Below are 72089 nucleotides of genomic sequence, written 5' to 3' on the forward strand. Positions count from 1 at the left end.
CATAACCTATATCCTATCTTAATAGGTTTATGGTATCATCCATGTGCGTATAATGCATGCCAACTTTTAAACACTCATTTAGATTTTGGTAGATGGATGGTAAGTAGTTTAAAGCAGAAATGGTTTTAATTTACATTAGGGAAAAACAAGTAAAGTTTTAAGAATGGAAGGAATGACCACGTGTAAATGTAGAAAGTTGTATACATTTACAGGCAGTCAAGGATTCCTCTGTGTAACAGAAATAGTGATTCTATCACTATTTACTATTAATATCACTATATTTCTAGTTCTAATTGTAAAGCCTAAGAAATTTTACTCAACCGATTATGCCCTTTCTTTGAAAAAATACTTATTAAAAATATCAGCACAGTTCATTTCTTTTTTCTTCACTAGTCACTCTTTCTCAATCACCCTATTATCTGATTACTGTGTATCCCTTCTGTTTTGAGCACTCTCAGAACCAGATTTATAGACTATTACTCAGTCCCATAAGCCATAGACCATTAGGCAGAAGCTTTCATCAGACACCCCCTCAATCATTCACTCTTACTTCTAGGAATTCAGAATTAATTTTGAAATGGTCATTCACTGCTAGCTGTTTAATTGGAACTAGAGCTTGACATTTGGGGCCCCTTTTGGCAATATGTCTAGTGACAGGCAGAATGTTGAGATGGCCCCCAAAATTCTTTTTCCCCTCCTTCTTGTGTGTGTAGTGTGGATAGGATCGAGAACATGATGGATCTCTCCGATGATTAGATTGTGTTACGTGACAAAGGAGAAGGGATTTTGCAGATGTGATCAGTTGCCTCCGAGGTAATGAAAGGGAGATAATCCCATGTAGGCCTGGCCTAAGCAGGTGAGCACTGCCAGGGACCTGGCCCTTTCTGAAAGACGAGATTAGAAGGATGAGAGAGATTCTCCTGCCAGCATTGAAAAGCCCAGCAGCATTCATTTCTACAGCCACAAGAACTGAATTCTGCCAGCAGGCAACAATCAATGGCTAGTGCGCTGAGCCCTGGCTGGCACTGTGGTTCCAGCTTGGCAAGTCCCTGGTAGAGACCCAGCTAAGCCATGTCCAGACTCCTGACCTCTGGTGCAGTGAAATAGTGAATTCATGTTGTTCCAAGCCACTGTTTCTGTTACACAGTTTCCATTTTCACATAGCAATAGAAAACTAACACGTTATTTTTGGAGAAGCACAGACAACCATACAGGAGAGGCAGAAAGAAGAAAGAGAGGGAAGGGGGAAAAAGAGGGAGGGAAGGTGGGAGAATGTGACCCGAAAGCTAAAAAAAAAAGATCACCTGAACTCAGAAACTCATATAAAAAGAGAAAAAATATATGCTTCCATTTCTGATGGCTTTTCAGTTTCTGATTCTAGTTTCTCCTAAGATCTGACTGCATTTTTTGTATCATGTAATAATTCTGACTAGTTCAAGCACAACCTCATAAATTAAGCTGGTTTGTATGGGTTTTTGTTACTTGGAATTGAAAGGTCTCAACTAAGACTCCATAATCCTTTTGCTAACAAAACAAAACAAAACAAAACAAAACAAAACAAAACAAAACAGGATAGAAAAAGTCTTCCACTCCAAATGCTGAATTGATAAAACAGTGCTTCATAAACTCTAAGTGGGGAATGAGTATATGTAAATATTAATTCCTCGAGTGACTCCATTTACTATATCAGTTCTCTCCCATGAAGATGCTGATTTGATGCTGTCACAAGGTTTTTTTGTTGCCCAGTAGCTCCCATCCCATCCCACCTCATACTACTATTCTGGCAAATGAGAAAGCTAAAGAAAATTTTCTCCGTTTCCCATTTGTCTGATTAAAGCATTCAAACACTGAGTGTGGTAGACTCATATTTTGTTCCAAAAGGACATTAATGGTAGCAGATGATATGCGTCCCTTGAGTCCTCATCTTTCTAACTGTGGACGTGCTCTACCGGACAGATTTATCCTCCCCTCCTCTCCGCGGCCATGGCTGAGCGCTCAGCTCATATACACAGGTCAGATTGGAAGGACCTGAGGTTGATATCTCAATGACAGATGGGGAATGGTAAATACATATCTCAGATTTCTTTACTGAAATATGTTTTACAATGTCTCCCGAATTTTCCACAGGAATTAAGCTCTTATTGCCTTCAGTGGTAATTAGCTTGTAACTTTTTCCTTTCTTCTCTCTACTGTCCTCTTCTCCTGTTCTCCAAAAACCTACTCACAATATAGGCATTTGTCTCCAGCATTCCACCAAAATTATTCTGATATTCAACGATGATCTCTATATTGCTATATCTAATGGTTAATTTTTCTAATCATTAGGGAAGTTACTATATTTATAATGCGATACCATTTTGACTAGTCAAAAAATAGTAACCTTGATAATAATCAATAATGAAAAGAGTTTAGTTACTTTAACACAGCTGGTGGGAGTGTACATGCTATAATCTTTCTTTTTGTAAATTTGTCAATAACTAAAACTATAATTTTGCTAGAGCTGCCATAACGAAGTTCCACAGACAGAACAGGTAAACAACAAAAATTTATCTTCTCATGGTGCTGGAGGCTAGAATTCTATGATCAAGTTGTAGACAGGCTGGATTTCTTCTGAGGCCTCTCTCCTTGGTTTGCAGATGACTGTATTCTCGCTGTGTGCTCACATGGTTGAATCTCATTCTGTGTGTTGCTTGTGTCCTAATTTCCTCTTTTTATAAGGATACCAGTCATATTGGATTAGACCATCTCCTCATATGATGTCATTTTACCTTAATTTTACCTGCTTAAAGGACCTGTCTTCAAATACAGTACATTCTGAGATATTGGAGATTAGGAATTCAACATACAAATTGGGGGGCAGAATTCAGCCCATAACAGCTATCAACTTTAGAAATGAACATACCCTTGAATTTAGGATTTCCACAGGAATACATACAGTTTGTGGTTCCTTTGCTGTGGGAACCTGCTCATCCTTTAAACCACAGCAATCTTTTCTAACTGCGGTTGCACTGGGGCTAGATCTCCGTGCTCTTTCAGCCTTGGTGACTCGAGTCTGAAGACTAGAGTATTTCATCTCCTTACACACAGCTGACTGCTTCCCACCGCCTGGACATACATGACCCAGACTAGACCAGTCAGTGCTGTTAAGTGGACACTTCTAAAGTATTTAGGAAAGTTACTCTCTCTTTGGATGTTGGTTTGGATAGGTGGATATGGTCTTCCTGCCATATTAAAGGAATCTCTCAGAACGACAGACACCAAGCAAAGAAAAGTGGCGAGATGAATAGATAGATGCCTGATGACACTGTTTAATCCATAAATCTTACAGTTCTTGAATTACATACATTTTTTAGTTTCTCAATTTTACTTTAGCCAATAAATAGATTTTGTTGCTGAGCTATTTGAGTTGCATTTTTGGTATGTGTAACCTGAGTCCCAACTAATACACATGTGTACTCAGAGTCTTAATTCCAAAATGTTCATTGAAATATTGTTTTGAAGTTAAAATGGAAATAATTTGAATTCTTTTAATATGGCGATCATTTAATAAATTGTGTTATGGCTAAACTGTGGAATGAGGTGAATCTATATGCGAGAACATACAACAACTATAACACATTTATTGAATAAAGAAAGTAATCATCAAATAAAAATATGATCCTACTTATATGTGTATGAATTTATATGTAAATGTATACAGTATGGATATAGTGGTTATTATGGCAAAGGAAGTGGGCCTGGGGTCAGTATTGAGATGAAATAAGATTTTCATCATTTATTATTTATGTTTGCATGTTTTCTTTCTCTTTTTAACATTTAATATATGCACTCATCCTTTTTAAATGATACTTTTTGAGCTTTTGAATTATTCTAGCTTTATGCACATGGCTAGTGCATAAAGTAAGAGCATGAAAGATGTTTATAGATCAACGTATTTAAGGGTGTAGAAGGCAGAATAACGAATCCCCAACTGGAACCTGGGAATATGTTACCCTACACGGTAAATGGGACTTCAATTTAAGGTTTAAGACAACGAGATGGCAAGATTAGTGTGGATGATCCAGGTGAGCCGAACTAATCACATGGTTTCCTGAAAGCAGAAGACCTTTCCCGATTACAAAGAATCAAGGAGAAGGCAGCCAGGGTTGGAACTCCACCCACTAGTGCTGGGTTTGAAGAAAAAAGAAGAGGCATGAGCTAAAGAATGTACATGGTCTCCAAAAAACCAGAAAAACAACAGAAAACAGATAATTCCCTGAAGCCTTCAGAAAGGAATGCAGCCCTGCAGCCTGCAGACACTTTGATTTTGGCCACTGCAGAGCAGAGTCAGAATTCTCACCTACAGAACTACATGATGATTAAGTTGTATTTACTGAGCTGCAAGCTTCTGGTTATTTGTTACTTCAGCAGCAACAACAAAACAACAACAATAGTAAAAGCATTCCAGAATTTTCTGTAATTTTATTAAAACCTCAGAAGTTGTCTTGATACCAGCATCATTTCATTCATTCTATATTTTGTGCACTTTTTGTATGCCCAGACCCTCCCTATATCTCATTATGATAGAAAATCAATGCCTACAGAAAAAACAAGATGAGCTCTTCTCAGTGCGCAGATGAACATAAACATACAATATCTGATGAAAAATATATACTTTAACTTGGATCTTAAAGTACTTAAATAACTTACATGCCTGAACTTTAAACTGCAGAACACTACACATCAAGAGGGAGTCAAAGAGAAAAATGCCCTAGATTTAAAAATGGAACAAGGCCCAGATGGATTCACTGAAAGGTTGCAATTCTCTTCTAAAAGTGCAGACGCAGATCGTTAACTATATATAAGGGAGCCATTCAATAGAAACTCAAAAATGCAAAAAATAACAGTTTCAGCCCAATTCTCTAATGAGCAGGAAATTGTTCTTTAAGTAACTAAAGTAACATGAGCTTAGGGAGGGCAAAATTAATTTTGCAGCTGCATTTATAAGGAATAGAACATTGAAAAGAACAAAAACAAACGAAAGGCAGATGACTTGATAACAGTCTGAGATCATAAGACTGAATAATATCTACAGTGACATATTTGTTAAAATTTCATGTACAGATATATTAATTAGATGAAGCAGGTGAGAAAGATTAGCAAAAGATGAAAGGCAAAACTTCACTTTTATAGTGAGAGTGTTCAAGTAAAGCAATATTAGATGTGATTGTAATAATGATAATAATGAAAATTACTGTCTACATCCTCAGATACAGCATGATCAGTGTATACAAAAATTAAGAAATCACACATCTTAATTATTGCTGAGAAGGAAGCATAATTAATTAGTAAATTAAATAAAATATATTCATGATACGAGCAGTTGATTTCTTGCTTTTTGCTTTAAACTTTAATATGTAATTTGAATGTATAAAAGAGTCTGCCTCTGTCATTATAGTTACCTCTATAAGATATATCACTGTATACAATAACAGTTTTTTTTTTTTTTTTTTTTAGGTGAGGCAAACCTTGGTTGAACTCACAGATCACAAGGACCTTGTCAGCTTGCAATCCCTTATTTTTTATTTTTTACGCCTACAGCACCTGGTCTTCCTAGGTGGTCTTCCATCCAAGTACTAACCAGGCTCAACCCTGCTTAGCTTCTGAGATCAGATGGGATGGGGCTTGTTCAGGGTAGGATGGCCGTGGACCTAATAATCCTTAATTATTATTTACTATTTCATTACATATCATAGAGCTTCAGAAACATGTACCTTATAACTTATTAGCCTTTTGAAATTCCAAAAATAAGATAATACATATAAAATAACTCAGCATAGCACTTCATACATGTTATAACAAAATAATCTGTCTTAAATGAAGAAAGTTTAAAACAGGAAGTAGGAAAAAGATAATGGTTCGAACGTTTAGTTTTGAATATAAAACTTCATCATTTAATTTGTTCTTATATCAACAAAAACTTCTAAATTGTTACAAAATATACAATTATCTTTCTCCACTATAGTATAAAAACAGTTTGTTTGCTTTTTCTAGGAGTTTGGTTCTAAAGGGAAAATGGAAGATAAGGGTGAAAACTTGAGTGAGATCATATATTAAGATTTTAAAAAATGATAAACATGGATGGAAGGGAGAAAAAGTCAAGTTTATGAGAGACGCAATAATTAGAATCTAAACGGGTAAGTGTTCCAGGAAGGTCCAAAAGGAGACATTAGGTGATGTGATCCAGGAAAAACCTCTTAATAGGAAAGGGTTAAACTTAAGCCAAGATGGAGAGGAATTAATTTACCTCCTGCAAAATTTACCCTGAAATATTTATTGAGCTCCTACTATAAGCTCCTCCTCATTTATCTGGGACTGAATTCTGTATTTAAAAGTTCACTTATTAACACAGTCTAATTCTGAAGAAGCGCAAGGCTCCAAGTGAAACTTAGCTGCTCCCACTTTCAGTTGTGAGTGAGTATGTACCTATGCCACATTTCTGGTTGGGGATATTTCTATTTCACATGAAGCTGTGACTGTTTTATCACATTTCCTTTGAGATTAAGAATGGGGAAAAAAAAGAATAGAGCTATCATTCACTTATTTTTGACTATTACTGATCTCTTTAGTTTTGCACATTTTAGTGTTGCTTTTTAAATTCTTTCCGAAATATTTTCAATTGCTGTGAAGAATTATACAGAACTTAAATATGATTTAATCAAATTTGTACAGGTGAAGAATACTTGCCTCAGTCTTATTCTACATTATTCTCTCTGAGTTATTTCTCTCATGCTAATAACTTGCATCTAATTTGGGGAAGCTTTTAGGTAAAGTTAATTTTATCATTATTGCGTTCCAGGTTTTCTGCCTCCCACCTATGGTCTATGTTGTGTTTTATTCTTCTCTGAAAGCACCTGTTTTTAAATTGTTAAAGTTGAAATCGTACATAAATTATTTCATTTATTCACCATCTGTGTCTTCTTATCTGTGCGTTAATTCTTAACTTTTGATTATCTGTTAACTTAATTATGATGGAAATTACTGAAAAATAACAGCAGAATGTCAAGTTCATAAATTCTTCCAGTGTGACATTAGTATTTATAATCATGCATGTTTAAATCTAAGGAATCTGGAGTCTGAAAAACCCTTGAGTAACATGTCACAACGAATATATTCTGATGGAACCAGCCTCTGTAAGACAGAGGTTGCCTCCTCATGGCCTGTGGCTATAATCCTGCCACAGATATCATCTATTCATTTTAGAGAGTATTTTAAAAACATCTGAGTTATGTGCCAACATTTTGAAATCTGAAGTTAACATATAATTCTAAAAAATCTAGCTTCTCTTAACAAGCTATGAACTCTAGGAGGAATGAAGCCATGTGCTTGCATGACTACAACTGGCTGGACCAAGGATGGAACATGAGCTCTACAAGTTGCCTTAGTCAGTCCCTTGGTGGCTTGTTTAGGACATCAGGAAGTAGAAGAGGAGAGCAAAACAAAAGAAAACAAGGCAACAAACAAACAAACAAACAAAAACAGATGAGCTTGTAGGACCTACTGGAAATGTGTTCTTCGTGCTATTCTACAAGTAATAGGAAGCTACTAAAAGGTTTCAAGCAGGCCAATGGAATGAAAAGATTTGTCATATGGGCTGATCATTCTGGCTGCTGTGTAGAGAACTGGTTGAGATTGATTAGAGTGAAAACGGCAAAGCCAGTCAGAAAGCTACTGAACTGTCCCAGGCTTGGTAATGATTGTGAGTGACAATGGAGTTGGTAAATGGACACGTTTGGGGAAAAAAAAAATCATGACATAGATTATCAGTGCCTAGTGGACTGGATATGTGAGATTCACGGGAGAGAGGTGAAGAAGAAAACTTTTAGATGACAGGACTGCTCAGTGATGTACGGATAGCTGGAAGAGGATCAAGTTTGTCAAAGTAAAGCTTCTCTGTGCAGATTTGGAAATGGTGTGTTTGAGGGTTTCCTGAGATATCCTTGTGGTGGTCCCAAAGGTAAATGCTGTGGAGTGAAAGAAGAAAGGAGGCCTGGAAAAGAAGAGTAGTCTGGGAAAAAGGAATGAGAAGTAACAGCCAGGGAAGAAGTAAGAAAGTCAGGACGATGAGCACACTCGGAAAAGTAAGATAAGAAAGCACGTCACTAAGGAGGGGGTTTTTCAGAGCGGCAAATGTAGACTGAAGAATGAAAATGTTCGTTGTATCCAGGGACATGGAGGCTATTGCTCAAAGTGCCTTTTAGTGCATTTTGAAAAAAATGCACCAATATAGTGTGCATATATATGTGTGTGTGAATGTGTGTGCGTGTCCATAAAAATTTTACGTCATCATTAATTTAATTGTAACAATACAAACTCCATAATTTATACTGTAAGATTCTAATATTAGTTTTGAGTTTATTCCTCAATAAAAAAAGATAAAAACCTACTTTATTATTTTCAATTTTAGTCTGACTATATTCATCTTTTATTTTTACATTTGATCTCAGTTGATAAAATTAAATGGATTGTAACATTCCGTATTAGAATATTGCTTTTCCCCAAGTAGAATCCTTACATATTTCTTTATTTTCTTGATTATCTATCTTTCTTTATTTCATTTTCCCTACCCTCATTGTTACCTATAACGTACAGATAGCTAATGCATGTTTTAAAACCATTTATACATCTCTTTATTAAAAAATAATGTATATCATGATGTAATATCTATAAAATTACATTAATGTCACTGTAATTGCGTTTCATTTTTTTTTCTCTTCATGTTGGCCTTGGTTGATCTCGAAATTTATGTTAATATATGTAGATGCAGTTTACTTTAACAGCTGTAGGATATCCCAGTGTTTCTATATACCACAGTTTGTTTATCCATTTATTTATTACTGAACACCTATTTCCTTTCTTTACTATTACAAAATACATAATGCACATACACACACAGTCATGAACATCATACATGTCTATTTACTTGGTTTAAATTTTGCTAGGGTATAGAGGTCCTGGCTTGTAGAATATATATAATTTAAGGTTTACTAAATGTTTACAAAATTTATTTTCAGAATGGCTGCATCCATTTTCATAAGTTTTCCTGTGCTAAAGCCTGAGGACTTTATTATAATTTGTAGGTTGTTTTATATCTGGAATGTTTTATGCTTTACTTTAAATTTCAAGTCTTTCTCATAAGATTCCTCAGTAGATAGATGTTTTTCCACTGATAAGTTCTGGAAAAAAAGATCGGATTTCATACACTCAATTCAAGAGTTCTTACCATTATCTCTTTTATTTTATTTATTTATTAACATAAGTATTTATCAATTTATTTTACTTTTAGCTTTTTTTCTTATCTCTTTTATCTAAGCAATTTGTGTTCCAGTCAGCACCTCTGTATACTATGTGGTGAGCAGAACTGTTTATTATGATGTTGTTCTCTGGGAAAAGATTGGAGAAAAGGAGATGCAGAAAGGAACGGCTTTGTCCAATTTTTCCAACCAGCTTTTATTGAAATGATTAATAGGATTCTAAAATTTGAAAAAAAAAATACTGCGGCACTGCTGAAAATTAGGAAGGGGTATGACCCACATATCTGAAATAATAAGGAATCAGTATGAGATATAGTGTATATTAAACTAGTTTTGAGACAGTTACCAAGGAACACCTTACACCCGCTTCTTTTCCTATAAAACAATATGGTTCTGAGGAAATTACTAGGGAACACCTAAATACCTAAACTGATTCATGAGATATGAAAACAGGAAAACCTTTGAATTGCACAGGATGTTTTATGATTTGGGTTCATTTTCCCCACTAATACAATGTAGTATCTGAAAGTGGTGATGATATCATAATTTGGTCAGTGGCTAAAATAAACAGAAAGGCAGCCGGGAGTAGAGCTGGTAACAGGTGTGGCTGGAGGCAGTAACCATAGGGTTGCCTAGTCGGGTCTGCCCAGAAAGAAGGACAGACATTATAAGTTGAGCACCTTTGCGGCGGGCTTGCCATTCCCAGAGACAGGAAGATACAGACATGAGATTGCTCTGTTTGAGATACTCTAGGTTTTCTCCCCACCAACCTAAGGTAGCTTGATCTTTGAGCTGACAATACAATTTTTTTATCAATCACCTCTCCAGCTTGACATTTTTGTTCTGGATGGACCTAGATAAGGTTTATCTAATAAGATGAGAAAAAGCAGTCTTCGACTCTGACATCTGATTTAATGATATAAACAAGAAGTAGAGCTACTATCTAGTACAGCAACAGATAAGCCACATGAAATTAAGATTTACTTTTTGCTTTTTCCTTGTTCTAGGTGTTATGTCAGTTTGGACACAACAACTTATTTTTAAAATCCTAGAGAATAAAAATTTGGGGGTGGGTTCAGCTTTTGTTGACATTTTTTTGATATATTAATTCAAATAATGTCCAAAAGATGGTTCAAGGGTAATAGATCAGCCTATTTGTCTACTGTCTTCTAAACTTTTCAGAATCAATCAGATCCAAGCATCTTCTTTGGGAATTAAAAACAAAACAAAACAAAAAACTTTGACTTTACTGGTGATAGCTCTAGAGGTTCAAAGCAAGATGGTAGGTACACTTGAATATTTTCTTGGGCTTCTAGGGAAAGATATACTATGTTTGGTTCTCCATGACATAAACCCACAAACTGAATTGTGTGTTAGTCTTCTTTGCTAGTAGAGACTGGTTGTCTTTGCTAGTAGAGGCTAAAAGTGCCAAAAGTGCACTTTCTTCATCTTCTTTGTTATTAACACTCGTAATGGGACTAAATCTTGACCAATGGAAACTTGCTGGGCAAATTTTGGAAAATACTTTCCTGTATAATAAAGAGATATTCAACCAAGGGTCCCCCTTTTTTTTTGGTAAGTGTAGCTGTCCCTACATGTGATGCTCAGAACTGTTGCAGCCATCTCGTGTTCAAGAAGGGAGATATCACCAGCGCACTGAGGACTGCAGAGCAACTATACCCTTGCTATGTGACTGAGCATCTGCACGCCTCTGGAACTTTTCTGCCCTGTTCTTTTTTTTTTACATAATACAAGACATAACTCTTCATGTGCCAGTTTTCTGGCCTCTGACGATTACCTGCCCTGATGTTCATGCTGGAGCAGATGAAGAATTGTTTTAGTTTTCGATATCTCCCAAACGCATCTTTGCTGTGATCCCAAATGGACTGTTTATCAGTTACTGATTTCACAGTTCTGATTTTTTGATTCTGTCATCAGAAATAGGGAGCTCATATATATAGGTGAAATTCTGATATCAGAAAAAATTGATAGAAGTTATAAAAAAGGAGGGGGAAGAAAAGTAACACAAACATTTATATTATAGTTCACATTTTATTTAACTCAAATTTATCCTCTTATTTTTTAGAGCTATAAATCTGGACAATTTTCTCAATTATTGCCAGGGAAAACTAGGGTAAGCTATTCCATCATAGCTTTTTAGAATGGTAACTGTCAAACTTTCATGAACCTATGTGTGATAAACATTTGAAACAGGGCTCTGTATCACCATGAGAATAAGCAGGAGAACTTTTTCACTTGGTACAAATGACATTCCTGAATAGATTTTCTAGTATTAATATTATTAACCAGAGAAGAAAGAAACCATTATTTTTAGCCTATGAAAAGATTATACAATGACAAAAAAGAAAAAGAAGATGGTCATAGCATTCAAGGATAAGACAAAAATAGCTTTGGAAAATTTTTTTTTGCCGTAAGAAAAAAAGAATAAAAGTTAGAATATATCTGTCTGTGCTTTCAATAGAATTCAATATAACTTGGATTCTCTGTAACAAGAGATGAAATGTGAAATGGTAAGACAAAAGACATATGACAAAAATTCTGACTGAGAGTTAAATTGAAATAAGACAGAGATCGATGAGATTGGGAAATATTAAAATTAAATTAAATGTAGCATCAGGGAGAAAAAAAAATCCCTTATACTTTAGGGAAAGGAAATAACAGATTTGACACTGTAGAAAGAGATGTGAAGGAAAAATATACCATAGAATAGGGAGAATGGGGGAAAGAATGAAAATAACAGGCAGAGAGGGCGTGTATGGAGTACCAAGAACAGAATTAAACTTAGATATAATTGGCGCTCCCTATAGAAACCTCGGAACACAATGGAATAGAAACTATAGTAAAAAATACAATTGGAAAAAGTCAAAAAATGCTATATGCCTGCAGATTGAAAGGGTTCAATGGGGTTCTAGGAAAGATTAATGAAAATATACCAATGTCTATATAAATTATGGTGACTTTCTTTAAACTTTCAGAAATAGAAATAATTCTATAAAAATCTAAGTGGAAAGTTGTATGGTTGAAGGACTTGAATTGATGTTGAGTAGAAAAATGGGAAACATGTATTTGATATCAATACTTTTTTTTTTTTAAAGCAAGATAGTAATAAATTAAAAAATCTGGAAAAATACTTACCCCTGGAGGGTATGAGGATGAGAGAGGAAAACAATAGTTTATTTAATGACTCTAGTGCTGTTCTAATTCTTCTGTTAAATTTTGGGATTATTAGGTTTCTTTGTATTATCATGCTTTATAACATTCATATACATTGCATACATTCCACTATATGCACCAAAAATTCATTCCTTGGTTATAACCTCTTATCCTTCCTACCATTTTTAAACTAATTCTTATATGTCCTTGAAATCATATGAATCATCATTTTCTAGGCCCTTTACACTCTCCTTTTCAGTTGGTTTCCTTCAATCTTCATCTTCTTTATCCAATATATTACATTATTCTTAATTTCACCACATTTTTTACCCATATTATCTATTTTTCTCTGACTTTCCTTTTGCATCAACTGAAGTGATCATTATGTGTTGACGTCCTCCAAAAAGCCACACTATAACTTCTCTTCCTGTCTTCTCAGTCGCAATGAAACGCCACCATCCGTCTACACAGCTGTCCATATCCCTCTTTATTCCTTTAGATTTGCCCATCTTTACATTTATAACATTCTCCAACATATCCTGTCTAGATTCTTGCCATATTTCTCTAACGCGACGTGCAATCTTAAGCAAAATCACATGCTCCAAGTTATAGTCAAAGTGATATTTCAAAAGTGCACTTGTAAATTTTGTTACATCCTCCAATGGCACCTTATTGTTATAAGATAAAATAATTATAATGGACTACTATGAGACAATTAAAAATGTTTTATAAAACTATGAAACTATATTTAGAATATACTTGCAATTAAATGCATGTCATAGAGTTTATAAAATTTGATTTTAGTTTTGTAAAAATAATGTTTATGTATACATGTAAATCTATCATCCATCCACCTAAGTTTATTTTCATTCTTTTTAACATATTCACTTCCTCTTTATCCATACACATTAAAGAAAATAATGTAAATAAATACATCAAATTTTAAGTGTTTTTCCTTAATTAAGGAGTTATGAGCTATTTTTCTTATTTACATGTTCCTGCACTTCTCAAATGTCTACAGTTCATGTCTCTGCTTTCCATTTTTTTTTACAATATGTATCTATTAACATAATAAGTAAAATAAGTTAAAAAGATAAGTAATATGTGATTTCCTCTTTTAACTTCCTAGTTTGATAGTAAATTTTCCTACTTTTTTTTCAAAAACAACTAAAAAACTAAATGAAAAAATATACCAACGTTAGATCCTATGAGATTCTGTCTGATTTAATCCCTGCTCCTTTGTACCAAGTAAATGTCAGCTAACTTCACTTTGCCAGATGTGAGGCATTTATCCATGAATGTTTGCTCATTTGACAATATTAGCTCTGGATTAAGTCAAATGTTACTTATAGGGGAAAGAGAAAAACACTGATATTTAAAGCATCCTCACCTATATATGCCTGCCTCTCTCTCTCTCTCTCTCTCTCTCTCTCTCTCTCTCACACACACACACACACACACACACACACACACACACAATTTTCTCTGTATCTGTTTAGATCATATCCAGCACTGTGCTTTCTGCTTCCCCTCCAAATATTATTTTGAGGGCCTTCCTTGCAAATTATTCAATACAGATCCTACCACCTAATTAGTGGTAGTTGTATCACCACAGTATGTAGTGTGACCAAACACCAGATTTCTAGAATGGAGTTTAATGATCACCACTAAGAGATCAGAGCACTAGATTTGAGTGTTTTCCCTCTTACATCTCTGTACCACTCCAAGGTAAAAATGTACCTCGTGGACAAATGGAGCTTCTAGCATTTTTTTAATTGGTATTCTTAATAAGTGATGGGGTTCCACTGTTTCTTATGTTTTAGCCATACCTAAGCCGAGCCCTCTTTCAGCATGTGGTCAGACCAAATACATACCCGGCACTGTTACTAGTCCTGCAAATATGCTCAGTAGGAGAGAATCCCAGCCCACAAGGCATTCTCATTTACCTTTCCCTAAAATAATACCACTGGCATATCTATAGCAATAGCATTATATCCATGCCTATAAATTCATTATTTAATTAAGCCTTGCATTGCATATGATTCATGAAGAAAATTTATTTCACTTCTTCCTTGAAGGGTTTTAAAGAAAATTTAAGATGGCTACTCCAAGTTGATTTTCATGAGAAGAAAATCTACATTCACATTATGTCTGCTTTCTTCCAAGCTTTATCATAAATTTCCAAAGTAATACTTGAAGATACAAGGTATAAATCACATTTTAATTTGATAAAGACATGTGCCTATATAGTCCAAAGATTTCTTATCACCATAAGGAGAATTTGGGTATTCATCATTTTAACTTATGCTCCTACTTACAGCTTTAAGGTACTAGGAAAACTCTGGATGAAATTCAGACCAAAACAGAGACTTTGCGCAAGCAAGAGCATTCTGTTCACTGGTTGAAAGGGCAATCCACTATGCGTTGTGAAGTCAGACATGAATCTGAGTATTTCGTTTGGTAATTACTGGTGTTATAACCTCTGATAATTTTTTTTTTAATTTTAATTAAACTGGGAAAATAACAATCACTTTACAGGATTTTGAAAAGTATTAAATGAGATAGTATACATAAAGTTACTCTCATGTAAAAATGAAAGAACTCAATGAATGATAATTTCTCTCGTTTCTATAAGTAGTGTAGGCAGTTAAGAGGAATTTTCTCCAATGCTTAAGAGGATGTGAAACTAAAGCTTCTTCTGAGCCCAAATTGTACCTCCATCACTGTGATACTTTGGTGTCGTAATTTATAAGCCCTTTGCTCTTAGAGATGATGGAAAGATTAAATGAGTTATGCTATATAAAGAAAGTGGCTGGAATGCACTTAGTAGCAGCTATTTTTATTGTTGTTGTTGTCGTTGTTACATTTAATGAACAAAAGGAACTTCCTCCACTCAGAGGTAACCTGCGTGTAGCTGCTGTGTCTGTGAATTTGGTAACATATGTCTAAGAAAACAAGACTTTTCCGGTCCCTATGCTAAAGCAGATTAAGAAATCAGTCAATATTTGTACACGAGCAATACCCTTTATTCAATCCCAGTCCTTATTTTTACTTAGGGAGCTCGTGAGAGAACCAAACCATCTTGTAATTCCACACAAGAATTTAATTAAGTCATTAGCTCAATATGTCCTCTCCATTCTGGAGTTTCTACAGGTATGTCCAAGATAGTTCAATTTAGTTTGTTTCAGTTCAATTATCTCTCACCCTTTTCTTTTTTCCTTTTACTCATAAGGAGACTATCAAGAACCTTTGAACACTGTTTCTTCCCTAAGAATTATATAAGAATTATACTTCACTCTGCCCACCCCTGGTAAGTTACTCTATAGCCGCTGATAATTTATAACCTCTGATAGCCTTCTCTAATGAAGACTTAGTTAGAAAATATTGCCAGGTATTTTCTTTTTTCAAGAAATCCTTAAGAAAATATCTCAATGTTATTATTATTTTAGATACCAATGGAAAAATATTTCTATAAAACTGCTTCCTTTCTAGACTCATTTTGAAAAATAGAGATGCAAAAACACCAGAGAAATGTAAAATGTGTGTGTTCTGTGTGCGTATGTGTTTATATATTCTCCATAATATTGTATATATAATATTGAACCAATAATTCTTAAAAACATTTTTCTTTTTCCCTACCATTTAAATACTGTTTTGCTAGTTAATGTCTATTTTCTAAATAACAACACAAGTTGTCAGGCATGGATATGGATGATGGAATTTGCAATGTCATAAACATGGAAATTCGTTGTAAACATTCATTTGTGTGCATGTGTGTACACCTCACAGGTATACATTTTTCCCATGCATTTCTTAGTCTAACCTAACATCCATCATGTCGAACTCTTGGTCATGTAACGTGAGAAGAGAGAAATGAGACTGCTCATCGAAGCCTTGGTGATAGAAGCGCAGCACTCCGAGGACTCCAGGGAAGCACTCGCCTCTCATCCCTCAGGAGTTTACATTTTCTGCTTTATCTCTGGGATTGAATTTAGTGACAAGTGCACATAGAAAGTCTATGAGAAATGCCATGGGAGCTGCTTAACAGTATTCAGATGCGGAGATGGCATTTGAGTCCCCAGCAACTGGCCTGCCTCTTTTGCATTAGAAATCTTAATCAGGTGAACTTGTAGGAGAGTTGGCAAAGGGACCATCTACATATCTGTTTTCACCGGTAAAAAATGCATCCTATTTTTGAATCGAATCTGAAGGTTAGACGCCTGAATAATTTTTATTTGATTGGCATGCCTAAGGTATAAAAGCGCTAGTTCTTTGAAACAATATGTAAAACTTGCATTTTTCTACAATTGTTCTACCACATGGTCCTATTTTATAAATTATATTTTTGCTATAGTCTTCTACTCTGTGATTTTGGTCAATTTACAATAACTGACCAGCACATTTCAAATTATACTATTGTGATGCTTATTTGGCATTTTATGAAAGAAAAATTAAGCAGTTGACTATGATCTGTAATTGACAGCCAAGCTTTATAATTAATGCTGTGCTTGAAATGGGTACACATCTGATTGCAAATTATATGTAATTTAATTGAAATGTTGCAGTAATCTTCCTGTCATTAAATATTTCTAGAATTCTAAGTCTACCTGAGCTGCATAACACTAATAACAATGAAGATATTTTGTCTTTTATTCATTGGGAAATACAGTGTAATTCATTCAGTAGTATGAAATTAAGAAAGGTATGAGAAATGAATATAAAAGCAAATGACTGAATTGGAAAAATAAAAATGTAATCACTGAAACTGTGAGGAAAGGTACATTGCAATTGTACTTAACTCTGAACTGTTGTTAAAATATAAAATAATTCCATTTTGCATAATATTTTAAAATTCACATAAAATAAGTGGTTTAAAATTGAAATATTTGCAGGTACAAAAAATTAACCTCACCCTCGAGACAAAATGTTAAAGGTTAAATATCATAGAATCATAAATCTTCTGTAATTCTTATTAAAGGAGAAATATCTGCAGTATCTGAGTTAGATTTCTTTCAACCAAAAACTCCCATTCTGAAATGCTAGCATTCTGACACAGTGACAAATTGCTGGAACAAATGCTAAATAGTTAAATGGACAGGTGATGGATGGCCTCATAAGCCTTGCAGGGCAGCCTGTGTAAGATACTAATTGGTTCTGTGGAACTGGTTTTAGTCAATAAATTCACTTGAGAGATTTTTTTGTTGGACATCTTTAAAGAATGCAGTGCTGTAGGTGACAAACCAGTTGCAACATATTAGGCCACCAACAACTTTATTATACCCACTGTACATGGTATCTCTTTTCTTAGATCTAGCCTATACTCAAACACTAAATATTCATCATTAAGACCAATGGTGAGATTTTTTTTATGGGTTCTCAATTTTACCATTTTACTTTTGATACTGCCTATTTTTCTCACTTCAAAAGTTACCTTCGTTTTTTTCCTTCTTTCAGAAAACATCTCAACTTGAGATTTTTTAAAAATAAAATTTAAGTAATAAAGTTTTTTTTTATCTTATAGGATCAAAATACAAAGAATAATTTTTTTCCCTATATATGTGAAATATTAGCAGATCTAACACTTTTTTTTTAAAGACAAGTTGATTCTCTTTCCCTTTTCTGTTTAAAAATAATAAAACTGTATAATATTTATCAAATTCATTTTCGAATTTTGAAAGTCTTGTTTAGTGGAAAAAGAGGGGAAGAAGGAAGGAAGGAAGGAAGGAAGGAAGGAAGGAAGGAAGGAAGGAAGGAAGGAAGGAAGGAAGGAAGAAGGAAGGAAGGAAGGAAAGGAGGGAGGGAAGGAAGGAAAGGAAAGGAGGAGGGAAGGAGGAAAGAAGGGTGAAAAGGATTAATTTCCAGTTGACTGTGTCCTTAGAAAGTTACTAAGAAACAAAGACTACACTTTCCTATAATGAGAGAAAAATACTAATGAATGGATCTGTTGGTTCTTCGCAACTGCCCTGGAGCTTTTTGTATAATAACAGAGAAGTCAGTTACCAATTCTGGTAGTTCATTGGGGAAGGCAAGTTCTTTTGAACCCCCGACTGTGTTGCCATTTTAAAAATATCCCAGAAAGTCCCTCTTTCAAGACTGTGCTAGAACTTTGAATAGGAATAACTCCTCTGCCCACAAATATCCCCTCTCTATACAAATGGGAAACAGACACTGCATCAATGATAAAGGAAACACCCTCTGGAGATGCATTGTCTCTGTTTAAGCTTAACTGGAAGATTCACTACTGTGTGACATGAACAAGTTACTTTAATCTCCTTGCACCTCAGTTTACTCATCTGCAAAATAGGGATAAATTAGTACTTGATTCATATATTCGTAATTGATTAACATATAAATCGCTTACACCAGTTTATGTTACTGGTAAAAATTTAATAAATTTTTGCTAACATTGAAACATCATGTGACAATTTAACTATCAAACCGATAAAATTTAAGAGAAGTAAAATATACTATTTAAGTATCAACTTTGTGTTGCTTTAAAAAAAAACAACTGAAGTCATTACAGCTGTTTATTACAATCAGAAATATAAGGGGGGAAAAGTCTATTTGAAGATCTTATTAACTTTTGTCTAAAAGTGGAATTTTACCACTATATGTACTTAACAAATAATGGCTTAGATTACAATGTTTTTGAATTTAACAAATTGGTATGAACATCACAATGATTAATTATTATGAAGAGGATTATTTTAAACTTAAAAACATGCTTTGCTTCACTGCAGGCATCTGAGAAGCAAAGCAGCATAGACAATATGACAGGATACTAAAAAGGAAAGCAACAACATTTAAAAACTGATAAAAATGAAGCAGTGAGAAACCACTCCAGACGGAGCTGGAGATCATATTCTTAATATATTAAATATGAATGTTAAATATTCTCAATCTTGTATCTTACAGGCTTTATATAATTATTTTTAAACAGCTTTATTGAAGTATAACTGATGTCTGCAGAATTTCACATAAAGTGTACATTTTGATGTTTTTGCGTATGCATGCATCCGTGAAACTATTACCAAAATCAAGATCGTAACATGTTCAACACCCTCCTTGTAATTCTCTCTTGTCCCACTTCTCCTTCCCTAGGTAAACACTTATCTTCTTCTTCACCATAGATTAGTTTGCATCTTCTAGAGTTTTATATAAATAGAATTTAATTAAATATATACTCATTTTTTACCTGACTTCTTTCACTCAGCATAATTATTATGAACTTTATCTTGTTGTATATATAAATAGTTTATTCTGGTTTATTGCTGGTAACATTCCATTTCATGAATATACAGTGAATTTACATTATTGGTGGTAGTTATGTTCTATGGAGTCCCAGCAGACTGAATTAGCAAATACGGAGTCACTGCACTGCCCCTGGCTAAAATACAGGGTTAGGCTCCTGCCAGCCTCTGGTCACAGCATTTTCATCAACCAATCGATACATAATCCTGCTTTATGTGCACTTCTGTTTAAGGGCACCTTACTTATTTTGAATAATTAACACTGAGTGTACGGCCAATAGCACTGTAACTCATGCCTACAAGAAGCTTATTTGACATGTATATTTTCTCTTTAAGGCATAGCACTAGATAGTGGTTTAGCGTGTTTGGGGGATATTTAAAAAAGCAAAACCAAAAAAGCACAAAAATGCATAAAACAGGGCACTAAATATACAGCAAAAAGGAGACTTGTTTTTAATATGAGAGCTGAAATGAGACCGTAGAGTGTCGCCTTGTTTGACCTCAGCTGGGAAAATATGAGTGTTGGGGCAATGCAAAATTTTCACTGCTTTGTATTTGTATTGATTTTAGTAGGTGATAGAGTTCGTAAATGTGGAATTTGCAAATACGGAATCCACAGTTAATGAGGATGGACTGTCCCACGTTAGTTGATCCATTCCCCTGCTGATAGATATTTGTGTTGTTTTTACAGATTTTAGCTATTATGAATAATGCTACCATAAATATTTGTGTACAGGTGATGGTAAAGTGGAATGGCAAATTCATACAGCAGGTATAGGTTTAACTTTTAAGAAACTGTAAAACTGTTTTCCAAAGTGGTTGTATGTAGTGTTTTACATTCTCACCGGCAGGGGATGAGAGTTTCAGTTGTTCCAGAGCATCGCTGACACTTGGTATAATCAGTGTTTCTAATTTTCTCCATCCTGCCAATGCGATCTTATATCTCACTGAGGTTTTCACTTGCATTTTCCTAATAATGCTGAGCATCTCGCGCAAGTTTTGGTCTCTTTAATCTTCTCTGTCAAAGTGACTTTTCAAATTCTCTGCCCATGTTAAATTTTTAAAATTGTTTTCTTATTGAGTTTTGAGAGTTCGCTGATATATTCTGGATACAGGAAATATGCTTAGTAAGTATTTTCTTTGTTTCTGGCATGTTATTTTATTTAATTTTTTTCTTTCTAAAAGCATAAGGTGCACTTTTAGAAAGTCCATTTCATCAATATTTTTTTCTATAATAAATTAATCTATTGGAGCTGTATCTAAGGAATCAGCATAAGCCAAGGTAAAAAAAAAATGTTCTCCTATGTTTTATCTTAGAATTGTTATTGTTTTAGGCTTGACTCTTACATCTATGATTCATTTAGAGTTAATTTTTGTACGCAGTGCAAGATAGAAATTGAAATTCGTTTTTTTAAAGAGATTTTCAATTGTTCTAGTACCATTTACTGAAAACAGTTGTTTTTCATACTTAATTGCCTTTATAACATTTTCAAAAGTAATTTGTTCATATATAGGTGGGTCTATTTCTAGATTCTCTATTCTTTTCTTTGATCTAGTTGACTATATTTAAGCCAAAAACCATATCTTTTTATTATTGTTTTTTCTAGCCTTCCATTTTTTTTTCAAAGTTATTTCAGCTATTTGAGATTCTTAGCTTTCCTTATGGGTTTTTGAACAAAAGAATAGATTTCTACAAAAAAAAAATCCTACTGAGATTTTATAAGGATTATCTATAAATTTATAGATAAATTTGGAGAAAAGTTATATCATAATAGTGAGTGTTCTGCACCAGGAACATAGTAAAGTATCACTATTTTACCTGGGTTTCCTTTAAATTATATCATCAATATTTTTATAGTTTTAAATGTGTAAGTCTTACACTTATTTTGTTAGATTTAGCCCATAGTAATCATAATTTATTCTATTGTAATTGCTACTTTTGAATTACATTTCTGAGTGTTCATTGCTCCAATAGAGATATAACAGAACTGATTTTATATATTTGACATTCTACCCTACAACTTTGCTAAACTCACTTATTCCAGTGGCTTTTCTAGAACATAGATAATGATGGCTTATACAAATAAAATTTTACTATTTCTTTTTAAATTTGCATGCCACATCATTTAGTTCATTCGAAACTTTAGTAGAATGTTAAACAAGGGTGCTGAGGGTAGACAGCCTCATCTCATTCCTAATCTTAGGAGGAAAGCATTCAGTCTTTTAGCATCAGTATGATGTTAGAGTAATGTTATAGGTAGCTGTCCATTATCAGACAGAAGAAGTTCTCTTTCATTTTTAGTCTGCCAGGAGTTATTTATTTATTTATCTTTAGAAAATAGAAGTGAATGTTGGATAAGTTCCATCTGGTCATAATACTTTATTTTATTTATATATTATTGGATTAAATTAGTTTAAATTAAATTAGATTGAATTAAATTTCTTTAGAAGCTTTGCATTTATATTTATGATGGTTACTGTTTGTAGTTCTCTTTACTTGTAGTACTTTATATGGTTTGACATCTGAGTGATGATGGTCTCAGAATGAATTGGAAAGAATGTCTCTTGAATTTTCTGAAAGGGTTTGTATAGAATTGGTATTATTTCCTTTTAATTTTTTGTTAGAATTAATCAGTGAACCATGTGGACCTTGACTTTTCTTTATGGGGAGATTTTCAACTTAATTATTTAATGGATGTTGAGCTATTCAGTTTTTCTATTTCTTCCTGAGTGAGCTTGGCCAGATAGTATCTTTTAAGCAATCTGACTACTTTAACTGAGTTAATGAATATATTGTTATAAAATTGTCATAATATTCCCTTATTGTTGTTATAATACTTGTAAAAACTATTTTGATAATATTGCTGTTATTCCTTATATGATAAATTTTGTCTTTTTTTCTGATCAGTTTGGCTTTTTTTTTAAAACCATTTTTATTAATCTCAGAGAATACCTTATAGTTCTATTCATTTTCATTATTGTTTTACTATATTATGTTCATTTGATTTTGCTGTTTGACCTTTTTCATTTTCTTTGTATTGCCTACTTTAGAATGAATTTGCTTTTATTATTCCATTTTTTTTAAGGTGGAAGCTAATGACATTAATTCGTGACCTTGCTTCCTTTGTAAGATAGGCACTTATTGTTATAAATTTCCCTCTGAGTGACAACATTATGTTTTCATTGTCATTCAGTACAGTATACTTTCCAATTTCCCATTGATATCTTCTTTATTCTATAGGTTATTTAGAATTGTGTTTTTGGGTTTCCAAATATTTGGGGGGCATCTCTAGAGATTTTTTTTTGTCACTGTTTTCTAATTCAGAGAGCATACTTTGTATGAGTTGAATCTCTTTTTAATTTACATAAACTCAATATACAGTTCAATTTTGATCTATTTTGTACTTTGGCTTTTGAGTTGAATGTTTATTCTGCTGTTGTTGAGTGCAGTGTTTTGTAAATGTCAAATAGGTAGAGTTGGCTAATAATGTTGTTTGGGTATTCCATATCTTGAGTGGTTATCTGTGCATTTTTCTATTATTTATTGAGAAAGAACTATTAAAAGCTCTTAGTTAATTAGAGATTTGTTTATTTCTATTTTTCATTAGTTCCAGACATCTATATATCATCTATATCTATATCTATATCTATATCTGTATCTAAATATCTATATTTATATCTATCTATATCTATATAAACTCTTACATATAACACCAATAGCAGGATTTATAACAAAATTGAAATTCACCAAATGTATACACTTATGGTCTTAAAAAATAACTCTTTTAAGAGAATGAAAAGATAAGCTACAGTTGGAAGAAAATGATTTCAAATCATGTATCTGATAAGGGATTTATATCCAGATTATATAAGTAACTCTCAAAATGCATTACTATGAAAACAAACAACCCAATAAAGAAATGGGCAGAAAATTTGAAAAGACATTTCATTTAAGAAGATGTAGAAATCACAAATAATTATATAGAGATATTTGAGAATCTCCAATACTTATTCATTAGAATTTCAAAATAAAACCTGAGATACCATTGCATACCTAATAGAATGGATAGAATTAAAAAGATTTACCGAACCGTGTTGGCGAGTATGTGGAGCAACTGGAGCTGTCATACAGTGCTCACGGGAATGTAAAACAACCTTGAAACAGAGTTAATCATAAAATTAGTAAAAGACATACCTATTCTACTGTTAGCTATTTACCTAACAGGGATTAATGTATATGTCCATACAGAGAATTACATATGAGTTTTCAAAACATATTTAAATGGAATAGCCAAAAACTCAAAACAATTCAAGTATCTATCAGCAATCAAATAAACAGACATAGCCTATGTATATAATGGAATGTTACCCAGTGACCAAAAAATGAACTATTAAAAATCAGTATGACTAAATCTCTAAGTAATTATGCTGAATAAAGGAAGACATACAAATTCATTTTTAATGACTGTATTTATTTAAATTCTAGAAAATGCAAACAAATCTATAGTGACAGAAAACAGATGAGTGGTTGCCTGGGATTGAGAGGAAGGGCTTGAGAGAAGGATTATTATCGAGAAACAAGGAAACTTTTAAGGGTGGTTGATATGTTCACTATCTTGATTGTGATAATGGTTTCAAGGATGTATATTCATAGTCAAAGATCAAATTTATATACTTTAAAATTATGAGATTATTGTATGTCAATTATAGAATAAAAAAACTGTTGAATAGTTACTAGACTTTGGAGGGTGATAACTCTGTATACCTGAAACTAATAAAAAAAAAAAGTTAAAAACAAAATTAAACCAAAAAAAAATATGTGGCTTCAATTTTCCACTTTCATAAATAATCGCAACCCCCAAATAAAATATTTAAGCTTTTAAATATATGTAAAAACAGAGTGGGACTATCATGGTTACACTATAGACATGATGAGTCAGACATGGTAAATTCAACCTCCAATTTAGTGAATTAATTACAAATGCACATTTTATTAGTCATCTGATTATTATCTGTTGCATTTTTGCCAAGTAGTTTAATATTAATGATACATTTTTCTTATTCACGTGTCCTAATTTTACACAGTGATAATATTTCCCAGTCACCTGCTATATATGTTTAAATTTTATCCTACCAGTATTTCACGTACATGGAGAATGATAACAACAAGAACATTTTGTCTCCTTCTCTCTGTGTATTTACCGTTTAGTGTTTCATTCCTTCCCTCCTCCCCTCCTCGCCTCCTAAATACACAAGCAAAATAAGGGCAGAGAGATTTCTAAACAGATTTGTCAGGGATAAGCTTATCCTTTGTTCTACTATTGGGTGTAGCTACTGATCATTAAATATCAAAGCCCGAATTTTGATGTGCAGTCATATTCCTGGCTCCGCTGAATAGACAGTAAACTCTACAGTGACAAGAACATAATTACTCATCTTTGTAACTCTTTTGTTTAGTACAAGACCTGACACATTACAGGCATTGTTAAATATTCATTAAAGGAATGAATGAAAAAAATTTTTAGCATTCAGTACTGGAGAAATTATGATAGGACAGATATTTCCATATTGCCACTGCTATAAAGTAGTAGAAGAGAAATCATGGGATAAACAGTATGGCAAGGTAAATAAACAATGGTAAAGATATTCATACTTGTCTGGCTTGTAATTGAAGTTTGAGAATTTTTGCAGAAACAAATTCTTACTATTTATCAGAAACCTCCATTGAATACACCGCAAAAAATGTTACATACATTGTTGCTGATGGTTGCACTGGCATTATAAGATAGGTATTATTTATATCTTAGCCTTGAGATAAACAAATCTTGGAGAGGTAGAATGAGTAGACCAAATATGGATATTTAAAGTATGTGCTCTTTCCACTTATTTTGTATTTAAATGAAAATTAAAAAATAATAAACATAATATGTACTTTACTGAGTGTGACCAAATAATTTGTAGTCTGAGATGTTTATTTAGTGTGACATCCTTTGGACAGATTAATTATTAATATAATTACAGCATTTACACAGGTAAAATACTGCCCTCTCTGAAATTGTTTTTTTTTTATGGTTCCACTCTTTCACAGCAGGTATTTGTTCCCACTTCTTAGAACTTAAAATTTCATGTCTCAAAGGAAAGTACTGCAGGTACCGTCTCATGCACTCTGGGAAACATCCCTGTGCAAATACAATAAACATCTCTTCCCAAGTACCGTAAGGAGGCTTGAATAAGCACTTCTAGCTCCCTGATGCATCTTGCCAAAAATCTATTAATCCTGGCTGTTTCACCCCTTGCACCTCCTCAAATTTGACAATTGCAGTCGCATAGCCAGAACATTTTCTCCTGGGCATTAATTAGCATGAGGATATGTTTAAATATTAAAGAACTAACTAATTTTGAATAAATGAACATTATATTCTCCTCGAGTAATAAGAGTAGGCTCAAAGATAAGAGTGTTGTCTTTTTTTTTTTTCAAAGCACGCATGGGCTACATAGTTTTATATAAATACATTTATATCTAAAAAGCTTTATGCACATTAAAGATATATAGGAATGAAATTTCAGATGGCAGATTACATTAATGTGACTCAGAATCACAAATAATAAATGTCAATAAGAGCAATCTATTTTCATCAAATGTATCTTGAATTTCAAATTTGCTGTAATAGAATTATTATTCAGTTAAGTATCCACATAATTTTATTTGAAGTCGAAGTAAAAGCACACCGCTGACTTATGTGCATTTTATATAAATAGGAGCTTTATCCTGCAGTTTAGCAGCTCAAGACATACAGTAAATTGAACTGATTTGTAGTTGAGTTTCAGATACGCTTCTCTTGTTTCAATGCTGCGATCAAACAGGCGACACATTACAGGAGTTAAGAGCTAAGCTGTTAAAGAAGATGAGCTGGATTTGTAGCCATCTGAGAGCCCACGGTAATGCTATGGACTTTCTTGCATTTAATCAGACTTTGTGGCTCCACAATATAGGCCTCGGGTCTCTTAGGAATGGATCTATAATAAATATTTTATTTCATTAATACTATGAATTGTGGCCATACACCAAACTGAACGAACAACTGTTACGTGATTTCCAATACAACGTTCTAGATTTATGTGCTATAAAAGCCAAGGGTAGACTTATCTAGAATATTGAACTATAAAGCTTAACTACTGAATCGAATATAGCTGAGAGAACTTGTCTAAATAAGTAAAATAATTTTGTAGAAACATTTGCTTTAGCTTTTGTTATTTTTATAAACTCATTTGTTTTGCAAGCATAGTTTAAAATTCATGCATTCTAACATATATCGCAATCCATTCATGCCCAATTATGGCATGTAATGAATGTTTCTATCACAGTGAGAAATAATGTGGCATTTCCAATTACTTTTGCAAAATCAGAAGACCGAATTCCAATGATGTCATTGTTTTTTAAAAGTCATATCATAAAATCTTTTTTCTTTAGAAATTCATAACAGTTTAGCTCTAATATTCCCTTATTCAATAACTAAACCCAAATAAGTTAAGAGATCCTGAAAAATTATGATTTTAATATAAACATGTGACAGATAAAGTTAGGCAGCATTTAATGGTTAGCCTTTATCCACAGGGAACAATGTTGTGGGTTTTTCTGGAGATGAAGTTTACATTGAATATTAAGCATATCCTCTAATTAGTTTTAGAGATTGTTAGGGATAAAAATAAAATTTCCCTAGAATTGACCTTTCTTTTTCCTTCCTGCAAATCTCTGTGCCTTTTCTGCTATAATTGCTATTAATTAAGAAAAATCACGGTATGCTTACATTCATGTCAATGACTTTAAAAGGAATTTTAAGTTAACAAAAATGAATATAAGTAGCTAAAAAATGGCTTTGGAATTGGAAAAATTAAAATACTAATACTACTACTACATTAATAATAATTTCCTTTTTTCTGGTCATACTCAAAGAAAAGGTAAACATGTTTTCATTTTGCTTAATTTTAGCACTCTACTTTTTATTAAAACCATATACAAAATTTTAGTTCACATAAAAAAGTATTCTCTAAAAGGTAATCAATGACAAGAGTATTATTTTTAAAGCATATAAAAATATTTGTACATTGCTTTTCTGCTGTAGAATGGAAAAGTCATGCCCCAAATCCAGTAAATTGTTTATACTTTCTTCATCTCAGTTTCCAGCTAACATATTTAGGGTGTTATCAAAGGAATTACATGAAGTGGAGGATGTAATAAAGGAATAAATGGTGATGATATGCTTTGGAAGAAAAAGGCGATGAAGAGATAATTTCTTTGTGCTGGTCATATATAAGTCCTGTCCTTAATTCCCCGTCAAATTTACTAATCTCTGCCTATATCATGCTACATCAGAAATCTGAAAGAAATGAAATTAGTTGGTATCACGGTCATTTTTCTTGAACATATCATTCTTTATAACAGGTGTCTCTTGACAGCGACAAACTGAGTTTACTTGGGAGCATTTCTTGAGAGACATTACTGAGGTCAGTATAAAGATTTCAAACACTGCTGCTAGTCTAAATATCTCAAAGTCAAGATGAAGAGATAAAGAATATAAGATCTCCAAGGATGACGACTGTGTCTCAATCTCTGTGAGCTGTCTAGCTTCTATTATAGTACCCAGACGTGCCAGGGGCTAATGTTTGTTATACTGACTTCAAACTGTTGGTTAAGAGATGAAGCCACAGAACAAAGTTTGAACAAGCAAGTAGATCACAGTGTGAAAGCTTGAGATGGGGCTAATAAAACAAGGCAGCTGGAGTAACATAAAGGAACTGGCTGTAGGGCAAGGTATGAATGCACAGGATTCTTAACTTGGAATGCAGGCAGCAGCATCCCTCTCATTAGGCGACGATGGGATATCTCAGTGAAGAGCTTATGATTCTGCTTTTCTGTTATAATAACTAATAAGTATATGATTACTTTACATTTTCCTCACCATACAGCCCCAGAAAAAAAGTCTTTGTCAAGTTACACATTACAGTTGGTCTCAAAACCCAGCATATTATCCTTTTCCTTCTCATTGTATCTATCTCTCTTAAAGAAGATCCCAGCTGATTCCCCTTCTCAAATCTTGTTTGCAGTGTGGGCACTGGGAAGAAGGGGGCATAAAAGTCCTCTGAATTAATTTCAATTTGTGTATGGTCGGGTTTAAGCAGGATACTTACGGAGTAATGAGTGACACCTTGCCATTTTTTTAGAGTTGGAAGTCCTGAGACTTTTTTTTTTTAATTTGCTTTATAGAGGTATTTTACATATAATTAAAGTCACCAGTGTTAAATATATAATTCTCTGATATTTGACAATATACGGAACCACGTAACCACCACCAACCCAAACGTTCCCTCGTACCCCCTGGAACTCAATTTCCTCTCCCCATCCCTGGACCCTGTTTTTATTTTGCTATTAGCAATGGTTTATTATGAAATAAGTTTTGGTATCCAAAAATAAATAAAGAATAATGCAAAAACTTGCCCACATTGTTACCGCCTTGCTTTGTCACTCTTAGCATTTTGTGATATTTGCTTTCTTTTTAAAAACGAGATATTACAGATAAACTCCATGCTTGCCCCTTTGTAAATTCCTCTCTCCCCTGTTCTGACTTGGCATTTATCACTCCTGTGCATATTTTCATTAATTTAATATATACCTTTATGTGTATTAGTTATATATGATTATTTTCCATTTTTAAATGGGAGTATAGATAACATGCTTTGAACATATTATTCTGTTGTTTCAGATCGATGTTTTATTTTAAGCTGTATTAATGATACCTCATATTATGGGTCATTTATTTGATCCATTTTAGATTATTCCATTCTATGCTCATTTATTTATCCATTCTATATATGATAAATTTATATTACTTCTAATATTCTGTAATTATAACCTATGAAACAATAAACATTCTTGTATATACATTCTTATACATAAATACAAGAGCTTTTCTAAAATGAGTATCTGGTAATAAATTGTTGACCCATAGAATATATGCCTCTTAAGTTCTCCTAGATATTGACAAATTGCTCTTCAAAGATATTGAATGTATTGATACCAACTCAAAAGTACATAAGGGTACCTGTAGTTTTATGTACTTATCAACTCTGCTATTGAAGATTTGTTAGTGTTTTGACATCCTAATGGGTATGAAAAGGTCTCCATTATACTATTTATAAACCATTAGTGTTGTCTCCTCTCATTTGAAAGGCCTTTGCATATTTTGTCATTGGATGTATCATCTTTTTCTTATTGCCTGGTAGCAGTTTTTTTAAAAAAATATTCTAGATATTAACTGTCTGCCATTCATACGAGTTGCATCTGTTTTCTGTTACATGCCAGTCTTTGGCATGGCTTTTCACTGTGATTTTTTTCCCCATAAAATCAAGGGAGCCTAGGTGATCTCTGGAGATGGTGGCACTGAGCGCTAAATAACATAAAAATGTCAAGGAAAATGCCTCGACCATTGCTGACACTGCTGCAGTCCTAGAAGACACTATATTAAGCCATAATATTTCTTTCTTTCCATTTTTTAATAGGTGTACACAGAACAGAGTGCATTTCCTGAATCTACCGAATGGTGAAAAATGGCTTTCCAGGCCCACCTTGAATTTTGCTACTAGAGACTATCCTGTAATAAATAACCTGATAAATATATCAGTTCATATATATGTAGGTGTACGACTTCACCATTTATTTGTTTATTTATTTATCTTTTACTCTCTTCATCCATTATTTTTTTAATTATAAAAATAATTTTAATGCATTTTCATATATAATATTCTTTCCTTTAATTAATATATTCTTCTAGTGTATAGTTTTAAAAATTCTTTATTCATGAACGGTCATAAGTAGATTTTATTTTCTTTAAACATTTTTTATTTTAGTTTGCATATTTTGGTTTTTAATTCAACTGTAGTGTAATTAGACATATAGGAAAACATAGGAATTTGTTTTTATATTTTTCCCCATGCAAATAAAAAAAATTATCCAAGCACTACTGACTGAATATTGAAAATGCAGTCCTTCCTCACTGAATTGTAATGCAGACTTTGTCATATACTTCAATTCTCTATAGGCACAGGTCTGAATTGTGGCTATCATTTCTCTTCCATTGACCTATTTGTCAAGACCTAATTACCACAGAATTAGCATAACTCCTATATTTGGTAGAGTAAATCTACATTTCATTCTTTAGAATTCTTCAAGATATCCCTCCCCCCCACAAACATATATATTAGCTTTATTGGACTTAAAAATTTTTTTTTCGTTGCTATTATCTATCTACTTATAGTTACAGTTTCTAATGCTTTGATGCTGATTTGTAAAACAAACTTTATTATTGATTACTCATTTAGTACCAAGAAACCTTGCTAATCTCTTTTATTGATTCTAATAGTTTATGATTCTTTGGGACTGTCTGTATGGGCAATTATTTTATATGCAAATAATGGCAATTTCTTTTTCTTTCTTTTCAGATATCATACCTTATTTCTTTTTCTTTTTTTCCTTTTTTTTTTTTTATTTAGCGTGTCTTTTAGAACCTGCAGAACAATACTGAACAGAAGATAGAAGTGGTGTAGCTAGTCATCCCATTTTATTCTTGATTTTCCAAGAAAAAGTTTCTCACTCTCCTTTGAAAATGAATTTGTCGAGATGTGTAGAACAATTTTATCCAGTTGATTATAATTTTCACACCCATATTTACAGATGATATTGGCCTATTATTTTCCTTTCTTCTTGTATCTATGCATAGTTTGGTAGCAAACTATAGAAATGAGTTGAAGACTTTTATCTTCTGAAGGAGTTTGTGTCAGAGATTATATGTTAATTAATACTGCTGATATTTTGCCTATTAGGTAGAAAAAAGATGAAATAAATATATAAATCCTATAGCATAGACCCAGAAACTCGGCGGCCTTCATCTTTTAGCCAGGGAGACCTGCTCCTAATGTTACTAGAGGGATTATCCTGCTGGTTTACTTGTGAAGCTCCCTTTGCCATTTTCACAGTGAGATTTTATAGATTCTGGATTCTTCTGATTGTTTTGCAGTTAATTTCTGCCCCAGGTTTATGTAACTAGTAACAACCCAAAACATTTCTGAGTGCTTACTCCAAGAATACATAAGTTGATTCTAATGGGTTCAGTTATTTTCTGTACCAGGCAGGCATATGTTAAGTATTTTATAAATATTATTTCATTTTTATATGAGTAAGTTTTATGAGGACAGATAAAGAAACTGGGGCGTAGAGAAGTGAAATAGCTTCTTAAAGTCAGGTGGCTAGTAAGGGACAGAGAGAAAATTTAACTACGGGCATTATATATCCTGAACACCTCTTTTTACCCACAGATGAAGTCACTGCCCACCTTAATTTTTCAGGTACAGTATTCCTCTAGCAGACCCTTGCTTTAGTATTTCTCACTGTGAAATATTTTAATATCTAATAAACAACATATGCAATACTATTGTTTTGCAAATGTAAATAATTATTAATAGAAAATTAATATATTTTTGAAGAACAAGACAGTATAGTTTATTTTCATAAGTGTTTGGATTTTAGTTGAACTAGAAATAAGAATTTTGCTTTGTGCAAAACTAGGGTACTTAGTTGAATGCTGAAAGCTAATTGTATTTAGAATATTCTGAGCTGAGAGAGACTGTTATTCACACAGAGAAGTGTATTTAAGAAATTAAGAAATCAGGTACTTTATATAGAACACATTGCACATGTTTGTGTTTTTGTGAATTCTTATTACTTTAAATGGCAAGTGGGATTTTGAGGCCTCTGGAGTTGGTTATTATTAGTCTCACGTCTAAATAAACACTGAGAAGAAGAACCGGTGTAATGTACTTCTAATTTAGCCTAGTTCAGTGGTGTCATCTTCAGAGTCAACTCACTATCAAATGGTTGAAAGAAGCATTCTGTACAGCAAGACCTTTTGTGCCCCACGCAGATCCTCTCAGCATCGTCATCCAGGACAGGCTCCTAGTGTTTCCTGTCTGCCCCTGGCATTCTAGGACTGAAGACTTTTTCTCAATCTATTTACAAGCTAGCCTGGAATGGCTGAGGAGTTAACACTCCCGGAATTAGTCCGGTGATGAGCAGCAGCTGGAGCTCAAATAGCCCAGCTTCCTCGGCCCTTTAGATGGGGGCTGGGGCAACTTTGAGACATTTCTACCTTTTCTGCCAAAGTTCCCCAAGACTAGCCACAGTTTTCAACAGCATTATCTTATCTTATTCAATATTATACAATTTACTTTTGGGAGGGGGTGTGTGTTACAACTTTATCTCTCTTTCCAATTTCCCATTTTGTGTTTCTTGGAATCACCTCCTAAATAAGTGATGTCTTCTCATTACTAGTATGTCCTCCCATTATTATTACTCTGTAGCTGCTTTTATCTGTAATATTCAAATTACCACCCTGAGCACCAGGGCTGGACACATAATTTCTGGGACTCAGAGCAAAATGAAAATGCAGAGTCCCTTGTTCAAAAAGCAAGAAAAATATGCCCCGAAGGAAGGTAATCTCAAGGAATTACCACCTCTGTACCAGGACACATATCTTCAATGTTACTAAAATGTAAAACTTTTTTCCTTTCTTCTTCTGTCACTCTCTCTCAACTTGTCAAGGTATTTTTCTAAATATGCAATTTAAATGTTGCAGAACACAGCTCCTCAGCAGTGCCAGAGAGCTTCACTTGCAACTCTGTGTGTTAACTCACAGCTAACATCCAATGGCTGCTGATCCCTATCACAATGATTACTGATACACTGTTCCTAGTCTGACTAGGGACAGAGAAATCAACCTCCCTTTCCCATGGGCTGGCTGCTCCAACCCCAAGTGGATGGGCAATCTCAAGGAATTATAACCTCTATACCTGGACACGCTTTGTACTTGTGTATGAGGTGGGCCAGAGGCTCATTCTTACCAAATTACCTGCTAAGCATACCATAGTGTTGCAAGCCTTAGCTAGGGATGGGGACAGCCACTCCCAGGTCTGAGATGCTACGAGGCATGATCACTCAAACTTGGTTCTCCTCAAACTCATGCCCAGAGCCTACAAAGGGTGGAAGGTGACAGCAAGGGCTAGACAGGCAGGGGAGGACAGGCAGAACCTGAGAAACCAGGGGCAATAGATGGCAGTTGTCACCAGGCGGGCTGTGGGGAGTACAAGAGGTCAAAAGGAACCTAGGTGCTAGGCGATAGAACAGGCAGCATTGGACATTTTCTGGAAAGGTGGGGCGGTATTAGGAGGTTAGACTGCAAATAAATTGAGACTTGAAGCTATTGTCACACGTTCTATTTTCCCATTGGACTTCACTCACAAAATGCAAATTCAAAAATTCGATTATTAAGAATTTCAAGAAGATGACCAAAGAGGATTAAATGCCAAATAAAGAACCCACTGAGCAGAAGGATACAGTCCTATATCCATGAAGCCAGCCCTACTGAACACGAATTCTTGACCTCATTTGTCTCTAAAATTGCATTCCAATATTTCTCAGCCCTATCACACTGATCATATCCATCAACTTGCATATCCTTTATGTTTACAGTTTCACATTTTCCTCTTCCCAATGGCTTTCAAAGAAAACATAGACATACTGTTTAGTATACATGACCTACTTGCAAATCACTGTTACATCTCTTTCCCTCTTTTCAAGTGCAGAGACCTCCTTATAACCCTGTGTTCCCATCTCACCTCTAAATGTCTACTAACTTAAACAGGGTATTCTCTTACTGCCTTAATGTATATTGGCATCTAACTTATAATTTCTTTTTCCATAATCTCCTGACATTATTCTCGGTAGTTTTGTATACCCAATGACATTTTATACAACTAGATTTCTTTGTCAACTTCATTTACAATGAATACTTTCTTTGGTCCCCAGACAGGGTCCCAAGGCCAATCATTAGAAGAATTCTCTCAATATCATTCCTATTCTGTTTAGGATCCTGAACTGGCCACTCTCCTATGGGATCCTGCAGACATGGCTCTGCATGTACTCACCATCCTGTGGACCCTATGCGAGCCTCCACTGGTTGCGCACATAGGATTAGGAAAGCAGGGATATTCTGAAATAGAACATTCAGCGGGGCTGGAAATCTAGAGAGACTTTATGAAGCCAGAATTTCATCTGACTCTTCAAGATAATTCCTGTACTGACAAGTTCAAGTTCTCGGAGACTTCAGAATGCACGATTTATTACTTGATTTTCACTAGTAAATGAGGTTGGAGACAAACAGGAAACGGTGCTGACTAGCCTTACTACGAGTTAATTCTATTGATCCTCATCTGTAGATTCTTTAATACTTGGCGATAGTTCTGCTCATCCGTAACAGATTCCTACGACATTCCCGGGTTTTTCCATCTTTTCCCATTCTCGTTTCAGAACTCTTATTTCTCATTTCGCCTAGATAACTGCTTGTTGTTATTTTGGAATCACCTCATCCATCAGCCCCACAGACATCTCCCCTAACATTCACATGCTAGTTACGACAGCCGCTGGTCCAGATTAGCAGTCCCCCGCCCCCCCCACCATGATTTTCAATCATTCACTATATATGCCTTTATTCTAATGGTCAATAGTGTTGAAGAAATGTACAAGTTTCCTTAATCTAATTATCTCCATCCTGATTAAACAAAAAGGTAATTTTGTTTCTAGCTTTACTAAGAAAAAGACTAGATGACTGCAGGTGGCCGGCTTTGTCCTACATGTCCAAAATCTTTCAGTATCTTTAACTGTCCCCTCGTCCTCTTTAAAGTTAACCATTCTACAGTCTCCTATGATTTGTGATAAATATATAACCCTTTGTCTAGCTCGGCAGGAAAGATAAAATTAAAACTGGCTACCATCGATTATAAACTAAACTATAATCTATTTTGGGAAAACTAAAGTTCATGCCACCAACAGGAAGAAAATTAAATTACAAATGATGTTTTATTATTTTAAGAATATTGAATAATATACCTTTGATTTTTTAGTACATTATTATGAGCACCTTTTAGAGCAGACACAGTACATGAACTTATTGATTGATTTTTTTATCCCAGTTTTTCTTACCAGAAATTCTTTATTAATGCCTAAGTTTATGCATGACTATAGTTACTGAAATATTGTAACTAACAGGATGCTTTATATAAGCTCTCTTTATACTTTAGATGAGTTTTTAGCAAAAATTATTTTCCTGCTTACATTACATGTTTACTCATATGTCCTACTGTTGGGCAACATAGATTGACAGGGTGTGTGGTAACTATTTTGATTATCAAAAGTGTATTGTAAACATATGTTAAATTTTCTCTTGCTTATCTTTCTACATTCCACAAAGTGAAATGCTAGAGGTGATAAAATGAAGCGAGATAGGAAGAAAATTGGTAATAAGAGAAACTCGGGAGACAGCAAAGTTCACACTTTTCCACCCTCATATTCTAGCACTTTTTAGCCCAAACTGTTAATTATTCTTACAGCTTAACTCCTTAGTCCTAGTAAAAAAAAAAAAAAAAAAAAAAAGTAATATATTTCCATAGAAAATAATTATCATTAGAGTTATAGAGCAAGTAGGATTTTCATTTTTTTTCTCAGTTTTTGTTAATGAAAATAAATGCAGATATTCACATACCCCCCCCTCCCCCTTTTGCCAACTTAGTAGTCCGAGGAACGTTTGGAAGAACTTAAATATTTTTACCGCAGAAATATTAGAGGAAGGTGAGTAACATCTTTCTCCTGAAATTAATTCCATGCGAACTAGAAATATAAATTTTTCCTTAGTATAAACAACGGTTTCCATCTTGGAAATAAAGTTCAGAAAGCTTAACATTTTTCCTTGAATAGGAAACAAAGTTCCTAAAAAACAGTTTCGATTTTGTCAGCTACTACTTAGTCTTTTCATTCTCGTGGAAAGAACCAATTATTTTCCCATTCCATCTCCCTCCTCCCCGTCTTACTTCCTCCCCGCTTTAGCAGACAGCGATTAACGCAACTGGAACCCGGAACCCAGCTTTCCTTCCTTGCTCACGAGGGCAGAAACCAATTCGGAGCCTTCAAAATCACAGCTTCACACAGTGCCAAAGTCAAGCCCCTTCCAGATAGCTGCCTTGAGGTGGTTTTTGGAGAGACTGGGAAGAAAAATTAAGGGCAGTACTGCAAATTATATAATAGGAGCCTAGAATTTAAGCATACACATGTTCATATTTAGCACTTCTTAAAAGGGAATTTTTATAATAGAACTGCTTTATATTTAGATGTGTATCATCCTTCGCTGCCTTGTCTGGTTCCAGTCCTCTGAGGGCACTCTATAAATAAAAGTGACACAAAAGCCTCAGCATCTTTTGCAGAAGTAAATGTTCTTGGTGTACAAAGATGTTGCAACTGGCTCATCTTTACAAGAAACTTCACTGTGACTTTTTAAAATATGGCGTTGCCTTGTGACTTTTGTTATAAAAAGCAGAAGAAAACAAAGATAAACATGACTTCCGTAAATGTAATATCCATGATGTTTGTTCATTCACCTTTGAATATCTAGCACACAGTAGGTGGTCAATAAATACTTGTTAAGTAAACAGGGCTGTTGTGCTCTGATCAGCCAAGATGATAGTCTTATCATGGTATTTAGGCAATAAGGTTTAAAGACGAAATCCCACATTCCCTGTTTTATTTTTTTTGTTCTTCTTTATTATTATTACTGATATTCTAATCTATACCAAAGAAATATATTACATTTCTCACTTTCATTGCTGTATAAATCTCAGAGCCATAAATTTATTCACTTGTCTTACAAATACTTATTACGAATCTGTTATATAAAATGCATGAGACCATAGTCCAGCCCTCACCAAGTTGAGAAGAAGATATGAATTAAACCATCACCTAATATATTTGGGTCATAATAAATTCTGTGAAAGGATAGTTCAGATACTATGATGGAATTAATAGGAGAAGAATGCTTTGGCCTTATTATGTTCTTACTGAAAAAAATGCCATTTTAGTGGCAACATTTACCATCTGTTTCATTTCTTATATTTTTCAGAGCAAGCTTCAAAATTAAATGTGGCTTACATTCATTCCTATGCTGAGATTTTGCAAGTAGAATGTTTTAAAAACACTAGACAAAGATGTTCTCCTTCTCAGTGATGGTACCTGTGGTGAAATAAAACACACAGGGCAGAATTTTTAAAAAAATTATATGGGTTAATATTTAATTTCTATCTTTTGAAGTGTTATCTTTTAAGTTTTATGTAAGGATTTTAAAGCAAAATATAAATGATGTATTCCTCCAGGTACTTTAATTTTGTATGAGCTCATTATAAAACAATTATCTTCATTCTGCCTTTCCTAATATCTGATGCATAGTAGGCTCTCAATGAATATTTACTGAATATGTAGGAAGTATGATTCTATTGACCATCTTTCCAGCTCTTTTTCGAAGCCACTGATTGTTTTTAGTTGTTCAGTAAAATCATTCGAGATCAAGAAAATAAACTTTTTTGAAAAGAAAATAAAAAGGAATGACATAAAGCAGAGGTTTTACGTAGTAAGTAGGTAAACTATTAACATGTCCTTTGCAGTTAGAAATCTCTTTCACCATAAAATGAACACATAGCTAATAGTTATCTGGTCTAAATTCTAAAAATCTAGAAATTATAAACGTTGATAAAATACATTTTTGATAAATCTATAGATCATTCTAATTGAGATGCTGTTAGACAGTGCTCGGTAATCAAATTTTTCAATAGCCAAGTGTATATAATTTAGAGTATTTTGCAATAATTAAAATCATCAGGTATGTATCTTCCTATATGAAAACTAAAACCTGCTCTGATCACAGGAAAGGTGTTCAGGTTTCTGTATAGCACCTGAGTTAGGGTAGTTGTACATAATAAAATCTGCACTTTCTCTAATTACCAACAAACTATAAAATGTTCCCTCATGGGAGGTCAAGTTCTTTCTTGACTGATATTCATGATATAGTCTGACATGGTTTCCCAAATCTTTCTCTCCACTCACATGTGAAAAGTGGAGCTTTGTAAAGGATAAATCCTCATTATCTCCAAATATAAAATTTCTGCATAATGTCACACATATTTATTAATAAACAATGTTGTTATTTTCACCTCCTCTCACATAGCTTTTAGTATATTTGGACGTGAATGCCTTCAAATGATTGTCAAGTACTTCTTTCACAAAGAATAGCTCTTTTAGAATAGCTAAAAAGGAAAATTTCTCCCCAAATGTCAATTTTCATTGTACCTCTTTGGCCCATGAGTTTGTCTTTCTCTAAACAATTTTCAGGTCACCATGAAAGAGCTCAGTGACGAGACTGCAGCCTTCCTTCGCCTTCTCAGGGGACTGCGTCCCCAAGCTGACAACTCTATGAGTGTCTTACTCTGCATTCTGCAAGTTGGTTTAAATCCCTCTCACGCCTTCATAATGAGACAGTAGTTTCTGATGATTAAAAATGTACACATTTACCATAAGACTTTTGAAAATTACATAAACATGCAAAAAATATGCAGGCTTTCAAGAAACCCATCTCCATTTCTCCTTATACTTTTCTTTCCAGGAAAACAACAAAACAACAACAACAACAACAAAAACATTTGGTTTTTATCACTCCAGACTGTGACTCTCACGAGTGCTTCTCAGGTTGTCTGTTTCTCCCTCCTGAGGTGGGACAGGATACCCAGAGCAGGCTGAGTCATGCACGCCCTTTCTCTCAAGTCACTTAAGCTCTGACACAACCCCATCGGGTTAGGTTCTGGTTAGTTTCTCCTGACGGTAGGCCTCCTCAGGAAGAACTGAATGCCCTGGAGCATTTCAGAATGGTTCTTTCCCCACACAAACACACCCCTGCACACACCCTCAGCTTCCCCCACAAACCTTCCCTGTTCCCCCTGACAGAATCCCTAGGGATTTCTTCTCCCATATTTACTGTGCAAATCTGTTGAGCTCCTGGAGGTAAATCTCACAAAATTATGTCCCCATTCCCTCATGACAAAATTATGCCCCCATCCTTTATGAATGGGTCCCCTGGAGTTTTTCACTCAGTTATTCGCACCGTAGAACTAAAATGAAGTCACTATGTCAAGGACAAAATGGAGTTGGCAAACACAGGCACATTAAAGAAAATTAAACTTAACCCGACCTAACACTAGCTGCAGGAATTTACAGCCCTTCTCAGAAATCAGCAGAGGACGCCTGCCGTCCCCAAACACCCGGTCTGTTCACGCCATCTTTGTGCTCGCTTGTCTCCCTGATTCGGCTACCCTGATCCAAATCAGGAAGAGGCCCAGTCAGCTGAGAAAGCCAAACAACATCCCTGTTTAACCCATAAAAGCCCTCCGTCGGTGAGCAACTTGGAACTCCTCTCTCCGGTAGCCTTGAGGTCTAAAACCTTGCAATAAACCCAGCTGTCTGGTTTGTTTCATGTGATGCGCAGAGTTTGGTTTTTGACACCACTAGCTCCCAGTGTAAGGGAGGTGAAACTTTACCTCAAATCCATCTTAAGTGTTTAAGCTGGGACTTTTTAACAAAAAGGCAGAATAATGACAAGAGAAAAAAACAGTTTATTAATTCATGCAACACATATCACATAGAAAAAAAACCAAAAAAACAAACAAAAAAAAAAACAAAATGAAAATAACTCGAAATGGTGGCTTAAAATTCTAGCTTATCTGGCGTCTTCAACAGAGAATGATAAATTTGCAGAGAAATGACAGGACAAAGGAAAGAAGTTTCAGGCTTCCAATGGGTGGCAAACTGTGGGAAGGTGAGTACGCGGGAGGAAACTGATGGAGAAGGTTTCACTGAAATTTCTTCTGTGTTGATCAGACTGTTTCCGAAAAAAAAAGGGGGAATTTGTATCCTGCCTTTAGGTAGAAAAGGGGAAATTTTTTCTGGGTTTGTTGCTTCTTAATTGACTTCAGCTCAAAAGGATTTTTATATCAAGGAGGCATATGTTGGGGTGATATGTTCTGGTTTCCTTCACCAGCAGCTCATCAGTTACAGTCCGGGTCTCCCTGCCCCTGCTCCAGTTCCTGTGATGGTTTCTGCTTGGGGAAGCCACACATTCCTATATTTACCTGTTAATCTCTCCAGTCTTGGGGGCAGTGGTTTACCTTGTGTCTTCCTCTCTCTTCTGGATCCTAGACAATTTGATTTTTCAGTCTGGTCATTAAAATGTGTTGAAATAACTAAGCCCGAGATGGAGCCGCTCCTGCCTGGGTTGCCACTTCGGCAAGCCTAAACTTAGATGCCTTTCTTGTCCCTATAAACACTCCCTTTGACCAGAAGCACAGTATATCCTGTCAATGAAGCCAACTCTGAGCCTTCTTGCTCCAAACCAGACTGACTGTGTGGTTCCAGCAATCAGATATTTCCTATTCTTCTATTCCTTGTTCTTTATTCTTTATCCTATAAAAACTTCTTGTCTTTCACCCCATTTTGCAGTTCTCCAAATGAAGATGATCTACTTCATTAAGTGTTAAATAAAGTTTGTTTGCATCACTTAAATTATCTTTAATCATTTTTAACAGATGGAATGGAGACTTCTAAGCTCCTTACATGCTTAACCCAACCAATATAATTTCCAGTGTTTATGTATTCATAAAAATGTATAATTATAGCAATAGCCACAAGGACACAGAATTAACATCAATGGCTCTGATCTTTTATTTCACAATGTTTTCTCCCCACATTAAGCATGGGTTGACACCATTCTTTCAGCCATATAATATTCAATAGCATTGACTTCCATAATATATTAATTATGTTATTAATGAGCATTTGGGATGTGAGACAATCGCTTTGTATTCCTGAAACATTTGACCAGGCCTTAATGGTAACAATAGAAATTTGGGGTGCTAGCTAGAAAGGTCTGTGCCTGATGAGCTATGAGCATTGTTCAGTAGAACGTATCTCAATGGTTTCACCACAGAGAACTTTTGCTAAAATAAATTTTGCAGTAAACATTGTATTTTAGCATTTAGCTATCAGGCTTTTGAAAGATGTATCTGCTTATATAACACAACATGAATGGCAACAGGAAGATTTACACGCCCCTCCTATCCCAAAATATTATTTTTATTTATTTATTTAGAATAAACCATTCTATTGAAAGTTTCATTTACTATAAATACACTATCTGGTATAATTTATTTGTGAAGTTAACTCAAACTCATAGAAGGTTAGCATATGTATTCCTAATAGAGAATGAGGCCATAGATATTTGGAGAGAGATAGATATTTGATGAAGGAATTGGCAAATATTAATACCTTACTTCAAAATAATGTATTTATTTCAGGATAGCTAATTTGGGATGTACTTATTGTATTTATACATTTTTTCCTTACAGTACTTATTAGAACTATCTGATATTAAACTCTTAAAAGCCCTACTTGACTTTCACTGTAGCCATTTCTAAATAGAAACATTAAATAAAGCATTTTGTTCAGGTTTTATAAATTTTATTGTTGAATGGCAGTACAAGCCATTAGATAATGTACTACACTGAAGCTATTCTGATATACCGTAGTGATCAGTCTTTAATGTGAGATGTGATTTTTCAGGACATTATATACCTTTAGTCACTCCGGGCCAAACCACTGTACATTAAATTTTACTATTTAATTGAGATTTAATGCTATGGAGCAGAGGTTGGCAATATTCTTCCTTAAAGGGCCAGACAGCAAAAAATAAAATTTTCATCGGGCCATGCTGTACCTGTTGCAATACCTCAACCCTGACATTACAGTGTGAAAGCAGTAATAGACAATACGTAAACTAGTGGGCATAGCTGTGCCCCAATAAATTTTATGCATAAAAACAAATAATGGGCCAGATTTAGCCAGCAGGCTAGATTTCAGATTCCTGCTATAGTTGAGAGTGAGACTGGGGGTAACTAAATGGATATGGGTGGGTGGAAAGATACGCTCATCCTAATATCAAAGTATTAGGTACATTTCTGAGCTTACTTGTTTATACATTTCTCTTTCTCTCCCGAATGCAAATAAATGAACAGTTCTAAAGCATTGGTTTCAGAGGACGGCAGTGGGCCTCAATGACAATTATGTTTCTGTGTTAATACTATATGTGGCCTTTAATACAATTGATAAAAAAAAAAATCCAGTAAGAAACAAAATAGAGAATATAAATAATAAATCAGCAAAGAAGTCAAATACTCATTGGTCTCAGATTATCGTGCTGGGTCTTGGGAGAAAATATATTCTGAGGTTAATATTATATGCAGACCTTCAACCAGTTCTGGGTTCCATTCTCCAAGGATGAAATATGAACATCTCATTTCTAATCTATAATCGAGTGCACCACACTCTGGGAGGATATTACACTTCTCTACCTCATTAACATCAGGCTGGACATGAGACTTGCTTTAGCCCATGAAATGTGAACACGTGTTCCATGTGCCACTTCTGAGCAGAAAGTTTAAGATCCATCAAGTGATTCTTCTGTTGCTTTTTTCCTCTCTTTATGAGGATCTTAGGTCTCAGGGAGGATCTGTATCTCTTGCCTAAATCCCAGAAAGAAAAAGACACATGGAGTGAAGTCACAGCTGACCTAGAGCCAGCGTGCAATGAGAGCAAAACATAAACCCTTAGTCGGAATTCATTAAGATTTTCAGGATATTTGCTACCATAGTGTGATCTACTGAAAACTGATTAAAAAAAAATGCTCACAAAAGGTGGTTGCTAGTCTAATAAAAGTATTAAAACTGGTGAGATTGGCCTTAGAGCCCAACAGTTAGCAACAAGGAGACAGTTATCAGAGGCCGGAAAAATGGCGACCTATGTATGCATTTGGGAGGCATTTGATAAAACCATTCCTGCCACTACTTGAAAGAAAGGTAACATACTGAACAAGTCAGTGGCTTCAGGCAAAACTGCTGTGAAACAAAATGGTACTAATGTGCGCCTGTGACTGTTGGCCTGACTTAACAAGATACAATGTAAACATGAGATATAATTAGCTGGTTTACAACTGGAGGATAGAGAGAATCTAGAAATTCTTAGATAAAGAGGCAACTGTTCCTCAAAAACAACTAGTAAAAAATAAAATGTAAAATTGCTGTAAATAAAAAAAAAAAAGCAGTTTAAAATAGCTTTGAGGCAGTTCTTTGCCTGTGATAACATCTCTGAATGTCTTAAGGTGTTGTCTGGTAAACCATTTAAGGTTGACAAAATGGCTCAAGGAAAAAAAAATATCAACAAAGATGTGGCTTTCCTACTTGTGTCTGATAAGCTCACTGTATATGTAAGACATCTAGACATGGTTTTGCATATACTTAGCTGACTGGAAGCAAAGAGATAAAACAAAGTTTTGAGTTTTATTTCCAAAACAGCTATCTACCTGGAATGTGATTACCTGAGACTTAAAACACATTCTGAACCTCTAATTTTCTATGAGCAAAAAGCAGGATATAAAAATTGCTCAGTACCCATGGTCAGCATATTCTCTAATACTTTCCTTGTACAAAGCCAAGAATGATAGCAGAAAAGTAAGGACTATTCCAAGAATAAACAAAGAACTATGCACAGCAATAAACTAAGGAACTATTCCAAGGAATAGATCAGCTATCCCAAGGAAGAATTTCTTAATACTCATAAAGGAACATTTCCCACCTTATGGCTCCTTGCAACATTTGGGCCCAAGTAAGTTTTCAGAACTGCGTGGATCAGAGTGTATCATATTGTGAGAACCTGGGATTTCGGCTTCTGTCATGATTGGATGGGATTTTGAGAAGAAGTAGTATATTTTAGCTATAGGAAGAAAGAAAAAAAAAACATCTATTTGTGACTAAGCAGATGAATTATTTGTGATCAAGATCATATAGTTTTGCCCAAGTACTTGCTCGAGTAACAAGGATTCTCTTTGTCCAACCTATTCTTACCAAGCTTTGCTATGGCCTTGACCTGGCTAAGAAAATGTGAGTGGAAGAGACAAACGCTGCTTCTGAACAGGAGCTTTCAGTGCTGTCACATGGGCCCGCTAATGCCCTTTCCTTCTGTCATGACTTTGGCAAGAAGCTCCTCTGGCAGTTATCCAAGAATTTTTTTAAAAAGCTCCATATTTCAGTCACAGCCAGCACATGGTCCAAGCAACATCTCACTGGGCATTCCCATTTTACTATGCCCAATATTGTGGAAGTTATAGAAGAACTTTGGAAAATTTAATAAACTCTACCAATACCAGTTTTACAGAAAATTTGAGTTAGTTTCTGGTTTTTGAATACCTAATATGAACCATGCAATTTGCTTATCCAAGTCGTAAATGGAATCATTATATGAAAGGATGTAGCAAGACCTGCATTACTATAGAAATCACTGAATCATGCACAAGTCAGAAAGTCTTAAGCAAAAAAATACATTTCTCAAAAGGAGTTACCTTTTAAAAAGTTTATTATTTTTGCACGTTGGTTGATGATTACTAAGAAAATAAAGGCATGTTTGTTCTTCATCTCTTTTTCATTGGGATTCAGCCTGCGTAAGAAGAAAATCACATTTTTTCTTTATCTAATTGCTTAAAGTTAAAGCTGCTCTATGAATCTAAATTATTGAATAATTAAACCTATTTAGAGTTCTGAAGGAAGGTAATGCTGACTAGTTAATTGGTGTGTTCTGTTTCTATTTAAAGCTTTGCTTGTCTTTCTCTTTAAATATCCACATTAAAATGACTCTGAAGCTATATAAACCTTGTTGTTTTTAATAATTGAAGAAATATATATTTTAGAGTGCATGCAAGAAAATAAAGCCTGATAAATCTAATTTGGACAGTAGCATAAATAGAATCACTTGCTTATTGTATGTAGTTTTAGATTAGAAGTTCCATTACAGCTCTTAAAGATTTACAAACTGAAAGAAAAAAATCCCTTTTTAAATAAATATGACTTCTAAAAAATCTGGGATAGAGATTGGAAGGATAGCTGCTCCCAAAGTCAGCCATAAAGCCTCGACTGAAAATCCGTTAGCCTGTGTTAGCATCTCATTTGTCTACGACCTAACAAGAGCCGTTGACTTTATCGATAGGTGGGTCTCCATCTTAGCAGTTCAATGATCTAGTTTTCATTCTTCTCTGTTATCATTGTTTTTTTTTTTTTCCATGAAAGTTAATACTTTGCCAACATAGCACATTTTTAGTAGCTAGGTTTAAAATCTGATCAAATTGGAAGTTGAAACAACACTGGAGTTCTAATATAGAGGCCTTTTTTTCAGGGTTTATGCCAAGGAATTCTTATAAATGCATCCTTCTAGAACTTTTAGTAGCTGTAGTGCTGAATTCAAATATCTTTCAGGGTGAAAAGCAGCTATTGAACACACAATTGTTTACTTTTATTGTAAAATCTCATATTTATTTACTTACTTATTGTATGTCATTTTTCTCATGTACTTGTCGTTTTATCCTTTTCTTCTTTTTAATATCACGTTATGATTATTGTTATTATAAAGTAGGTAGGATTATTATAAAGAAACCTACATTTCTTTACCTAGTTCACTGCCAGATGATAGGTTAAAATGAAAACTAAATTTTTTTCCCCATTGATTTGATTAATTTGGGGGGATCATCAATAATTTCGAATTGAATGTAAACTTCAGGAAACTGTTTCAGACATTTCTTCTAGAGCTGTTAGTAGGCTATAAAACAAATAAAACTAAAAAAAAAAAAAAAACACTTATTAAAACCATGAACCACGTAGCATTATGGTAAAAGTTGCTTCAATGTTTATGTTTTATATGACAGCTTGAAATGATTATCCTGAAATCTTTCAGTTTATCAAAAATAAAAAGAGTAAATAAGACAAAAAAAAAATGAAAGGAAAAATTCAGCATCACTCCTGCCTAACAAAGAGATAGGTTCAGCACATTCAAGGTAAAACGTGTGGTGGCAAAATTATCTTTTTTTCTAGCAATCACAGTGTCTTAACATTGTAACCTTATTTTTGTGCATGTGTTAGTATTGATGAATCCTGGAGTACACATGTCTGCTACAAGTTTGGAAAATACTTATCCTCATCTTCCAAAAAATATCCATGAGGTTTTCTTTTCAAATGAAGGCAAAATCAAAATTTTATGGAGAAGGAAAAACAAACAAACAAAAAACTCCAAAGCTTAAAGAGTTATGAAGTTACTGCCCTTTACAAAAGAAGTCTGCTCTGAATGTCTGTTCACACAGCTAAGAAACAAAACGCATGATGAGCACTTATCCCAAATATTCACGCCTCTGAGGGGTATTCAAAATAAGCATGAAAAAATTATTTTAGTAGTTATTAAAAGAATATGACATAACCCTGACAAAATTTACTGATTCTAAGTTCGATATTAAATTTCATTTAAAGTAATTGTTATGATTTAAAATAATGCCTGAGTTACCTTTTTTTTGCTTTCAGTTAGAAAGAGCTGCGATTGAATCTTTAATCTAAATATCATAAATCCATTTTTAATAATAATGAAATGTTTGTTCAATAACTGAGTTACATAATTTCACTTCCATTAAGATATAATTGCAAATTCATTCATAAACTTTTTTTTTTCACAGATAGATGATAGGTAGATAGATGGAAAGATAGATATGATTCTGGCATTTTTATAAAGATCGTAAGCCCAAATAAATCAGAGGAATTTTTTCCTCCTTCGTATTTCCTGGTATACTTGCCCTATTTATATTTGTAATTAAAACTTAAAGAACCTGCCAGTTAACCTCCAAGCATTCTCTAGAACTAAATCTGGGAGTACAGAAATGAAAACCTCAGTCCTCATTAAGAGATTTTAAAAATACGCACACTTATCTTAGAGAAAATAAATTGGTGAAGTGCTAAAAAATAACAAAACAAAAAACAAAACCCCAAAACAAAAACAAAACTCTGCTTCTTATCTGCATAGCTGCCAAGAGATAAAAGCAAACCCGGTGGTTAGAGACAGCGTTTGGAGTGGGTGATCAGAATGTGCTGCCTTCCTCGTAGAGATGGAGGGAAGCATCGCTAAGTCGAGCCCACAGCCAAATAACTAACTAAAACATATGGTTCAGGAGCTCAATATATACTGAGGCTTTAACTTTAGTACATTGATTTTTAAGCTTCCTCTTCTAAACTTTGGTATGCTCTGAGGATTCAAATTCAGAGTTACTTCTAATTTTTTTTTTTTTTTTTTCTGGAAGAGAAGTGAGAATTGGTACTTTTACTTAAATTTTTACCAGGCTGTTCAGATTCATTTTTTTTTTCTGTCCCTTATGCTAAACATTAGTCCGTAAGGAGGGAGAATAGGTCTCAAAAGCATGCAGCATATCTATCCTCCTGTTATCTGTAATAAAATGATGAAAATAATAACTAGACTGTGGAAACAAAGACTATGCCTCCTGCCTCAGTTTCCGTCTATAGCCTTTATTAGTATGAATTGAAGGGCAGCTTGAGAAAGCTGTAATTAGAGGTTGTGTTAACATAAATCTTGGGATTTGAGCCAACAGTCTAACATTCAGTGAAATATCAGTTCCTAGGGATGTAATTAGCTGCTTCGAATATAACATAAAATAAATTTAAAATCATCAATGTTCAAATAGTTTTAGCAAATGCTGCATCTTAATTTCCCTTCTTGGAGAATTACAATGATAATATTTTAAAGGCTTTTAGAGGTCCTCATGCAAAGAACCGAGAGTCTCCCAAATAAGCATAACCACGGCCACCTTGCTCATAGATTACTTGCTAAAGGCTTGAGGAACTGGCATCTCCATAGCTCTATTTAGGTAATGCTACTAAAGAACAATATAAACTAGACACTAAATCTGATGCCCAGAGACCTTTGGACACGATCAATATTAGACATTGTCTGGATGGTAACCATGTCTTCAAGCATCATTTACTTTATTTAATGGGCCTGACCTTTTGACATACAAATAAATAGTGAAACCTCTCAAAAAACCACACCCCTGACCTTGGCCGACCATCTTATAAATGCATTCTTTGGTCAAAGTGGGGTGGAAATGAGGCGGGGGGAGGAAGAATGGGCTCTTGGGGACAGATTCAATCAATAAAAACTCCTTGTGTGTTATATAGTATGTCACAAGGGTATAATGTACAGCACAGGAAATAAAGTCAATAATATCATAACTATATATGGTGATATATGGTTACTAGACTTATTGTGGTGATCACATGATAAGGTACGCACATATTGAACTACTATTTTGTGCACTTGAAACTAATATATTGTATATCAACTATAATTTAAAAATAAATCTAAAAAACTCTTCATTATTATTAAATAAATAACACTTTGAAGGCCTCCTTTCCCTTCTCTCATTTCCTCTCTTCCTCTTTTCCTGTCTCTTTCTCTCTCTCTTTCCATCTCATATGTCTATAATATTTATAAAAATTATACTATTTGTCAAACTCTATTGCAGTAATACGCAGTAGGAGCCAAAAAATTCTTTTGTGTGGGAGCTTATATTCTAGTAAAGAAGATGTAAATGAAATAATCACAAGATTAAATGTAGCTGGCAAGCTGGAGTGAAATTTGTAAAAGCAGACCAGAGGATCTGACATTGTTGTACCTTGGGCTGGGAATAGAGGGTAATGGTTGAATATCAGTGATCTTTTTCCTGAAGATTGACTTTTAAACAAAGATCAGAGGAATGGCTGCTTTTATTATCTTAGTTACCACTTGAGAATGAAAGACAAAAGTAGAGATTAAATTTACTGAAAACTGCTTTTCTTTCATATACCTCAAATGAGTTATTTTAAACCAGTTAATCAATGATTTGATAGTGGATCCAACTATAAGCTCAATACCAGAGAAGATACCTTGTTCTCTGTGTCGAGGAGTTTGCAAATTAAAGTGCTAAAACCCATATACCTACACAATTCATGTTAGTTTTCTCAGGCATATATGGGAATGCATATGAAAGAATTTTATAACCTTTGCAAAAAATATATTACTTCCACTTCAGTTTATAATTTCATATGTCCTTTTATAAAAACTTTGGCTACATTGAAATTAAATCAATAAGGAAATTCTCAAGACAAAAAAAAATCGCACACTTCAGAATCCTTTAGCTTTATTAAATCTTGTAAGAAGCCTGCTTGTCACTTGTAGTTTTGCAGGTTCTCACTTGAGCCTGGCAACTGGGCCTAATGAGTTCACCATACCTTTCAAATACTTTCTGAGAGAAAGCCAGACCTATGTACAGTTTCCCTAATGATGCAGGTTGTACTTCTTTCTCTCTGTGAGCCTTAATCGTATTTAGTTAAAACTCTAAATAGCCTATTCCTAGCTATGGAAAGTGGAGAAGCTCAGTACTGAAATTTTTCAAGTCTTGAACTCCACCGAATCATGATTGCCTCACGTTGGTATATGGTCACCCATAACTCTTCCTTGGATATCCTCTGGTATTTTCTACTAAAGTGTTTTCAAGACTCTAAATTATTTTTTCCCCCAAAATAATGACTGTGTTGAGAAGGGCAATGTAATCTCTCTTTGGGCTTCGCTCTACTTCATTTCATTTTTAAAAGTTTGGCAACATCTAATTTATAGATTAAGCTTTAATAACTTTTTTAAATTCCTTACAGTTTAGAAAATGTATAGAAAAGGCAATCAGTTTTGTTGTTGACAAAATAGGTTAAGTAACTAGTCAGTTTCAAGAAAAGGTATGTTGGAAGAGAAAAGGATGAAGCGAGTTTCATGAATCAGAGTCAGTTCACGTGTCTGTGGAGCAGCTATAATAGCAAGACAGGGTCCTGTGCACAGGGCTAAATGGTTTTCAAGGAGAGTCCTTAATGAGCATGTGAATACAATAACATGATTTTCAGTCTTTGTAATTCTGGTGGAATGTTCTCCATTAAAATGTCAAATGTATCAAAACCTACTTAAAGTTGTAGATACAGAATTGTATTTTTAGTTCACTATTATTAGGCTTTTTCTGTCATAGTTACATGTTGATTTACCTAACTGTAAATTGAATGGTGTTAGGTAGTTTTAGTTCTTCTTGAAGATATGCTTCATTTTTTGTTTTATTTATTTATTATTATTATTGTTATTATTATTGTCGTTGGTATTATTATTATTTGTTTTTAAAAGCCACATTGTTTTTAGCCTAGTACTACCTATTTAGCTGTTAATTTTTTAGACAGGAATTTTTCTAGAAGTGTGCCTACTCTTTCTCATTTGACTGATTGCAAGTTTCGTTTGTTTTAGTTTGAAATAAAGGGCTTCATCCAGTGGGTTACCTAATAACTCCTTATGAAGATGTCTAAATGAAAGAATGACTAGCATGTTTAAATATTAACTATTTATTTCTGCAAAAAATTATATAATCTAAAGTGAGCACTTTTTGTAATTCAGTTATTACTGCAACTGTGAGGCTGGTTCCTGACTAGACATCAATATTCTAGTTCTTCTGTCTCTATTCCAATCCAGGAAAATCCATCAAAAGAGTAGGAAAGTTGAGAAAACTGAAAAATAAGACAGAAAGAAAACGTTGGGCAACAACGGTACACTATCAAGTTGTTAACAGATCTGGTGAAACTCAGCTGCAGAAAACAGAAACCATTCTATCCATCTCAATGAAGAAGGTTTAAACACAGGAAATTAGGGGAAAATCAGTTGGAGGACAGCAAGAGGCATTCTAGGCTGACTTTCCAGAAATTACTGCAGAGCTCCAGTAAGACAACCGATACTCCTACCACCTCAGGATGTGGGGCTTTGAGAGGCTTCTGCTGGAAATTGACTCAAAGAGCTTCTTATTGTCCCCGAATGTGGAAGCTATCCCACCCATGACACTTCTTCCTTAGTCTTTCACAAAGCTAAGAATGGGTCACAGCTGAAGGAAATACAATATTTCAGTGTGTTTGTATGCATCATCGACAAACACCAAAGCCTTATATTCCCCACTCTGCCTTCCAAATCTTATATGAGAGCATCAAATTGAAGGAATCTAATTTATATATAGAACATAAGTGCTAGGAAGTCTGAGGAATCTTGCTTACCAAGCTCTGACATATCGAAAGGTACAATCAAAAGAGATTATGGCGACTCAGTGTATCTACTACAAATTCATCCTTCTTTCTCTTTTACACCTGTACATTCTATTCAGAATATTTTAGTGCTTAATCATTGTCCATGTAACCTAAATTGTTTGAGCTGGAATTTTGAGGCTGACCATATATGTTAGAAAATCAACCCAATTATAATTAATTAACTAGATTTGCCTTAGGCTTTGAAAGTCGCCGGGTTTAGAAACTACCTTTAATTTTTTTCATTGGGGACTGGAAATTAGTTGCCATGTAACAGTGTTATTTTTCTTAGAAAAATCTGCAAGTTTCTTGAATCCTTTCCCAGGTTACATAATAGCCACATTTCAAATTATCTTATATTCGATTTACTTGGTTCATAAAATTTCTATTGGAGTCACAATTTATGCATTGGAAACATATTCATTCATCAAGGTCCTATTTTCTGATTCATTCCCACTTCTTTTTTTTCCTTTCTTTCTAAACCCAAGCCAAATAACAAGAGAGCAATCCAGGACAAACTCAGAAAATGAACATTCATTTAACTAATATTCAGATATATAGATGTATATAATAATTCACCCTCCCACCATGAAGTCTGAAGTTTAATGGAAAGTTTAAAATGTAATGGCACTGTAATATAAAACATAAAACAGTATGTATAAATTAGAATTACTTTCCTCCACGTTTTTCTGCATCACGTGCTTTGTGGTTTGTACCTTTTTCGCCTCACTTCTATCTTAAGATCTTGTTCCTAAACCTAAAAATTTGGTGATCTCATGTGGCAATACAGCCATAAATAAATAATAATATAAAATTGTTTAAACTCAGTTTCACAGTAGAGCTGCAGACAATAAAGATGATTGCAGATAATACCTTAGAATTCTCCCTTACCAATACTCAGACAGGGAATGCTGTTGGTCTCTTTTAAAACACTGTTAAATATATATTTTTCTCTCTGTGCTTCAACACTTGACACTTGGCCTTCATGACTCTAAGCTCCTCTCTTCCTAGCTTTCCAGTTTCCTTACATGAGTATGTGTCTGTTTCTGTTTTTCTCTGTTTGTCTCTGACTCTACCTCTCTCTTTGATTCAGGTTGCAAATCCTAGTTAAAAATAATCTTGATCAAGTATTACTTTCTGACATCTCCATGAGTAATACTTTTACTAGTTTGTTGTTCAGCATTAGATCAAATCATGGACTTATTAAAGAGATATGTTAAAATTAGTTATCCTGCACTCTTATTTTGCACCTGAAGAAAATAAGCCTCAGAGAGTGAGTGATTTTTCCAACCACTTTGAGTTAAACATTTAGTGTCCTCTATATATCCATTTATTCAACATTCATCAGACTTTATGCAGTACTCGGATTGATTAAATAAAAACCCACACAATTTCATCATGATCTCCCCAATGCCTAGCGGGACACCTGACTCCTGCAGTGTGTGCAAGCAATACTGATTGGATGGATAAATGGGTATATGAATGGATGAGGGACTGAATGAATGTAAAATATTCTGGGAATCCAGAAATTGCAACGATCTTCCATTATAATCCAGCATTAGTGGCTCCTCCCAACTATCAAAATAGAAGACTCTAGGGCTTGGGAACTAGCTTGGAAAGGTAAATTGGATTACTGATTTCAAAGTTGCATTTGCATAGCAAACTGCCTTGACATAGTTCAGGTTGGTTTAAAGAATATAATGGAAGTTAGGGGTATTGTGCTCTGAGCCAACCCTTAGTGGAGTCACACTGCCCATGACAAAACCTGTGTCGCCTTGCAGAGAAACACTTTTCCAGCATATGTTACTTGTGTTTTGTTCATACAAATTGTATTTATTGAGTCATGTATATTAGTGGATAAAAGATTCCCAACCTGCAGAGCTTACACTACAGAAAATAAACACTAAATATAATAAATTAAGTATTTAATATATTATGTTAGAAGCTGATACATGCCAGGAGCAAAACAAAAAGCATAGTAAAGCAAGGTTGATTGGGTGTTCTGGGCAAGTGAGGGGAACAGATTATAGCAATTAAACTGTATTGTGAGGGCCGGCCTCGTTGAGGGGGTGAGACGTGAGCAGAGGCTTGAAAGAAGATGAGGTTTCAGACAGAGGGGAGGGTTGAGCATAAGGGCAGGAGTTTGCACGCAGTGTTTGGAAAAAAGGAAGAAAGCCAGTGTGGTTGGGAGCAAGGGAACACAATACCAGAGAGGTCAGAGACACACGATGACATATGAGGCATACGGTGGGAGCTCGTGTTGATCCTTGAGGCATGTCTTAAGGACTCAGCTTTTACTTTGCGTGAGGTAAAGAGCTGGGCCAGGTTTCTTAACAGAGCTCATTCTGCTTCTGTACTATTTATAATGCAGCTCGTTCATTCATATATTTATTCACTCATTTTCTATAAACAGGTGTCACGGGTTTAAAGACAGAAATAGGGAGAGTTAGGGTAATAAATGAGTTTGAATAAGAGGAAAAATATGAAAAAGGAATTAACACGGTAGAAAGATAAAAATTTGGGGTCAGAGCGAGATATTGGAACTTATGAATTCTGAGGCGATAGGGTTCCAGAGATAACAAGAAATATTTTCCTTTTCTTCTTTCCCTTTAAAGTTGAAATTGTACCAGAGTGCTAATTCTTTCATTATCCCAATCTAAAGTGAGACTAATTTGATCTCTTCTGTTGTCTTATACTTAGATAGTTTGTATATCTAATTTAATTCAACCCAGAACGTTCACTGAGTCTGTGACAGAAAGGCTAAGAGCTCCTTTTTCCCGTGTCGGTGAGCCTGGCATTAGTTATCGATTTTACAATTTACTAGCTATGTAACCTTGGTGCATTACTCAACTGCTCTGTGCCTCTGTTTCCTATCGGTAAAATGCGAATAATGTAGTATTTATCTCATAGGGTTTTTGTAAAAATAAAAAGAGTAAATACTTGTGAAGTGCTTAAAACAGTATTTCTTTAGTGATAAGAATGACATCAACAATACACATGACTATAATATTCTTGCCACGTGTACCGAAAGGGCTTCATAAATTCCATAAGAAATAGTCCCTATTTCATGACATTTTAACCTGTTACTTCATTATAGGTTGTCTTATGCATGACATAATTTTCTAGGTGCATATTTTTTTTTAATCAGATCACGTGTTCCAAAAAGATAGATATGTAATAACTAAAAAATATATACATTCATTTATGTATTTATTTATAAATATTTGTATTATTTATAGATTATATATTTATTTATATTTTATACTGAAATATTTGGGAGAAAATATAAATTAGCTAGATATTAGATTTCTATTAATTTAACTGCTTTATTTCTTTGAGGACTATTGTTACTTAATCTTGAGCCGAATCTTATTTCCACTGTGTGATCCTGAGAGTAATGCTCTGGATATCAAAAACAGAAACCAAATTGTAGTTTCCAGCTTAAGTCTCTGCTTTCTTGGATACACTGTAATTTTTCTTCCTTATAAACTGCTTGCTCTGTCAGGGTCCTTGCCCTTAGAATTAATCATCAGATCTTCTCAAGTAGACATTTTATTGCTCTTGTCTTTAAATACTTAATGGTGAATTTTCTGGGGATTTCCAGCAGCAGCGTTTCCTCATCTCAGCTCTTTGTTCTATAATTATCTAATTTCTTCACAAGCATCTTCCCAATTGAGTTAACCACTTCCCTTTTTTTTCCCAAGGTCTTTATTCTTTAGGGATAAAATGACACAGTTATATATAGACATGATATGTATCTTGGCATTTTTATGTTGACGAGTATGTCCTTCTTATAATTTCTCTTTATCAGATTCTTCAGATTTAGAACCCTGCGACTTACCCATTTTGGATCACAGGCAATGACATTATAACTACCACATTTTGCCACAATTGGGGCCCTGTGGGTAGCAATATTTAATACTTCTTCCAGTCTAATTACAATATGGAAGTGTTACAAACACAGACCAGCAAAAGAGATAATATTATGTCTAACACAGCAGTGGTATGGCAATTGACATTGACGGCTGTGCCAAATGGCAGACTGGCAACTCTAAGAGCCTCTTAATAGCCTTAAAGTTCTTAGTTATTTGCCATGTGAGTCATTTCTAGATTTTATTAGCAAGACACAGGATTTAAATGTCTCCACAAATTCATCAACAGATCAACAACTATATGTTAAAACAGCATATTTCTTAAAGGAAAGTTATGTTCAATTTAATCTCTATTTTTTAAGTGTCTCCAAATAATAGAAATAAATACAATAAATTTAAATTTAATAATGCATGTGTTATTTTAAACAAAATGGGGAGTCTGGTGCTACATCTTATATTTTATGAAAAAGATTCTATGTTATTTGGATAGAGGGGAGCATGAAGCATGTTCTTGTCACACATTGCAAGTACTTGGAAGAATGTCTTTACACAAAGTAAGTGCTCCATGAACATTTGTGCAAAGCCGTATGGATTCTTTCATTAAATAGACACTCTTTCCTCGTTTCATATAACTGATTTACATGATTTATGCGTTTATCCTGTAAATATTATGACCCAGAACTGACTTACTACTTATAAACTATATTCTACATAATACACTTTTCTTATTTCATAAAATAATTTTATAATTATTTTCTTGTATGCATTTGCTACTTTATTTAACAAATATATACATATTAAACATCTAGTATGGGTTATGTACTGTGTATACTTCTAAAAGTCTTTGCCCTTTAGTAGCTTATTATCTGGTGATGCATACAGGCACTACTGGACAGACAGAAAGTGTTAAGATAAGGTCACTGTGTGTGCTGATGACTGTATCTGGTGGGGAAGCAATAATAACATTTGGGAGGAGAGAATAGGATGATGTTTTGAAAGGAGTGACTAAAAAGCTACAATGGGAAAGACAAAGAGGGGTAAAAAAGCTAATAGGAGGCATTGAGACCATGGTGCTGGTACCAGCCCGTGAGGTCCTAGTGTGCACATCTCCTTCCAACTCTGCAATAGGCGATATAGAGTCAGCAGCTTGAAAAAGACCATGGTTGGAAACTGTGGGCCTTTTTGTTTGTTTAATTCTCTTCTACGCCCACCCAGTCTCCTTCCTGGTGTATCCATGGTGGTGACAGAGGTAACGAGAACAATGCCGGCAGAAAGAGCACGCGCAAAGGCTGGGACCTTGTGCCTCTTTGAGAAAAGCTTTCAATATGGCTGGAGAATGGTGTTTGACGTGGAGCCCGTTGGTGCTGGCGAGATAAGCAGTAATTGTGTCATAAAACACCCAGTAAGCCATATCATGTACAGCACAGAAAATACATTTAAATTATTTTTTTGGGCAGGGGACTTCATAATTTTGAGTGTGTAAAAAATATTAACTTGTTCAATAGAAGCTGAATTTCCTATAACTTTCCCAAACATATCATTCCATTGCCCCAATGTTTCTCTCTCCTCTTGTGACAGGTAGTTGTCCTTGGAACTGTTTTTCTATTATTTCTTTTGAGAGTTTCACTATTGGCATTTGTTTAACTCTTTGAACATAAAAATCATTGTTGTTCTAATTGTCTTTTTTGTCTTCATATATGTGAAAATGACAGTTTCAATGTTGCCCTTCTGTCGCCTGCTGCCAGGAATAATTCACTGTTTTTACACAAGCTGCACTTTCCCTACTATTCCGACTTTCCCACACAGATGGTAAACAGTGATGAGATTACTTAATTTTCTCATTACCATGACAGAGTTTGGAACCAGAACCGTCTGCACAGAGATGGCTTTGACTGAACGTTTTTTCTATAACTCGTTCCCAGAAACTCTGAAGCTCTTTACTACATGAATGAAACATCACAGACAAATATGGATGGTTTGGGGGGCAGGAGGGGTAATTTCTCTTTATTCTAATCCGACTAGGAGGAGTTCCAGTCTAGAGCTTCTAATTCACAGGCCTAGCACTCTGAATTCTAATCAGACATCCCAGTGATTAACCTGAAGCCTTTCCTTCTATTAATGGAAGAGAGCGACACCCCAGTGTTCATGAGAGTCTATACCATCAAACATTTATTTTTCCCTCAGAGGTTTCCTACCCTTAATTCCATTATTATGGAAGTAATTTTTTTGTCCCTTATTTGTATTCGTTATGGGAGTTATTTATGTCCTTTGTGTTTGTTATTGGAATTTTCCATCATTATTTTTTTCGAAGTGATCTTATTACTATTATTTTTATTTTTCAACTGCAGTTGACATTTAGTATCATTTTATTAGTTTCAGGTATACACATAGTAATTAGACATTTATATAATTTACAAAGCGATCCCCCTGAGTAGTCTATTTGTCCTTATTTATTTGGACTAATTTGTATTATGGTTTTTACACGTTGTTTATAAGCTATATCATTTCCTAATTTTAATATTTTTGTGACATTTTACACACAGTTTTAAAATTACATTTAGTGTTATAGACTTGCATGGCCATAATAACAATTCTTTATTTCTTCCACACTGACAAAAATTTTCAGATAAGACAAGGGAGAATCCTACATTTCCAAGGTCCTCTATAGTCAGTCTGTGTGAAGACAGAGGCAGAGAATGGAGTTATATAAGCCTGTGACCAGGAAAGCATGGAGCCACGAGGAACTGAAAGAGGCAAGGAAGGATTCTTCCCCAGACCCTTCAGAGATACTGTTACTCCACAAACAACTTGATTTTGGACTTCTGGCCTTCAGAACTATAAAATGGTAAATTTCTGTTGTTTTAAATACTAAGTTTGTGGTGATTTGTTATATGGCAGCCCTAGGAATCTAGTGCATACTATAGACTAGACTATTCACAAGTTCTAGGAATTAGCACACGGCATTTTTAAAAGTCATTATTTTGGCTACCACATTACATAACTATATTAACTATTTGTAACTATACAAAGTAATGTCATCACACAAAATTCTTTTAATTTTAGAGGTCTATTATATACCACAAGTAACTGCTATCAAATGCAGATTGGTTGCTTCAACCCTGATAGAACAACAGTAAAGTAATACCACCTAACTTTATTAACATTAATGATAAATTATATTTATAACAATATTCAAATACTATCTTATTATCTATTTCTCTGTAACAAATTTTTCAATAACTTAAGGCTTAAAGCAATAATTAGTTTACTTTCTCTTTATTCTGTGGGTCATGAATTTGGGCAGTGCTTTGTTGGGATCATTCAATTGGCTGCATTCAGCCGATGGGTTGCCTGGGCCCGAAACTGTCAAACTTCACCAATGGCATCAAGAATGGTGAAAGCCCAATGGATCAGCGTCACTTCCTCACATTCTGCTGGTCAGTGACAGTCACAGGGTCAGATCAGTGTCAAGGGAGGGGGAACCGATACAACTCTTTATACGAGGACTGGGTAAGGAATCATGAGCTTATTTAATGCCTCATACGCAGGGCCTGCTTCGCAGCTATATGACGTGTTTGGCTGCACAGGGCTCCACATTCAAAAGAGGACTGTGCTTAGTTTAATGAACCACTGTGTTTACGCCTGTACTAATTTTTGAACAATGGGTCCCTAATTTTCATTTTTCACAGGGCACCACAAATTTTGTAGCCAGTCCTGACCACTTTAACCAGAAAGGTAAAAAAAAAAAAAAAAATGGTATTATTTTTCAGATGATAAAACAGATTCCCAGATATTAAGTAATTTGTGTGAATTTCCATTTTTTGCAAGTGGTAGAGTAGGATTTCTAATTCCAGACCTACTTAATTTTTTGTTACAGGAATCTATGTTCTTTTCCAAGTATATAATTTCAAAGTTTATTATGTGCCTGTCATTTGCCAAGCTAGAAGCTTTAAAGTCTTTAATGTATAATTGATAAGATTATTCGTCATTACCTTTATGTTACAAGAAGAAAAACCCTATCTCTTCAAAAGCCATAGCAGTCCCATGAGAGGACCTGACTTGGATCACTTTTGGTCACATGACCTGTAGAGGAATACATTCTGACCGACCAGGTTCGAGTCTCTTGCCCAATATTAAATGAAGTTATGAGAACTACCACTCAGATCGTATGAACTAAAATGAAAGACTAGTTCCCTAAAAACATGGTTGACAAAAAAAAAACACAGTATTTCTACTACGTAGTTAAGATGTAATATTAAATTATATTTATCATCTTATAAAACCATGGACTTTTTAAAACCACAATGTAGATTTTGGGGGCTAATTCTAGGTTATTACCACCTCGTGGTCCAATTCATTCTCAGTGATACCATATGGAAAGATCTGCCTGTGTTAGAAAAACACCTATATACATATTCATTGCTTAAATGTGATATCTCATAGCATATGCACAGAAGCAAGTATTGTTAGTAAATGGGCCATCCTAATATCTTATGAGTTTATATGTGATTTGAGACTAGTCATTTGTAGAATGTATGCTTTATGCTATTTTTATGTAGACAGAATCTGTGATCATGGCCACAAGAAAAATGTTATTGCAAAGTGACTAGAAAAATCAACTGCCATCTTTCCCATCCTGTTTTACACCAAACCAGTCTATATACTAGGTAATTTTTGCATTAATTTATTACAATTATTGTTATTCTAAATTGTATATGAAAGCTAGAAGTCTTCTTTCATCATTAAATATTTTGGTTCAAAGTAGTCTGGCGGATTTTCCTTTCTTCGGGAAATCTTATTTGCAAGATATCTTATTTCTTGCAAATTTTAGTGAAATATAAACCTATATACTGGTTTTCTGGGTTGAAATAGATACATACTGTGAACATTTTAAATGAAGTTTTACATTTTAGATATGATCCACTTGCACTGGGAACAAATAAAGTAACAGGAACGTGTTAATAAAATATCAAGAAAAAAGTTATTTTAAATTGAATTTAAAGTACAACCAGAAAACATATTTTCAGACATTTCACAGATAAAACTAGTCCTGAGTTGGCTGTAATAAATTTCTGAGTAATTATGCTTTTTATTGTTTTTACCAGAAAGCCAAGTCTTTGCCATCTTTTCCAACTAGTTTAACAGCAGAGTAGAAAAACTATCTTGTAGATTAAATGAATTTTTAAACCTCTTTACCTTCTCATAATGAAGTTTACTACTTGTGAATCTAGTATACATGTTTCTTATCTCCCTTCTTGATTTTATTTGGATGGAGAAATGCAATGAGTTTAACAAAAACAAACATCTGAAGAAAAATTCTCCATGCCAACCATTCACATGGGTTGAACAATGAGAAGGAAATGAAATTTTTGTAACTGCTTTTTAAAAGGGATTTTCTTGTCTGGGAATGGCACCCTGTACCTAATGGTAACAGTTCCAGTGACCGTATTGTGTCCTGGAGGTTGAAAACTCTGTTAATCAGAGAAACAGAAGGACTTAAGTCCTTCAAATGTTTGCAGAACCACCATACCACACCTAGAAGGGCTACCTCTGTAAGTAACCCTTTTACGTGAGATAATAAACTAATTTATTTAACGACCTTATTTAATGCAAGTCTCAGGTTATAAATTTGTTCTCCTCATGTATTTGAGATTCTGTTTTGTTTTTATTAACTTTTTCCTTTTTCCAACATTCAAACCATCTCTTCACAGTAACCAACAGAATTAGTTACCATGCGTCAGTTCTATTCAGATTTGCCTATTTTTCTTAGAATATAGTTCATGTAAATGGACTGGAGAATGTAAATTGCTTACCCATTGGATTCAATAATACTAGTTAATCGATGTTTCTAGTAATACAGTTTTAGGAACATAAAGATGCTCACAGATACTTGTGGGTTGACTATAGCATTTAAAAAAAATCCAAGTAGTTGGAATTTTCATCTAAAATCTAAGTTATAGTTGCTATTTGTAAAGAAAAGTATGATGGACTTAAATCCAGATATATAGGTGAAACAATAATGACCAACCACTGACAAGCATTCTGCCCCTGAAGCACACAGAGCCTCGGCTGTGCTTTACCCACAGCTCTTCAAAAGATTTTTGATCCTTAGATAAAGAATTTGTTAACACTTTAAAGTTTTAACTTAAGATCTATAAAGACTTTTCTATTTCTGAGTCTGATGTGTGATAGTTTTACTTAAGCCAGAAAATTCCTATACTATCTAGACCAACAACTCACCCCAGGCATTTTTGGGATACTATCATTACAGTGAAAAAAATAAAAGAGATGCCCCCAAAAAGCTCTAGTTAAGGATATAATGTAAAGAACAAAAAGAAATGACCTGAGGATTGGGTATTTTATAAATTCACATTGAGGGAGATTTAATTCTTTTTCTGTCTTTAAAATTTCTATTATTGCTACCTCGCAATCTTGCCTAACTCAAGGTATAAATTGAATACCATGTTCATTGTACAAGACATTCTCGATATCTCCTAATCACAATTAATTAATTTTTTTCTCTTCTGTGTTATTGCACATTGATTTTGCCTTTTTTTGGAACCTATATTGTTTTAGCTTACATCATTGTCATCTGTGTGTTTTTATTTTCTTCCTTATTAGATTTTAAGTTTTTAGAACCCCGTTACATTTTATCCTTTTTGTAATCCCCAAAATCCAGGTTCTTTCCATTGTAGCTACTCAATTAATATGTCTGGAGCACATCCTTGAATGACTAAAAGTAATCCCGTACTATAATGGCATCTAGAGAGAAAAGTACTATCGCATCACGTGGAGCTGTGAGAGAACATAAAGTTCACATACTTAAGTTCTCAGATTGTGTTTTCAACTCAGGTGTTTTCTCGAGACATCTAATACCTGGGATTGCTCTTTGTAGAGGCAGCTAAGTTCCTTGAGGAATATGAGTGACAGACAATCATTATTTTTGTTTCATCGTTCTTCTTTAGGCTAGTGAAGATATTTCTTTAAAATAAATATTCCTGGAAATATCCAACCCCCAATTCCAATTTAATTTGGACAGTTGCATACACATAGAATCACTTGTTTAATTTGCCTATTAGTTGTTAGCTTCTGAACATATCCCCAAATGCCTTTACAATCCTTAAGAAAAAAGAAAAAAAAAAAGGAAGAAATAATGTATCCTGGAAAAACTTCAATGGTAATGGTAGTGGAATTATTTGACAAGAACTCAAACAGAAATTATATTTTCTTACTATCAACCCAGCTAGAAATGAATTCTACCTGTGAGCGAGGTAGCACATTTTAATGAACATTTTCATAATTCACATTTTTAAAAAAATTATCTATTTATTTTATGATGACATTGGTTAACTAAATCTGATAACTTTCAGCTCTACATTCACAACTTTTTGGATGAGGAAAGCATGACAGACTTAATTCTAAATTTCTGAATATATAGCTGAAACAATAATGACCAACCACTGGCATTCATAAAATTTTAACTCAAAATGCCCAACAAATTCAAGATTAACATAATTTTCTTTACTGAGGGCAAACAAACAAACAAACAAACGAAAAACAACAAAACCGTGTGTTTTACTTAATATTTTTTAAAACCAAATTAATTTCTTTACTATCTAAATCTGATATACAAAACAGGTTCATTTTTTTAAGAACTGATTTGGATTTTAAGTAAAAGCATATTCATTTAAAAACTACATATGACCAAGTTGCACAACTTCTCTAATTCTTTCGTTAGCTTAGTGTTATTTTCATCAAAGTGTTGTCTAAACTGAAGGGCTATTCTAACGCTGTCAATATCAAAAGAAAAAGGTCTCTTAGAAATTTTCTTCCTGCTACATTATAAGCAAAGTATATGAGTGCATGGATTATAAAAGAAAAACTTATGCATATTGATTCATACTAGAAAAAATGCATAGAATCATTATATTGCTTAATTACATATGGTTCCAATTTCAACAGTGTCTCTTATATTGCACAATAACCTGTCTAGCTAGATTATAAGGTTTCCTTTTCATTGGTGCTTCATATTCTCTTTTATATTCATAGTAATAATAGTGAGAAAACACGAATCAGTCATTTTTTGTCTTTAATTATTGAATAACTAGCAAGCATTTGTTTCATTTCACAAAAAGATCTTGAACTTGAATCAACAGCATACTAAATCTGTAAGACTCTTTACAACTCAATGAATGAACAGTGAAAATAGATACAATGTTGGCAAATACATTGTCAATTATTTCCTTTCAATGATTCTAAAAACTGGTGATTTTTCATAGCATTTGCATATATATACTGAAAATTTTAATAACTATATCTGTGATACTTTTTGTATCTTTTACTTCAGAAAATTGAGCACATTTATGTTTAATATGTATCATACAATGCAATAAAACAAGGTAAGCATTCGTCTCTTAAAATTTCAATAAATCTGGAATACAATCTCTAGCAGTAAGTTTTTTGACAGATGTAAATGTAATTTTGAAAAAATACATACTCCAAATATTAATTGGTCAGTGTCTCTTATACTGAAGAATTCATTTTATACCTAAAATGTGCAAGCAAATTTTAAAAATCTGAATCAATTGATCATTGATATTATTAGAAAGATCTTATATTATGTGAGCAATTATCTGGTGACTTAATTTTAAAAAATCATTTTTTGTAAAATATACATTTTTTCTATCACTCATAATTTCTATACAAAATTTCTATAAATGAAACAATTTATTTTTTGCCAGCTTTCCATATAATCATAATATCATATTATTTTGAATGAGTTTTGAAGGTCAACCATTTAAATAAAAATTAAATAACTGAGCCCACACATAGCAAAGTTGTTGCTGGAGATAGCTAGTATACTGTTATAAAAAAGTCTTATGATTTGGATTATTCATTTTGATTATTTTAGCCTATGGTTTACCTTATCTTAGATAATTCCTTAACTTAGCCCACAATTTGCCCTTCAGCTTAGGAAACTCAATAACCATAACCTTTCTGAAACAGATTTGTATTAAGTGTCCCCAAGAAACTGATATATTAAACAAGAAATTTTAGGCATGTATGTTTAGTCTTAACTGAATTTGTCACATAGGTGAAGATACTAATTCTATACAGGATGGCAATCTAACTGATAAGCAGAAGATTTTTTTAGGAGGATATTATCAGAACAAGTTAAATTAAGTATAGCAACTTTATGAGTGATTTCACTTTGGATTGATCTAATCAATCAAACTGAAAACACTCAAAATGCCCACATCTCTATACACGTCTCCAGAACACAAAGAATCATTTCATAAGCACAGAAGCTTCTATCTAGTCCTTGTTCTCTTCGTTAGTGTTAACTATCTTCCCCATCAGAACTTGGCTGAAAACTTCTGACTCTTAATTCACTTACTTTCTTTCCTCTATGGTTCTAAGGTTGTTCACCTCATCCCCACTTCCTTACCCCCCCCCCTTCTTCTCACTATATTTTCATTAATTATGTAAATTCAACAAGGAAAGCCAATTCTCATAAACCTGAGACTCAGTTTCCTTGGGATGACTTAGCTTGGGTATTCATGTATTATTTTTTATGGTTCAAATTTTAGAGGGTGTTCTTATATTCACACTTCCAATATTTTGAGAGCAGTTTCAGTGTAATGCTCCAAATAAGATCTAAGGAAGGATGTGCGCAGGAAATTTAACATTTCTCTGCAAATGCTGAGTCTACAGAATAATGTTAAGATCTCTGAGAAGTGTTTGAAGGTCTTGGTTGACTCAACCAACTGTCTTTACTTTCGCATACACCTCTTACTTATGAAATGTTTTCAGACTGAGAGGCCTTTTGAATAGCCATTCCCAGGACTCTGGTTTTAGATACATGATTGTGGACAGTCAGAAACTGACTCCCAGGATTTCCATAAAGATCTGAAACAAAATGACACAAAACAAAATATGTGCTTTGGCTTTTTCTTTTGTTTTTCTTTTTGAGTATTACATATGATAGAAGCATTAAGTCTAATGAAAATTAGTCTTTAGCAGGAATTTAAGTGTGCCAGAGGTGTATACATTAAACTTATAACCTTTAATAAGAGAAGTTCTTAAAAGCCGGGTTGTTTTTATGCTATTCTGTTCCATTATACCTAGTACATTTAATATGTGATCATCGTATTTTGAAAATAGTATTATTTTTTCTTAAATCAAAGAAATATATATTGTGAGATATTATTAAAGAAAAAATTACTAGATCAACATTTATTGAGCTATGAAGAAATATGAACTATTTCCAAACTCTTGTTTTCCTATCAAAGAATATTATGCTGGCAGAGTTTAACAGCATGGCTTCCTGGAGTATCAATTTTGAGATTGTTTCCTACGCCATCAGTGTTTTGTTTCCGAGTTATTTTACTGCAGACGGCAGGACATCTAACTAAATACATTGCTTCACTGAAACAGCCTGGACTTTAATTCTGTAACAGTCCTGTTACATTACCATCTTTCGGGGAGCCTGTCACTAAGTCATGGCAGTAGGAAAGAGGAGCAGGAAAGGAACATTGATGAAGGCAGTTGCATTCTGGTGATTTCCCAAGAGAAGACAAACACCAATCTACTGAAGGACTTTGGCTGCCAGCAGCTAAAATCGGGACACCGCCTTTATTTCCAGCACATTAGGAAGGTTTCGGTTCTGCCTTCCTCAGCTCAGTGGAGAACATGCTGACAGACCCTGACCTTTCATCAGCGGAATCAGGGAATCTGAAGGTTATTTTAGGACTACGTGGTAACAGATTCATAAGCCTTACAATTTCTGAGAAGTATTCAGCCTCCTCATTTAGGGAAGGTGGCAATGTATTTGTTTCTGCTGTAATTTCAGAAAAAAATAATACATAGGTTACAATATTTGTTAGGTGGAGTTTTTCTCTTTGTTAAATGGAGACGATTGTTCTTACTTCAGAAGAAATGTTTTCCTCTTTTTCTGCTGTTCACTGACCCATTTTACAGTAGGTAAGAAATGTATAAAATCATCTAAAACCGAGACGCAAACTGGCACTTTCTGATTTTTCCAGATTAGCGACTGAGCTTCGTCACTCTCCAGCTGGCTTCTTGTCCTAGCCCTCACCTGTGAGTGTCCTCTCCTCCGTTCACACTGAAGTCGCTCCCTGCACCTTCCAGTGCTTTTCACACCTTCATGGTTTCACCCGCGCTGTTCCTCTGCCTGGAACATGCTCATCCGTCATTGCTTGCTCTGCTGCCCCGCATGCCAGTTCCTCTATGGAACCCTTCCTTAGATGCTCAGGCCTGAGAAGGTTAGATGTCGCTCCTCTGTTTTCACGTTAGGTTATCTCAGCATCTTTTACTTCGGGTACAAGACTAGTCGTTTATTCTACATGAAGTAAAAATGACGTAACTGTTCGTCTGCATTGCATAGCATACCTGCTGAAATGTAGTAGGTTTATATTAATTATTTGAATAAATGTGTTAATGGTGGTTTGTTATTTAGTGTTTCTTAAAGAAGAGAATAATTTCCTCTTTATATAAAGTGGACTCATTTTACAATTTTAATGGTTATTTTTTTTTCCTATGGAAAAAGTTCATTAGAGAAAAGACCTAAGTATTTTTTATGTCCACATAAATAATATGCCCTCTAAGTTTTAGAGAGATTTACATCTACCACTACTTAAATCTTCAATTACATAAAACTATTTAAGCAAAGATAAAGTCGTATTTATTTGTTTATGGATTCTACCACTTTTCACTGTTTCTCACTGCCCTTACATCTTCTGCTACATCTTTACAAAATACCCTGAAATCACTTGCATCTTTTATCCAATTACTTCCATTTGCCAAAGCCCAACCTTTGTTAAATCCAACACCTCTAACTCAATCCTATCCAATTAATTGGCCGATAAACCTATCACTTGATCTATAATTTTATCTCTATCTTTATCTCCTATTGTCTTAACTACCCACCTCCCTGCCTCTCACTGAATGATTCCCCTGAGCATGGAAATACATTATATCTTATTTCTCAAAGTATTTTTACACTCTATATCCTATCCTATTAGTTAATTTCTCTTCTCCCCTTTAGAGCAAGAACTCCTTGGAAATTGTCTATGCTTACAAATTCGATTCTGTTCTATCTGCTATAGGAGATAAGGCAAGTTATTGAAAATAATTGATCTGAAGGTACAGTAGGATACTTATAATCCTGTAAGTTTTTTTTCTTTAATAGCAAATTTGAGTAACAGGAAATAGAGCTGACCCAAGACAAAAATACAAGTACTAAGGATCCACCTGAAATTGAATAGCACACATATTTGTAGTTGCACCAATGTGCAGTTTTGTGGTTTCTTTTAGTCATATTTTCCAGTTGTATATGTTTGGGGAAGCTGAATGTTTAGATTGATCCAGGATTGCAGATACAGAAGGCCAGAAGAAGGATGAACTTGAGAAAGCTCACATGAGAGTAATTAATAAAATAAACCAGCAATTCATGAATAGATAAGGAATATGTGAAATCGGGAGGGTACTTATAAGCCAGAAGAAAATAGAAGCATAAGAAGAGGTGGTTAGGATGACATTGAAGAGTGGTTGAAGTCGAAATAAGGGATGTGTAAAGCAGGCAACTGGAGAGGAAGTTAGGTTGTGACCTCAAACACTCCTTATACAAAATAATGCTCAGTTGTGACCATGACACCTGTTCTAATAACTGAGGGTTAAAATGTGTAGCCTTTACTGATTTTTCTAATTTTGATATATTTTTTTAGAATTGTATTCTCTGCAGGGGATAAAAAGGTATTCGAGCTAAATAAATATGTGAGAAATGGTGTTTGTAGACTTGAGAAAGCTGGTACTATTCCCAGGCTGACATTTTCTTAGAGAGCTAGGAAAGAGAACACACGTATTTGCACCGTTTTCTGTGACATGAAGGTCTTCCTAGGTATCATTCCAGCTCAGAAGTACCACTGTTTCTGTTGTGTCTTCTCTGGTGGTTGGAGAGACGACACCCAATATGTCCTTTTTTTTTTTTTTTTTTTTTTTGTCTGAAAAAGGGCCAAACATCTAAACTGAGAACATACAACCACCTCGGGGTGAGGCCAGGACAATACGATCTTCATCAACACATTTAGTCATTTTCCATCTCTCTCACTTGCTTTCTCTTCCTATTTTTATGTCCATACATTAATATCTCTCGAAACTCTTATTTCATTCTAAAGATTTCCCAGTTTCTCCTTCTCCTGATTGCATCTTTCTTTGAATTCTTTAAGTATTATTTCCATTACTCATTTTGCTCTTTAACTCAGTATTTTCTATAGAGCTATTGAAATTTTTCATTTATGTGTCTCTTTTTCTCAGTAGCGTGCTTTATTATTCCTGGAGACAAAGAACTCTTATTTATTTGTGTAGCACCTTCAGAGAGAGGGATTAATAAATGTTTTTAGAATTGAATTGACTCAAGAGGAGTTGTCAGAAAATTGGAGGACGGGAGATGTACAGGGAAATAAGGCTGCATCATTAGAGACTACCTTGGTCATCACCCTTTCATCATCTCCTGTGATATTCCAGCAGTCTTGTAGATTATTTATCTGCATTGATGTTCTGTGAAGACAATAGGGAGGAATTCATTATGCTTTCAAGGCAGCACATAGTACTAAAAGTGGTTACAGGTCACCAATTTTTTCCATTATTCTCAGGAGCTCTTAATTGCACACACTATTAGTATTGTTTCTTTTCAGGCAATGGAAAAATGAGTCTTCATAAATGCTAAGCATATCGGTCCATAACTGTGCAAATTGTATATGCTGCTTAATGTAGTGTTGCTGATGTAGCCCAACTGGGTCTATGACACACACATTCCTTACTCACTAACGAGGCTGGGAGAAATCCTGTGTGTTTCTGAGTCTTGCTTACTGCCCTGACAGCATGACTAGGGTCACGGCCTTCATGAGGTTTCTTTCTTTAAAACAAAAGCCTAGTTTTCCAATATAAGAAGGTAAAAGGCAACATCCTTACATTAATTTTACAAATATTTTTACCAAATTTAGAATTTCTGTAGGTTTTTTTTTATTAGAAAGTAAAAGTACTTTGGAAAAACTGAAAGCTGTTAATACGCTTTCGTGAACAGCTAGTTTATAATTAGTGATATTTCTATCGAACTGAGTCTCTTATGGATGCTCACAAGATAACTTAATTGTAAAATCCAGCAGGGAAGCCTTTAACATTAAACAGCCAAAATAACAGTACTTCAAGAAAGATGTTTTTACTCATATCATAATTATCACCAATCTCACTAAATATATAGTCATATGCATTTATAATAACACTGATTTTTTTCCCTAAGAAATTAAAGGCAAGGGAATATAAAGTTATAATAAATATTTTTAAACATATTTCCAAAAATATAAGTTATCTGTTATGAATCCTGTGCCTAAAATAGCTTTATCCAGCATCTGATACTCAATAGATATGCGCTGCCTTGCTGACTGACCATGAGCTCTTGGGATAAATCTCAAGCATGTCTGGAAGCGGGTGGTCATAAAATACAGATCAATGATTAGAATGTCTGAAGGTTAAACTCATTTTCCAATAAAATGGAAAGGGTTTCTATAAAAAGTGATGATTTCATGCTCTATCTTTGCTTTCTGAGAAGTATGGAATTTCAATTAAAAAATTAGAGAGGTATTTCAGTTGGAAAAATGAGAATGCTCCTGCGGTTTCTAAGAAAATGATTTTTTTTTTTTCTTTAGAACATACTTCCTTTTGTTTGGAACTTGTCTGCTTGTAGTTATAAAGTGTCCCCTCTGCCATTCTTTTTAAATGGCACTGCGTGTCTTCAGTTTTCAACCTGATCCATAGAACTGATAGAAAGTATTATTATGATGAAAATAATTTTTTTTTCTCAGCAACAAATTCACTGAATGCATGCCTTGTTTAATATTGAGAGGTCACAGCTTCTTTATAGATATGAGTAGAGAAAATAGATGTTTTGATCTTCAGATAATATAGTACACCATTGACAGAAGCTAGCGAAACAATTTCGACGATAGAACTACATACAATTTTTTTGAAAGAATTTTAATTTACAGCAAGCTTAGGCTTAAATCATAATTTGATGATAAACATGATGTGGTATTGTGAGTATTAATGGATGCATCAGTATTTTTCTCTATTTTAAACAAGTGTTAGTATGTAATAAATTATTAGATGTTCAACATTAAGGGCGATTTTCGAACAAAACTAAGTCTAAGAGTAGGCTATTCCTTGGAATGCATCAGTTGTCATTTCAAACATAGTTTTGAGTTATTAACTTGTTTTCAACCAAATTGTTCTGACCTAACACTATCCAGAGCACTATAACTATAAGTATGAATAATGCTGCCATCTTACCCTGTGCTGTTAACTGGTAGAAACAGTGAATTCTACCAACAGTAAGTATCTTATATTGGAAGATGAGAACAAATAAGAAGCCTGTAATTCATCCGTAAGAAAGGTAAGCAGGAGACTACCTAGTGGGGTATGAAATAGTAAAAGAATGAGTGGACACCTGGAGGCTGTGTGCTGAGTCATGTTGTTACTATAACTAATGTGGCCTTTCCTCTTTGGTCTCAGTTTTCTTACCTTTATGTGTGGGTCATTGGATGGCCTCTGATCCTTCTTTTGACTTTTATACTGTATAATAAAAAAGATCAAAATGTGCAATTCGCTGACTATAACATTATGTATTATATACAGATACTTAATTGCCTAGCTCTAGCTGGAATCAATAATACATAATTCAAAATATTGTCCCTAATAATAGACCTTAAGCCAAAAAAAAAAGAATACAGAAATTATATTACTTTGATTTGACTTTTAACTAATTTAAATATCTATGACGATCTGCAGTTTCTTTCTTCCTCACCTTCTAAACTTTCAGTTTAGACATGACAAGTGTTAATAGGGGGATTGAATTAATTTTATTCATATATTTTCAAACAGATTTTGCTGGAAAACGTTAACGTTTAACAGTCTGCCACTCTTATCTGCATGTCACCTACTGATGCAGATCTCAGGAGCAGCCCAGATGCTGAATTGTAGCTGTGGTGTTTCAATAAGGTATTCAATAAGGGCACCTGAAATATCTTAGCAAGAAGGAACTAATGGGAAAAGAAGTTTTAACTTTTATTTCCCTAGAAGGTTGGAAGCAACTCATTTTCGAGACTCATTCTAGTTAAAGAATAACAATCACAGATAAAAATATTTTCATTTATAATCCAATTGTCTTGATTCATTTCCATAACATTTATACCTGCTTTAAAGAAAAATTGCTCAGATAATACTACAGTATATATTATTTCATATAGAGAATTTACCATATGACAATTTTATATGTAATTGAAGATATAATGACACATATTTAGAGGCAATGACCCATGAAGAAAAATACTTTAGGTCCCCATATTTAATTTATTTTCCCATACAAAGATATTTATCTTCTCTAGGTCAGT

The 72089-nt window shown here is 34.1% G+C and overlaps 1 pseudogene; it reads right to left on the reverse strand.

The window, feature by feature from the left end:
* Positions 1 to 5571: 5571 nt before the first annotated feature.
* On the reverse strand, positions 5572 to 5690 carry LOC118613064 (annotated as a pseudogene).
* Between the last annotated feature and the right edge of the window lie 66399 nt (positions 5691 to 72089).

The sequence above is a fragment of the Rousettus aegyptiacus genome, unplaced genomic scaffold (genome assembly GCF_014176215.1).
Source record: "Rousettus aegyptiacus isolate mRouAeg1 unplaced genomic scaffold, mRouAeg1.p scaffold_m13_p_17, whole genome shotgun sequence".
Classification (NCBI taxonomy): Eukaryota; Metazoa; Chordata; class Mammalia; order Chiroptera; family Pteropodidae; genus Rousettus; species Rousettus aegyptiacus.